General features: G+C 45.8%; 2 protein-coding genes across 2 annotated transcripts; both read right to left on the reverse strand.

Annotated features, from left to right (window-relative positions):
• Positions 1-16,826: 16,826 nt before the first annotated feature.
• LOC125554538 (putative protein FAR1-RELATED SEQUENCE 10) lies at positions 16,827-26,681 on the reverse strand. The gene is made up of 13 exons (XM_048718064.1): positions 26,515-26,681; positions 26,163-26,427; positions 25,380-26,070; positions 24,844-25,301; positions 24,464-24,751; positions 23,967-24,311; positions 18,613-18,699; positions 18,460-18,526; positions 18,107-18,376; positions 17,832-18,018; positions 17,536-17,725; positions 17,005-17,261; positions 16,827-16,920 (listed from the first exon to the last, which is right to left on the reverse strand). Exons 1-13 carry the CDS (start codon positions 26,679-26,681, stop codon positions 16,827-16,829), a joined length of 3,366 nt encoding a protein of 1,121 aa, XP_048574021.1.
• A 6,737-nt stretch (positions 26,682-33,418) lies between these two features.
• Positions 33,419-34,161, reverse strand: LOC125554539. The gene is made up of 4 exons (XM_048718065.1): positions 34,063-34,161; positions 33,749-33,970; positions 33,543-33,661; positions 33,419-33,464 (listed from the first exon to the last, which is right to left on the reverse strand). Exons 2-4 carry the CDS (start codon positions 33,899-33,901, stop codon positions 33,419-33,421), a joined length of 318 nt encoding a protein of 105 aa, XP_048574022.1. The 5' UTR covers positions 33,902-33,970; positions 34,063-34,161.
• Positions 34,162-72,089: the final 37,928 nt, after the last annotated feature.

The raw sequence follows: 72,089 nt of genomic DNA on the forward strand, positions 1-72,089 counted from the left end.
AGAGGAAGCAAAGTGTCCTGGCTGAGCTACATATCAATACGGAGGCTAGATCCGAAAGGTATTTGGGGTTACCTGTTTATGTGGGACAAGATAGAGCAAAAACCTTTCAGTATCTCAAGGAACGAATCTGGAAAAGAATCCAAGGTTGGATTGAGAGATTGTTGTCTAAGATGGGGAAGGACGTCCTAATTAAAGCTTGTGATCAAGCAATCCCTACTTTTGCCATGTCATGTTTTGACCTCACTAAATCCTTATGCGAGCAGATGGGGAGCATGATATGCAGATTTTGGTGGGCAAAGCAGGAGAAGCAAAACACTATGCATTGGTTGAGTTGGGAGACTCTGACAAAGCCGAAGAAGGATGGGGGCCTTGGATTCTGAGATCTATATGGGTTCAACATCGCTATGCTTGCAAGACAGGCGTGGCGGCTCCTCCAGAACCCAACCTCCCTTTATGCACAAGTTCTTAAAGCACGTTATTTTCCATCTACATCAATTCTTGAGGCTGCACCAGCACCTGGTATCTCATATACTTGGAGGAGTATCGTGAAGGGTGTGCATCTATTAAAGGAGGGCCTAATATGCAGAATTGGTGATGGGACTGAGGTCAATATCTGGAAGGATCCGTGGCTGAATAGGGAGGGCCAGAGATTTCCCATCACGCCAAGAAGAAGGTGCCTTCTTACTCGGGTATGTGAACTCATTAATCCAGAAACCGCAAACTGGGATAGGGAGCTGGTCAGGAATATCTTTGCTGACGCAGATGCCAAGGTCATCCTTGCGACGCCAATCCGAGAAGAGTTTGAAGATTTCTATGCATGGTTCCCTGATAGTAAAGGCCAATTCTCAGTAAAATCTGCATACAAACTGTACGTCAAAGCAAGAGATGCTACCTCAGCCTCGTCGTCAATCTCAGGTCAACAACTCTGTTTCCCATGGAAGAAAATTTGGGACATCCCCTGCCAACCAAAGATCCAACAGTTCATGTGGAGATTAGCACACAACAGTCTACCTTTGAAGCTAGCTCTGAAAAGGAGAGGTGTTGAATGTGAAACACTCTGTGTATGTTGTAGAAGGGTAGATGAAGATGGGGCTCACTTGTTCCTGAGATGCAAACAGGTTAAAAAGCTGTGGCGTTGTCTCGAGCTGGATGAGATTCGTGAAAAGTTGTGTGCTTGCACTGATGCAAAGGAAGTAATACAGGCAGTGCTGGATCTACCTGAAGATCAACGGGTGCTTGTTACATGTATGCTGTGGAGGTGGTGGGACTGCCGCAATAAAATTAACGCTGGGGAGTCTTCAGACACAGTGGAGAGGACTGCAGTGTCCGCTAGGCTTTGGGCTGCTGAATCACTACAACTATGTAGTAATCCCAAATCCCAGTCACAACCCAAGGAATACCATTTCTGGCAGAAACCGCTCGGTGACTTGATGAAAATTAATGTGTATGGGGCGTTCAATGTCTCTACTGGGTGTGGCGGTTGGGGATTCGTGGCCAGGGACAACAGTGGCGACATAAGGGGATCAGGGGCTGGCAAGCTTCAGCATGTGGCCAGTGCTTTCCAGGCCGAGGCGACTGCTGCTTGGGAAGCAATTCACGCAGCATCCTCTTGGGGAATGACGGCTATCCAAGTGGAGTCTGATTGGCAATCTTTGGTGAAAGCTTTGCAGAGTACGGAGTACGACTTGGCTCCTGAAGGTGTTCTTCTAAAAGATATCCGGTCTTTTGCTCGGTTGAACTTTTTTTTTGCGAAAAACTTCCAATCTATTCATCTTCAATCATGACAGTACAACGAACACCAGAAATAATAAAAATTACATCTAGGTCCGTAGACCACCTAGCGATGACTACAAGCACTGAAGCGAGCCGAAGGCGCGCCGCTGTCATCGCCCCTCCCTCACTGGAGTCGGGCACGACTTGTTGTAGTAGACAGTCGGGAAGTCGTCGTGCTAAGGCCCCATAGAACCAGCACACTAGAACAGCAACCGCCGCCGATGAAGGATAACGTAGATCGAAAGGATCCAATCCGAAGACACGCGAACATAGACGAAAAACAACCAGATCCGAGCAAATCCACCGAGGATAGATCCGCTGGAGACACACCTCCACACGCCCACCAACGATGCTAGACGCACCACTGGAACGGGGGCTAGGCGGGGAGACCTTTATTCCATCTTCAGGGAGCCGCCACCGTCTCGTCTTCCTGAGCAGGACAGAAACCCTAACAAATATGAAAGGAACGACTAACAACGGAGCCCTCTCGCCGGCCCTTACGAGGATCCACCTCGCCTCCATGGCCCTAGGGCCACCGGAGACGAGGCAGACCTGCGGCGAGCCGGCGAGAGGCACAAATCCTAGCTTTTTTGGTGGTGGAGGAGGAGGAGTACGTATTTGCTCGGTTGAACTTTAATTCTGTTGAATTTATGTATGCTCCCAGGGGCTGTAATAAACTAGCACATGCACTAGCAGCCATAGGCTCTAAGCGAACAGACGCTAGGCAGCTGTGGACCGATGGTGTCCCTGACGATGTATTGGTGTATCTGGCCAGCTCTCTTGCTGTGCCTGTGTGATTTATGGAATCGCTGTGTTCCATCTCAAAAAAAAGAAAGAACAGATCTAGGCGGTCCTCCAAACCCACGGCGCAGATATATCCTCCAGTTGCCATAGGGTGGCCACCACGGCGCCGAAGGGATGAAGGATGACGCCGCCACAGTCTTGGAAATCAACCCAAGGCGACCACCACGCGTGAAGCTCCCGCAGAATGCTGGACACCACCGCCGTGGCCTAGCCAGGCCCTGGACGGGCATATTTTCATCAACTTGATCATATGATTAGACACGTGGCATGCTGATTCGTGACAAGGGATGTTCACAAAACATTTTGCACAAGCAAAAAACGAAACTAAAATACCCTTGTATATAAGAGGTGTTTGTTAATGAATCACGATCAAATTAATAGGAAATTCAGTCCACAACATGTGCTAAGACCTTCATCTACCCAGTTGGTAGGCTACGTTTACCGCCACATGGGCAGAAGGATAAGATGAGCCACCCGAATAGTTTAGGAACCGATTTGGTCACTTTCATAGCTTAAGGACAAAAAAGAGTGGTTTGTAGTTGGAGGAGGGTATTGTGTATTAATTCTCATTAATACCGCATTTTCTATAGCACATGCGATTGTAGTTATAGTCTTGAATGGACATCTAGGTCTCTAAATGGATTGTTATAATTAACATCCAACAATTAATTCACTAATGTGTGTGTGCGCGCTAAGTGTATGAACATGTTTCAGTGCCAAATGTTCCAGGGCATTGACGCCCCCTCCCCCCTCGAAAAGTAAAAGGAATTTAGGCGGTGGCTTTCCAAAAAAATATTTTAACTTTCCTATGTTTTTGTGATGTTGTGTAATCACCTTGAGTCATGGGGTAGCCACACTAATTACAATGGATGCCGAAAGAAAAGGGAGGCGCTCATTCTCAACTTTATCCTTTTGTCGCCACAAAAGTCAGACCAAAACGTACAACATAATCGGATTTATATTGGATGTGTGGAACTAGGAGTCTTCATATGTGCAGTAGGACTCCGTAGTGTCTGAGGGTTTCTCTGACCCTGTGTCCAGAGTCTCTCGGTGAGGGGCTCAGAGTATCCTGAATGAAACCCGGAGGCCGGACCAATGTTCGAGGTTAACCACGAACAAGCGCCTGAGATCGACCACACACCAGCTTCCCTGGTGTGTCTGCGATGATGTTGTTAGTGTGGGGGTGTTGAAGTTTCCGAATGTTGTATTTGTGCACTTTTTTTCTCCTTTGATCGATTATTTGGACTTGGTTCCCGGAGTCTTCGGATGTATATTTTTTCTGCAACGGTAGATTTTAAGGTAGACCTACTTGTACTCCTCACCCCCGTGAGAGAGGGGCAATATCAGAATTCTTTTAGATGTGAGTGTTGAAAAGGAAACAAGAGAACAATCGAGAGAGCCTCGGCACAGATGTAAAAGTGAATGAGTGTCCTTTCATTAGATGATTGTAGGTATTTATACAGGCAGAAGCGATGCATCGAAGAGGCATCCGTTCGGGAGAGATGTCAGGAACCGACGCGACAGTTGCCAACGCAAACTGGCTGCGGTTGGTACAAGGGGAGATTCCCCCATAATTAACACAAGTTAATTGAGCTTTAACACTCCCCCTAATCTACACTTGTCCATGTAATATCATCATCTTGAAAAGGTCTCCTCCAAAAACCCTGTGGGAAAAATGTGAGGAGTATACTGTTTGATATGTTGCTAAACTCCTTCAAACCCAGTGGGAAAAATAAGGAGAAAATGATGCAACATATAATGGTTATTGTCTCTTTTAACTCAATATGAGAAAACTCATAGAGTTTAGAGAACAATAAATATGTCGTATATACTTTCCCAAAAAACCCGGTGGGGAAAACAGAAAGTATGACATATGATCTCATGTTGATATTACCTCATTAAAAACCTTTATGAGAACCTGTATAGTAAACTCATGAAGGGAAAAAGAGTATAATATGATGCATTGAACAGGAACAATTCAGGAAGATACTCCCCCTGATTCTTGCAAATTCCAAAGCCGTCAGATACCAATTCCATGAACATGTTTCTGAAATGTAAAAGTTGGTAGAGACTTGGTGAACAAATCAGTTGCATGATTCGACTTGCAAGATATGCAATATAAAGATATTGCTTATTAGTAACCTGTTTGCATCCGGACAACACAAGAAACATTATCTTGAGATAATGGTTGATGGATGTAGCCATGAGGTCTGTTTCAAAGACTCTCCATGAGATGGCTACCACACCTAATAGGAACACTAAGCTTGTCTACGATCCGACATAGTGGGATCTGATCGATGTATCCAATGATATCGGAGTTCACATTCCTGTGAAACTGAAAACCAGGACAAGATGTTTGATGCCTTGGAGATATCGAAAGATATTCTTGAGTACCAACCAATTGTGTTTGGTGGATCCAATGGCATTATGGAACATTGAGTCCCAATATCTCATTTCCATCATCTCTTGGTCTAAATAGATCTTTCTCTACATCTAGAGAATGAATTACCATGAGAGTTATGGATTGATAAGATTTGTCCATAATGAGTTTCTCCAATATGTTTTGGATATAGACAACATGGTGTACCATAATGTATGAATGAAGGTGCTCAAGTTGTAGTAACGAGCAGTGTTTTGGTTTACCCAGATCCTTCATTTTAAACTCCGTCATTTAGATGATTACATGTGTCGTCATTGCAGACACACAAACATGGATAATCATCATCGTAGGAGTAATCCTTGTGGAAAGGAACTCACTAAGTCGGTTGTACCAAATGTACCGACAACGATAATTCGTATGGTGACTTACTGATTTTACACAATGTATGTTGCATTTTGTATTTCGATTCAGAATTGAGATTCCATCGGGAATCAATCATATATGTCTGAATCTAGTGATGCACATGGATATGTAATCACTACATCTATCAACTGCAGAGATAGATGATTTTGTACTGCCAATGATATAAGTTATCGGAAAGAGATTCCACCTGTGGAGAATAGTTGGGTATCTGCGTGAACCCTTATGCTACAATACTTGCTCTATGTTTCACCACCTCATTGTTCTCAATTCCGTTTCCAGAAGAAAACTGGTGTAGGTATTGCTTATGAATACCTTCCCATTATTGAGCAAGATCATTTCTACCTAGATTATACCCTTTGCTTGAGTTCAGTCCGAGTGTTGTTCACACTTTGCCATGGCCATGGTCTTTGGATCTGAATCATTTGAAAGGTTTTTGCAATCTAGTTGAGAAATATATGTCGACAATTATAGACTTCCGGTTATATGATTCTCCAGAATCTATATATCAATATAGACTTGATGGAAATATCGTTACCCATGGTGACTGCTCGCGATTTCCCAATGCGATCGAGTCGGGTATTCCGATGTCCTGGTCATTGTGTGCACTATGACCTGGGTTGGTGGAGGTTTCCCGTCCATTGGGTGTATACTACCCATTAGGTGTCTCTCAACGTGAAGTTGACTTGCATTTACTGATTCACAGGCCTTGATATCCTTGCTTGCGGGAAGCTGAATCCTGATGTACTTCTGCCATACATCTCCCTTTGTTGCTATGAACAGGGAGTGGAGTGAATTTTGTTGGTACCATCACTCTTTCAGGCATATTTTTGCAGGATTATAGGATTGTGTGACACCTTTATAGTCAGTAAATGAATCTGGCAGGTTATTTGCAATGTGATGCAAATCTTCTGAACGCATGGTTCAGATCTTTGAGTATGTGGATTTGAGGCAGAAAATGTGTTGAACATTCCACTAATTTCCTGGCATTCTTTACTCCCCCTAATGCCTGGAAATGTTCCTCATTGAATCAACATACTGGCCTTGAATAACTCCCCATGTGAGGGGCTTGAGGTATTGACGGAAATACAGTTATTCCTCACATAGATCCCAACTATATGTTGAGGGGCCAATGATGTATGCCGGGTGGTGATATCGGTATGCAACCGAATTACCGCAGATAGGAAATACTTGGTAGATATCCACATATCAAAGATAGTGGGGAATAATATTATGCAGTTCTGTCATGAGCGTGTAAAACTGCATGACTCCAACGTAAAGTTGGTAAGTTGCAATTCCAAAGTAAAGATAATGCAATGAGCTTAACTCTTTGGATAGGATTCTACCAAACCATTTTGAGTCTAGACATTAGGACAAATTGCTAAATTTCAATCCAAAAGCCATAGAGATGGCCCTCAAGGAGAATTCTGCAATGTTATCCATTCAATTTGCTTGAAATCGATGTCAGGATAATGGCCAATGGTTCCGTGTGAATAAAGCACACACTTAAGACCATCATGTAGATATGTCTTTTAGAACCATGGATACCTGAATAGTCTACTCAATGGCTGGGAAGAGCCACTTACCTCGACTTGATGCATTCAAGGAGTCTGAGTGGTTCAGCGTAGACTTTAAGGTGTGCGAGCCTTAAAATTAGCTTCCCTGTGTCACTTGTAGTGCACATAAAATCCAAATGTTATTAGAATTTAGCATCATAACAATCATAAACCAGTGGAATTGTTGATAGTTTCGGTTTCAACCCAATGTCAATGATGACCAAAGCAGGAATGCCAAGTTTGTCATGCAAAAGACACTCTGGAAAACTATATCGTACGCAACATGTGCTACAGGTTTTGTAGTATGTGTAGTGCAATGCCGATGATACATAGAGAATGTGCTTGCCATATCCGTTGCATATGGTAAAGAGAAGATATTTCTCTTTGTTGTCATCATAAGTTTCGCTATGGAAACTATTTTGACGGATACCTCTATAGTTTAGTAGGGTACGAGTTAAACTTGGGAAGCAATAAAGCATCCCGATGTTACTCGGGTACCCACAGGGATAGTAAATATGACTCGAGTTGAGCCAACAAATACCTCATCGCATCTAGCGATTTTAAAATACATTAGACTTCCCTGAGTATAGAGTTTGTGGTGCATATGTCCACAAGGCACATATCATTTTTCATCGGATTGACTCCCGTAGAAATCTATATATAGACATGAAGATTCTCAATATGAAAATCACTGTCAGATATATAGAATACATACAAATATATTTGTAACAAAGTGCTGATACAATATATTGTGATATACAATATATGATGACAACAATACTTATGTTCTTATTAGAACATCATAAATGGACATAAATTATGTTGACCACTCAGGAGATTGAGAGACTAGACGAAGTCTTCAAACATGTTAGTTGAGTCATATTCAACCATCATATTCTCCGTGCCCATAGGGTCCCGTCACTGCTGGTGATGTCGGGTTGAAGGTTGAAGTGAGCTCCAAACCTTTGCCCTTGAGGTCTGTTGTGTCCTAGGAATTGCTGATACAGAATAACCAGATGCAGAGACCTGAATCGATATAATGCCTTATGCTGTATAAGACAATATTTTTCTGTTAGCGGTGTGATTCCGACCAGAGGTTAATCATGTGGTCTTGGATTGCACACACTATTCCACAAGACACAAGAGTGATCATGATGTCCATGCCCAGGTAGGGTAGTGGTGGCGATTGAGGGCGAATGCCTCAAATTCTCTAGCCATCGGTTACCAGAGATAGTTAATTTACAATTAGTAAATTGAAGACCATCATGGTAATATTGTAAAATTAATGGATATTTCAAGAAGTTATCTTGAAACCATTAATGTGAATCTCAAATTGCTAAGCATGACACCTTGAAGATAATCTCCAAAATGAAGTAGATCTCGCAGCACTAGGGAGTATAATCTGATGAAATCAGTAGATACTCACTCCTAATGCCTTATGTCATGACTTAGTAAAATGCATGGGAGTGCACAATGTTGTGCAATCATAATGTCAAATTTGACAAAATGTAGGCTTAAACAGTAGTGGTGATAATCTGCAAAGCAGTAGATCTACACACTACCTCGGGATCCCAATACATCAATTTGAAGAAATCACTAAGAATTTTGCATATGTATTTGCAAGAAATTGAAAATCTCAATTACAAATAGACGTATTAATCTCGACATGTAGCAAACATGGAGATACATACATTCCGGAATACATCGTACTCAATAGCAATACACCACTATTATAAATGAATAGTAATGATGTTGCAAACTTGATGTTCAAGTGAAAAAACTTGAATTATATACACCTCAAATTTAATGAGATGTTCTTGTATCAAGTTGCAAGATAATTCAGCAGGGTGAATTAATATTTTGCGAGAGAAAATTAATCTCATTCGCAATGAGATTGTTTTGTGAGAAAAAAAAAATATTTCTCAATCGCAAATCAATATTGTTGTGCGAGAAAACTTAATCTCGATCGCAAAACAATGTCGTTATAGTAATAAGACATGTTATAGAGATTGCTAAAGGCAAACATATTGAACATGCCACATAATAACCGATAAATCGCGTGTGCACATGCGGCCACGCGAGGTCGTTATCCGCACCGGTAGTCCCCACGCGATTCGTGCTAACTCCAATACGACGTTCGTGTATAAAGGCCACTGGGCAGCGTATCCCATCTCGTATAGCTCTCGTATTAATCTCTGCGCATCAGTGAAGGCCCACATGGCATCTGGTAGTGACAACGGCTAGCTGAAACAGAAGGCAGCGACCGCATTTACTGCCCGGCAGTGACAACGGCTACCCGCATCAGGCGTGTCAGGGAGATCGCGTTGGTCACCGTTTAGTCGCAACGGCTAGCTGGGCGACGCTCCTCGCTGGCTATTTAAACGCCATCCTTCCTTGCTTTGGATGGCCATTCCAAGCTTCTCCCATTCTCCATTATTCTCAGATTATCTGGGCTTGCAAAGCATGTGTTCGTCCATGTCCCGTAGCAGTGCGACACCACCGCCATCTCATCACACGAGCAACCAGATGCCGCCACTCCCGCTCATCCGTTGCCCCGAATGCAACGCCGGCTACATCCTGTGGTTTGTCTCCGGGACAGAACTAAACCCAGGGAGGCACTTCTACAAGTGCGAACGGCATGGGGTAAGTTTTTTCATATCCTCGCAGCTCATGTTCTCCGGGGCATGCTGATTCTTGTTCATTCTGCAGCATGGAGGGTGCAAGTTTTGGAAGTGGGAGAACAAGTACATACAGTACTTAAGCTAGCGGTGGGGACATCTGATTTCGCACGCGTCGGTTCATCGCCACGTCGCGCTGCTCGAGCAGAACCATGCATTCCTGAAGAACATATTGATGCTGTGCCTCACGAATTTGGTGGTCATGGTCACTATCTTCCTCCTCAAGTTCTGAAGCACCACCCCGTCCTGCGTATGTAGTGTCGTACTCATACATGCCTTCATCTTGCTGCCGCTCAGTGGAGTTTGATGTACCCACCGCATTGCCATGGCCGTGAACAGGGCAATGTCGCAGTCACACATGGGCTGTATCCCCTCTGCGTAGGGAATGTTGTTTCCTTTTCGTATGTTACAGTATCTCTAGCGATCTGCATGTATCAGTTAGTACGTCCAGCTTGCCCATGCAAGGGCGGGAGCTGCTAAGTGCAATTAATTATGTACCCCCCGCCGTCGTAATTAGACTGTCTCTAATCAAGAAACAGATGCAAACACGTATTTTTTGTAAGAGAGAGTGGAGTCATGAGTCATCGCCCAGTCGTCGTCCGCCATGCACTTGAATGCACCAATAAGAGAAGGCGATGCGCCCCATCAATGCCACACCCATGATTAATTGATTGCTCCAATTACGACGGCCTGCAACGGAGCAGAAGACGCCAGGGCACGCGTGCTCTATAAATTGAGCTCCCGCGGCCAGAGCCTCAACCCACACACCACACAGTTCCTTCGTCTGGTAGCACACAGCCACAAACACGCGATTCACCGTCTCTGTAAACACCACCGCCGTCGCCGTGTTGTGGCCGTCGCCGGACACCGTTAACGGTAAGGTAAGCATCTTCTTCTCGTTGCTCCTTTCTTTCATTTTGTACTCGTGAAGGTGTAATCAATCCCCCTTGTCCGCGCGTGTGTGCGTGTGTATGCAGATGGATGAACCCATGCACCCCCAGGGCACGAACGACACGAGCAACCCCTCCCCAACGTCACGCTGCTCTCCAACAAAAGTACGTGCCATGCTTGATTCCTTTGATGACTTCAAACAATCTCTTGTCGAGGAGATGGGTTTTGAAGGCATACTGGAGGTGCCACATTTGCCAAGGATTAGCCTGAGATTAAGTATATGGATCATGGCTAGAGTTGATGAGCTGTCTAGAACTATTTACATCCGTCCTGGCAGACAAATGTCCTTCAGGGCAGCGGACGTGTTCAAAGTTTTTGGAGTACCGTCTGGCCGTGTACATATACAGAAAGCGTCGATCGCCAAGACAAACCACGTGCGCGATGTGCTAAGTATAAACTCGAGCGGTAAAAACCTATTATCTGCTATCGAGAAAATACTAGTTAGACCAATAGACGAGTCAAGTTCTAAACTCGAGATAGACAGTTTCAAAATGGCATTTGTCATTTTCGTAATGGGGCATCTGCTTGCCCCGTCGACAACCCACGATCACACAAACACGCATTACTGGGGGCACTCGTCCAGATAGACCACGTTAGCGAGTTTGATTGGTGCGAGTACGTGATAGAAGAGTTGATGGTTGCATGTTCAAGAGTAAAAGCAGATCTCAAGGCAGGACGGCCTGTCACGTATCTCCACGCCTGCCATTTATTCTTGCAGGTTAGTTTCAGGATTTCTACCGCTAGAATCAATTGTGCCCATACGCACGTTTAACATTTTATTTTATGTAAATAGGTCTTTTACCGAGACAACCTTGATCTCGGGATTTTCAACCTACCGCACACTACATTCCCTCGAATAGCTGTGTTTGACGACATGCAGTTCATGCGTATGCTTTTACAGTGCAGCGTTGGGGGGAAAGGCAGTACAGACTTCTCCGGCGCAATGGTCCTATTCTTGAATTTCCGATTTTTATTATTCACCTCTAAAAACCACGTTTTGATTTTATGAACCCACGTGCTGATCCTTCAACCGCAATTATATCAACTGTATAGATCCGCGAGGCTGATCAGGTGCGCTATACCAGGAGTGCGTGGGACACCCCACTAGATCCAGTTGGCCGCGCGGCTCCCATGCTGCCCGGCCTACCATGCAACAGAGTACGGGCGCCAGCTAGGCCACACGGGACCCACACCATCGCTAATCCGCAGCCGATCTCGTTCAGGCTGCCCCAAGTGCCGCATGGAGCGTCACCCACTCCAATCACACCAGCTCCTCTTTTCCCACGCATGCCGACCGGAGGCGACTTCTCTACGTATCTAAAGAATAATTACCCAAAACTGGTATGCCAATCATTTTGTAATCAACGATCATTTTTTTGCTGCATGCGCGCATCTATTTCATCGGGCACGCCACATTATCCGACTTCGATAAATAAGGCTTGACTGGTCTGCCCCAGGCAAGTTCGAGTGTCGGGATGCTGATGAAGCGGCACAACGCCACCACTTTTAGGATTTCAAACACCCTCAAGACTGAATTAATACAGGAGAACACTCAGTTTCTCAACTCGCTAGTTAGTGAGCTCGGCGAGGGGTGCATATGCTGCAGCCTCCGATCGGTACCATGCATCATCACCACACCTGCCCCCTCGGGTTCTCCGCAGTGCACGAACATCTACCGTCGCAAGCTAGGAATGACCGAATCCGATGGTACGTCCATTACTTGCACTCGTGCCTAATTATTCCCCCACCGGCTAGACGAATAAACCCTTTTGTTTCATTTTTTTCATAGGGGAAAGCTCTTCTGGTCAGAAGTTCATGTCATCGGCCTCGTCCGGGCCTAAGAAGAGGAAAGGGCCACTTGTCCCAGGTGTGTTTTTTTACCGATTGATTTCGCGATTTCGTGTTCTTTTCTTAGTGCTAAGCGGGACAAGCCTTTTTACTGATTAGACATATCTTTCCCGGCAGACCAGGAGACCACCAGCGCGGCGGGTTTTGTCACGCCCACACAAGCCAAAACCTTGTTCACAAGTCAATCACCAGCAGACGAGCAGAAGGGGTGGTGGGACGGGCTCGTGGGTTTGATTATGTTGATGGACGGAGATGCAGCGCACCCGGCCGACGCGGTCCTGTTCGGCCAGGCTTCATCTGAATTGCCACCGAAGCAAGAGCGGGCGCACGCGGGGTTCACCGTGTCGCACTGGATTGATGGCAAATGCCGTCCAAGTTTTCAAGTCCTTGTATGGAAAGCCATCGACGGATTCCTGAAGAGCATCTCAATTGAAGAAATCGAAAGGTACATGCAACCCACTTCGTCAATCCTCGTACCAAAACCAGTAATGTTCTTCACGCACGAACTAACACTTTTTATCCGTAGGCCTTTTGTAACTCATGCCACGCCAAGGTACATCTCCATCACCCCAAGCCCACTATTGACCCAGATTTTAGGAAAGGACCCATTAGACCACGAAGTATGTTCTCTTATATTCCGACGTCAAGATCAGATCGATGGCGAGTCACTTTACGTGAACAACCAGCCTCGTTTTCGTTTATTCCTAGAGCCAGATATATCATTCAGTATCTAAATTATGAATAACACCTTATCACCAACAGCGCTCTCATTTTTCTGCTTAGAATTTGACAACCTTCTATCTTAGACTGCCGCTTTGGCTGGAGAAGAAATCTGGACACTTGTTCCTGCAACGGCACAGTTCATTGGGCCGCATTTGACACACAACATCGCGGAGTGCAGAATGGTATGCGTCAATAACCCACCCCATTTAACGATATGCGAAAAATACAGACCATGCTGCTTACCACTCCATTTTCTTTGACATTTGCAGTTTTTCCTGCCAACCATTTTCGACTTTGGATGGTGCCTGTACAACTGGGATATGCAGCGCAAGAATATTAATATTTTTGATCCGTCATACGGGAGCTGCACCACACAGCGTCGCACGGACCTCCTGGAAGCCGTCGCCGACAAGCTCCACGTGGCGCTATTCACCACAATTTACAAGCTGTTCAACAACTGGCACGTGGATTGCATTAGATGGGAGAAAATCTTCCACGTCACTTCGCCTACCACAGTCAAGCAGTAAGTTATCTTTCTCGCTTAACGGTTTTACGCACAATCCATTGTTAAATTACTAATCCGATCGCAGGAAGGACACCGGGATTTGGATTGTCCGCGTGGCAAAACACTTCGATGGCAACCAGGTTCTTGCGGATATGTCACAGGTGCGTTTTTCGATTTGCGTGCGTTTTGGATTTGCGACCGGTGGACTGGCTAGTTGACAATCTAACGATGCATTTCGTAACCACGCATGGATCAATCGTAGGAGAGCGGCAGGAGATTCTGACCGAGCTCGTTGAGATGAAGGGCAACATGGCCTCCCTGCCGGATAGCATCACCAACCTAATCACCTCATGGCCCGCCCAAGAGCTCTAAGTTCCGCGTGCTGGCTGCCCTTCCATATAAAATAAACACAGGGCTTGCACCCTAGTACGTGTAATGTGTCTAGTGGCCAACCAAGCCCGTTTCGGGGGCTGTAAACAAATATCTATGTACTGTAATGCGTGTAATGGGCAACCAGGACCGATTATTGTAATATATAATAATCACTCGCCCTCTAATGCGTGTAATGAGTCGGTGAGTGTAATATATAATCAAAGACTGTGGGCTTCGATCGGTCAAAGTATAAACGCCATGGGTTTCGAACACGCGCGCTAGCTACCTGCAACGCTACAAGCTACCCCAGACGTATAGCACAGTCGCCTCCCGTCGCGCCAGTACTGTTGCACTGCTGAGCAATAAAACTAGATTCGCGTGCGCCTCAGAATATCTCTGCCGCATGGAAACGGTGGCGTCCACATGCAATTAGCTGGTTGACTTTTCCGACGCACGCACGACGAGGAGGAGGCAGCACCATTGTTTCCGGTCCACATCGTGGTCGACAGCTCTCTTGCCCGAGACCAGGAAACAATCTCCGCTGGTTCAACGAAAAAGGTGACGACGTTTTCTGTGACGGCAAAACCCAAACCAAAATTACGATGTTGTTCATACATGTCTTCATACACAAATCACATACTAAGCATTCTCTTAGGAATGCAAACATGGGACGTGCCCGGTAATGTCTTCAAGACCCCAAGCAAGAGAAGATTTTTTGAAGATTTCCAAACCCCAATGAGGGGCATTTGGAAAAATTGCCTGCTTCGTGGTGTCACATTCTAAGTTTTAGGAATGCAAGAAACGAAACACTTTTTCTCTTGCGACGCTTCCAACAGCATGATAGCTTTCAAGAGAGAAAGAAAACATACATGGTTAACCAGTTTTCTAACTATTCACATGGTCGCATCGTAGTTTACAAATGAGCGGCACTTGTCTTACATCATAAAATTAATTATACAGATAAATTTTTGTGTTCAGTTCTACAAGTTGAAGAAACAGAACTCCCGCTCGATAGGTGCATTCCACCACGAAGATGAGTGCACTGACGACTTAACCCCTTGGCGCGGTCACACCTTTATCTAAAACATAAGCAAAGAGAAAACCAAACATTTTTTCTTCGCGACCCTCCGACACCATGATAGCGGTGAAGAGAGAAAGAAAACATACATCAAATCCATCGGTTTTCTAACTAATTGCGTGGTTTTCTACGTAAACCGTTTCTGTTTATATCAAGATGAGCTTCACTCCCGTCGATGATTCGGTTTGGCCGTACACGAATTGAACCAAAGAGGCTTATTTAACTTTTCAAACAACAAATGAGCCCCATAACATTTTCCAACGTAATATAAATTGGTGTTTTGGTGGGTTTGGGTGTTGGCCGTACACAAATTGAACCAAAGAGGCTTCTTCAAAGTTTTCAAACAACAAATGAGGGGCACTTGTCATACACCATAGCTTTTTCCACCGCAATTTTTATTGGTGTTCGAGTGGATTTTCTTACAAGGAGAATAGCTTCCAAGCTAAACCACCCAATCCCCCAAGATTGGGTGTTGGCCGTACTCGAACTGAAACAATGAGGATTTTCTCATTTTCCAAAAAAACAAAACGAGGGCCACTTGTCATACACCATACATTTTTTTCCCACAACATTATTTGGTATTTGAATGGATGTTCTTCCATAGAGAATAGCTTCTTGGAATCCAAGAACTCAAACAACAGATGATTTTTTTAAATCTCCAAATTCAAAAGAGGGGCATTTTGCGTACAACATAGCTCTAGTCTATAGGTACACACAAAAATGGTGGGACATGCCTCGTGATGTTTACGAGAAAACAATCCAAAGAGGATTTCTAAAAGTTTTAAAAAACCAAACATGGGGCATTCGTCATACACCGTAGTTTTACAAATGACCGGCACTTGTCTTACACCATAAAATTAATTTATACAAGTTGAAGAAACAGAAGTCCCGCCCGATAGGTGCATTCCACCATGAAGATGAGTGCACTGATGACTTAACCCCTTGGTGCGGTCACACGTTTCACGCCTTTATCTAAAACATAAGCAAAGAGAAAACCAAACATCTTTTCTTCGCGACACCTCCGGCACCATGATAGCGGTGAAGAGAGAAAGAAAACATACATCGAATTCATCGGTTTTCTAACTAATCGCGTGGTTTTCTACGTAAACCGTTTCCGTTTATATCAAGATGAGCTTCACTCCCGTCGATGAACCGGATGAGCGGTTTCTACGTAAACCGGTTTGGCCGTACACGAATTGAACCAAAGAGGATTTTTTAACTTCTCAAACAACAAATGAGCCCCAAAACATACACTGAATTATCTGGTTTTCTAACTAATTGCATGGTCTCTTGCATAAACCATTCCTGTTTCTATTAAAACGAGTGCCACTCCCGTTGATGATTGGTGTTTGAGTGGATGTTCTTCCAAGGAAAAAAGCTTTGAAGCTAAACCGCCCAATAACCCAAAAGAAGACGCGGTCACACGACTTTGTCTAAAACATATTCAAAGAAACAAACCAAACACACGCTTTCGTCCCGATGCTTCCGACAACATGACATAAAATTAATTATACATATAATATTCGGTGTTCAGGTCTACAAGTTGAAGATACGAAACTTTGCGCCCGATAGGCGCCTTCCACAACGAAGATGAGTGCACTGACAACTAAAGCCCTTGGCATGGGTAGTTCTAATTATACAAATAATATTTGGAGTCTTGACCCGCACCATCTTGTCCTGACAACACAAACCAAACAAATATTCAGAAAGAGTTCATCACTCCGAGAATAAATAGTTGCTAGGATAATGCACGCACCGCCCACATCCCTTCTGTCATGAACTCCCCATCAAAGCACATAGTGTAGTGTAGAGTGTAGAACGGAGTGTCACCGCTGCATCCGAGCACAAGTTATACGTAAATTTGATATTCTAAGCTGCAGATCAAACACCAAAGCGGATGGACGGGGGGCGCATACCTGTTCGATGGCTCATGCATCAGGCGGTGAGCCGCCCTTTTGAATTCATCTTCTCGGACATGCCACCCTTTGAAAAACTTGTCAATGCACTTGCACAGCCCATAGAGCATCCTGTCGAGGACCCGTGCGTGCTCCCTCTCCAGCTCTAGAAGGTTCCACTGGGTACGTCTCGGATCCATCACGTGAGCAATTTTCTTCAGCATGTCGAAAACATAGAGCACATAGAAACCTCCCTCGTCCTTGAACGGCACGGTTATCTGAAAAAAGCACATACATGCAGCTGTCACGTAACATGCTAAAACATGGTTATGAACTAACGATCTACGGATCAGCTAGGGATTACCAGGCGGCATGTCTCCACATCGTATCCCAGGTGCTCCCCAACAAACAAGTTTTTTATGTAAGGATCGCTCAAGAAACCGTCGCCCACCTCCATGATCCGGGACTGCACGAAACAAGGAACAAGACGCTCAGGCCACGACAATCATGTATGGATCATTGAACTAAACATCGCCGATTCGAATTACGTACCGCAAAGTAAGGCGGCATTGGGTGATGGAAACGCGCCCTGTCTGAAGGATCGTACCACCTTGCATCCTGTTCCCTCATCATCATGTTTGCGACTTCGAAACCCTTGTCATCCAGTGTCTGACAAAAGTTTTCATAAATTTCATAGCCAGTCATTTTCACATGAGGCGGACCCTGTTGATCGACCCAGACACTGTAAAAAGGCGGGGATGCGATCAGTTAGATATAACGCTAGCTGCTGAACAGACAACATGCGATAAATTCAGTGTTTTCTCAAAACGCACTGGGACCAACAGTACCTGTTCAATACATCTGGGGCTAACTGTTGTATTTGTACCCAAGCGGCGTGGGCGACTAGAGGCGACACGAATTCGTAATTGAACTCCGGGATGTTGAATGGTGAGACACCATTCTCCGTGGAGATAACGATCTTCCTCCCATCTCCCTCCTCACCAAACCTTGCCAACAAGTTTAACTCACGAATAGCTGCACCTGCATTGACAAGCGTCGTTCAGCTGCGACTACAAATTCAGTATCCTGACATAAGTAAATTCCATTCACAGGAACCACTTACGTCTACCTTGGTAAACAATGATCTCGTTGCTGTCCTCCACCTCCCTTTCTTTCCTCTTCCCCAGTTGCACGAAGCCCATATTTTCACCAATCGGCCGCCCAGCCCCTGCATCATGCTGGCCACACCGGACAGGCTGCACCACATTCTCTAATCCACCATCTAGATACAACTGGCCAAAAGACCCCATGGACATGAATATTGGCACACCCGGCAGAACGGAACCGGGGTGGTGGGTGTCGCGTGGATGCCCAGGCAGCAAAAGGAACGGACCTGGAGGGGAAGCAACCAGTTTCTCATTTAATTCACTGAAGTAAGCATCGGTGCTGTGGTATATTGCATAATGCTGGTCTCACCTGTCTCGGGCGTGCTCAATGTGGCCATGGGAGAGCTGCGGGGAGCACTGGCACTGGACGACGGCAACTGCATCGGTACTCCTTGTTTCAGTCAGGCATAATATAATTGGTTAACATTGTACGCATCTATCCACATGCAAGAGGAAAACTTACCAGGACGAAGGCGCTGCGTTGGGGATCATTTCGTAGGCTCTCTGCTGCTGTGCTTGCCACTGCACTTCCCGGAAGCCTGGTACGCACCTGCGCATTAAAACAACAATCATTTGTTTTTTTGCCAAAAATGAACAGACATGAATTAATGCACGGTAGATACAGAGTACGTGCGTTGTCCTGGTTACCTGATTGCGCAGCGACTACAATCACTTGGTTTTTAAGCTCGTTTACTGAATCACCCAGGCCCAACCCATCCACGTACTTGAGCAAAGCTTGCATGTCCCGCATTTTCATCACCCTCTCGTTAGCAAGGTGCCTTTCAATCTCTCTGTGCATGTTCTCGTTCATGCAGGTGATTGTCCGTCGTTAAGTGCAGTTAAGTTTGCGAAAGAACAAAGTATGCGCTCAGCACTAGCCAGGCGTGCTCTTTCGTGAGTCGATTCTATGAAGATTTTGCCTGAAGCCAAACACAATGGTTAGTGCGCACCACTTCTGCAGGTGGCTAAAAAGAATGGGTTTAATGAAATCACCTCCTGGATTTGTCTCCTGACATTTTATCTGTTCCATGGCAAGCTTTGATCCGTCATACGCCTGGCCTGTTGCATGCATGCATGGGTCAGAACAAGGGTGGTGTGCCAAAAAAAGTAAACATGGGATTGAAGGCGATGATACCTGTTATCACACCGTATCTCTTCGGAACGCTGCCTATGGTGTATTTTGAGTATCAGTTTTTTGACAAGTTGGAGGTGTAAACTTTATTCTGGGGGCGCACAGCGGGTAGGCTAGAACAAGATAGCAGAAGTGTGACCGAGTCGAAATACAATGCTGCGAAGCAAACGACTGTTACAATTTAGTTTCAAGCCGACAAACATAATATTGGAATCAATTCATACGCAGATGAACAGGACTCCCTGAACACTAGCGGAGCACGCCGTACAACTGTCGTGCCTCTTCGCTTCACTGTTTATTTGCATGGGCGACCTGGCTGCGCCGATGGCTAAGATGATCGTTCTTCCCAGTTCACCCTGGCAGGTTAGCCGGCTCCATGGCAAAATAGTACTGGACATTCCGTTGGGATCAGTGTGGCTCCTCTCCTAGATAAAACAAGTTGCCATGCAAAGCATGGCAAAACGACCTGGATCCTGATTCTTGTCACTCTCAGACAGGGTGGTCTGCATGGTTTCTTCAACGTCCCATCTAATGTCACCGACACGTTGATGTAAAGCTCGACGGGTGCATAACCCTGATACTCTCTGATCTGGCGCTATAGCTATCGTTGAGGCACGCACATCTCTCTTTTCTATTTCTATATATCTCGCTAGTTGCAATTCCTAAGATGTTGGTGGATGTCAACCTCGTTGAATGTGACGTAAATGCATCATCTTCTTGATGACCACGTCAAAGGTCTACTTAGGAATAACTCCAGTCGTTCGTCTCCGATCTCACATGGGTTATGTTGCTATAGCTAGGCTCCCCTCCGAGACAATCTCCCTTATAGCATCTCTCGTTCATCAGTAAAATAGAACAGCCGCTTCGTACACTCTTTGGGAGATAACTATGTCTACTGTGCATTTTGGCTGCGCGGCTTTCTTCCTAGAGTGCATACCTTGTACAACTGGACGGCTAGACCCGGACATCTAAACGAACAAAGGATAGGAGAGCAAAGAGACAGGGAACAAGAAACAAGAGCGCCATCAGTATACATCAGAGCAAATGCGAGAAGTATTAATTAGCAAGGATTTTTTCTCACCTCGCAGTTGGCCGCCGCTCCAGCGACGCGTCGCTCCAGAAGCAGAGCTCTCGCAGTGGTAGAGTGCTCTGGTTCTTGGATAGATGATGGCTTCCCTCAGACGACTCCCCCTCGGGCAAGCTCTTTCTTATGCACGGAGGGGAGGGGGTAGAGAGTACAGAAGAGTAATGGCTGACTAAACGCTTCTGTCTACTCGCTGTCAAATCGGACTGCCAGGCGGAACGCATGATACCTGCTGCTGGCTGAGCATGGCTTCAAGGCGTGGTACGTCCTCTATCCGACCGGGATCTCCTAGCATACCATGTCTATGTATTAAACTAAACTACACGCTCGGTACGAAGAACCTTTTGCAAGCACGTAGCCGGCTGTCCAGGGCCACTACACACGCGGCCACACGTGATCCGGTCACACATGCACGCATTGAGCACCGCTGGGCGAGTTTGAAAATGTTCACACCGAATCCATATGAAAAAAAAGAATTAGGAGTAAATCGGCCTAATCAATTCTCACAGCTATACAGGTCGACGCTCTTTATGTATGCAAACCACCCATCGCGCGATCAAGCGCAAGATGACAACCGGGGACTAAATTGCTAGGCAGCCCAAGACACAGCGAACCGGAGGAAGCATGGCCACCCATCAAAACCCGTACCCCCGCTCATATTTTTGTAAAACCAGAGCCACTGTTTGTGATGACGGATGCAGGTCACGCAATCCTAGCGCAAGATCACACCCACCCCCTAGCACAACATCTGTTCACATTTTGACTAACCATTTCCTTCGGGGGGAGCACAATTTTTTTTTTATTTGGACATTCTGGGTCATGTTCATTGGTAATCTTCAGTTGGTTTCCGACCCGTGAAGATGTATGAGAGAGTGAAAGTTGGGGTTATTCATTTTATGCAGCAACATTTAGTTTCCTCTTTCTTCATCTCTTCCGGAGTGGACCGGTGGCGGGGGGGGGGGGGGGTCGGAGGGTGGTGTGTACGTGCCCCGGTCGTATCATCGATTTCTCGTCCCGCTGAGATTCGTGTCTGATGATCGGCCGTCGACACTCTCGCGGGTGGCGGTTGTGTCACTGCCGTATCAAATAAAATGCCCAACGCTAGCATTCTAAAACATGCGGGAGTTTAGATTCACTATGTCCGAAAAAAGGAAAGCCCTCTCGTAAACATTGTGGTGGCTGGGCTTTCTTTTTTTACACGAGAACTGAAATGTCGCTTCGGCCTCGAGAATTGCATGTGTTAGAATACACCACTCCTACGCGGCTGTTTTGTGCCCAATAGAACTTATTGTGGATTCGCTGAAGAGCGACAAATGAACTATTCGACTTTAGGTTTTTCACGAGTGCAAGTCATGTGTGGGAACACACATTTGTTCGTGTTTCGGAAAATCTCACCAGCGCATTTTTTCTGCTTCACGTGGGTGACATGGATCGGCTTTTTCCAGAATGGATGTCGTTCAAATTATGTTCTCCTTTTCTTATCTTGACGTGCGCATGACCCACCATATGCGGAATTATTCTTGTCGATTCGTTGAAGAGAGCTCCCAAGGGTATCGTTATGATTTCACATTCTTTTGAAACAAAGCAAAAGGTGGGTGTAAGTTTTATATGTTTGCTCGGAATCGGCTGGCTAATTAGCGCGCTAATCGTGCGTCAAGGGTTTGTCTTTCCCAGAATTAATAGATCTTTCAAATTAGGTTTTTTATGTTGAAGTAACAACATAACGGCGGCTATTCATTCCGACTGTTTTTTGTATTAAAATGAACCGACGGCCATTCATTACAATTTTATTTCTGAACGGCCATTTCATTTCCAATTTTTGTGTGTTGTCTTAATGTCAGTTTTTATTTTTTTGGCCTTTTCAGATCACACTCACGTCTTTTACACACCACCCAAGGATATACAGACAGCCTGTTTTACATTTTTTTTCAAACCTAAATCCTGGATCAGACGGTAGGCCTGTACGATGCATTCGTGGTTCAAGAAACATGCAAGAAATCCTAATTTTTGGTTCCGCCGTCGACTTATTTTTTGCATGATATCGTAACAGCGTTAGCATGGGGTTGGGCGCGAACCGGTTACCAAGCTGCATTGGGCTCAATACAGTTTGGGCTTTTGACGATGCAAGCTGTACGAAACCTAGTATATCGTCGTCGTTTCCATACACCATGATGCGCACGCCACCTGTATACTACAGGTGAAATAGTCCGATCCCAGCAGGTTAGGTTTTATCTCTTGCGCTAGCTTGCGACTCATGAGGGTCGTTCTCGCCGCCTTCTGTTAAATCATAAACTCTGCATAGGGATCATTTGCTGCACGCATTTTCATTCTCACGTCATGATCTGCCGCAGCGAGACGCTATGACGCAGTACAGCTGGAAATATAGAGTGTTGTGCGTGCCCGTGTAAGAATCATGAAAGCCCAGAATACCGTGTTCATAGAGAAATGCACATGGCGAAAACAGGTGGCTTTACATCGATTCTCGAGTTAGAGCCAACAGCTTGTCTCCCAATGCCCTTCTGTACAATAAGCAGAACGGACGCTGCGCTGTAGTACATTAAAAGGGGGCGCTAATGCATGAGGGGGGGAACAAACGTGCCGCGATCTGAAAGAAGACAAAGAAAGAGGGACGAACGGATGCATTGGGCTGAAGTTGTTTCGTGCTGCGCTAGTATGATGGCCTACGGAAGACGAGCTCGAAATGATTGCCTTGATGTAGAACAATCTGCACATGCACGAGGTTGTTTATATAGCCGTTAAGGCGCAGGAGCGATATGTTTGAATTTGAAATCGCAGACCCCCACATAGCTTAGCTTTGATGCTTCATTTACTCCGCGCTGACGCCGGGCTTAAAATGCCATTTTCAAATTTACCCATGGCGACCAAGGTTAAGACGTCTCTAGCAGAACGATGGACACCAACGCACTTGGTGGCAAAAACAATGTGCTCAGTTGGATGATGGGTGGATGATTACAAAAAACATGGCTAGAATGCTTTTGAAGTCAAATGTTCGAAGAATTTTATTAATAGAAAAGAAATATCAGGGAGGAAGTTCAGACAAAACATTTTTGAAAAACTAATAGATGGAGGAAACCGGCATCGAGGACAAGAGCGGCTTGCTGCATGTTGTTTTCTATGCCTAGGCACTCCACACTTGCTGGCATGTGCCCACTTTCTTTCTTTATTTAGGGGCGTCACACAAGCGTCGGCATGGCAGGTGCTTGACTTGTGGCTTGCCTACAGTGAACAAAACCTTGATCTTTTGTTGCTTCCCTTCTCATATGGAGCTTTCCTGCTTGGTTGTTGGCCGGCACGTTTTTTTTCCTTTAATGGTGCGTGAGCAGACTCTATCCCCAGATTGAGAGTAACTGGATGCAGCCTAGAAAAGTCTAATTGTAAGTATCTGCATTTGGACAGGATCTTCTGTAGCCATGTTGTGGACGTCGCGTGTCACCACTTTTCTGGTCCTTTGTTTTTGGGCTGGGTGGATGAGTGCGCGGCTGGGCACCTGACTGTTCTCATTCACTAGTGCTCCCGTTATGCTGATTTACCATTCAACATTTAGGATAGAGCACGCGGCTTACAAGTCTTGGGTTTTTACTTGCTGCACACCACCACCGCTGTCAACTCTAGTTTTCGAGGACTGCTGAGATTCGCATGCCTGATGCCATAGGAGATCTATTGTGTGCGCTAATCTCGTCTCTCTCCTAAGATCCACCAATCCATCCAACATGAATTTGTATGCTTCTAGGTTTCTGTCGCCCATTTTAACCACCTCCAGGGCAGTGATGTACAAAGCAGAATGTCTATAAGTGGGTGCGTCCGGCGGGCCCATGTCCTGTTGGTAATGTTTGAGATGATCCGGCAAATTATCTCTGCCATGTATGCTCCACCTCTTCAAGATGTGCCTGTGGGGAATCTCCCTAAGCCGGAGCACATTCATGACCTGTGAAGAACATATAATATCAGAAGGTGCATCGCCCAAGCAGCAGGGGAGCTACATATGCATGATAAAAAACCTAGGTAGTCAGTTTCCCGCTTATTCAGATATTGGAGGTGAGATGAAATCCCTAGGTGTAGAATTGCCACCTTGCTAACCTGCAGCGAGTGACAGCAGACCATACCCATGTGCTCGAACAGGCCGCATATGCACGAGAAATACCCCAGATTATCAAACACATTGACCTCATATCGGCATTTGAACCATTTCTCTCGCTTTTCAGCCTTGACGTGGGTCACCATGTATTTCTGCTTTGGTATGATCTCTTCTACACCATAGCTTCCGGATTCATACAATATTCCTCCAAAAATCTCAAACATCTTCCTGGTGTAAATCTTGCTAGCGTGCACTTCTAGTGGGGTGTTGACCTTCAAGACAGCTCCACTCTGCAGTAAAACAACAAGAGAGAAAATATATGTCGTTAAATGCCCCACGAGTTTTTGGTTCTCGGGCGGACATTATGTGGAATTTGTCATACCAGCCTGGTTCGTTTCTCCTGGAACCCTTCTTCTTGTTCACGGTCAAACTGTAGCTTGTTATATTGCTTGACAAAAAGATTCATTAAGCAAGAAGGTGGAACATATTGTTTCAACATGTGATTTGCGCTCTCACTCCTTCCAGTACTGGTTTGCCTGGCACAGAATTTTCCTGCAAAGTATGGTTTGGCCCATTTCTGCCTTGTTTCGTAAATTTGCGTCAGGTACGTGTTCTTAGTCAGTGAGTACTTCTCAAGCAACGCTACCCACCCATCCTCGAACTCCTCGATGGTGAGCATCTCGTGGACCAAATTGTGGAATTCTGCCCTGAAATCAGACTTCTTTGTGTAATTAGACCCCAGGCTCTCTTTGGCCTTCTTCAGGATGTGCCACTTGCACCATCTGTGTGTTGCATCTGGATATATTTCCTCAATAGCGACTTCCATCGCCCTGGCTTGGTCTACACAACACGACATACAAGTCAATCATAGATCTTCACGCAACTAAAAGGGAATAACACAGATGCATTTCATTTTACCTGTCAAAATTGTAATTGGTCTTTTCCCTCCCATCATCTTCACAAACTCATCAAAAATCCATTTGAAAGTGTCGACCGTCTCATCTCGCATGAGCACACCAGCATACAACACACTCTGGAAGTGGTTGTTCACGCCAACAAAAATTCCGAATGGCATATCGTATAGATTGGTCTTGTATGTTGTGTCGAATGTGACCACATCGCCAAAGTGATGGTATTGTTTTTTGCTACGCCCATTTGTCCACATGAGAGTGCGTATCCTACTTTCATCGTCTACCTGCACATTGTAAGTAAACTCGCCGTCTTGGACTTTCAATTCTGAAAAGATGGCCATAGTCTTCTGTACATCATCGTCCGCCTGCTCCCTACTCAGCTTCCAACACAGTGTCCTCAAGCATCTTTTGGTGAACGGAACGTTTTCTACCCTTCCAAAAAAAGTTGCAAGAATGTTGTCAACTTTGCTCAGGTTCACATTATTCTCTCTAAGCTGAGATACTAGCTCTCTCGTATATTTGTCAATATGCCTATGTGAAGGGAAGTGGAGTTTCTCAGCACATGTGTTCAACATCGAGTGATTGTGACTGGACCTGAATTCGTTGATGTACCAGCCATCGTCATCTGTACGCAAGAGTCTTATCATGGCTTGGCATTGACACCGTGATGATGTTGAGTTCGCCTCTTTTGGCTTGCCCTGATTTTATCAAAAAAACAAAAGCTGGTAAGTGACCTGTCCGACCTTTCTGAACATGAAGCAAGAATCAGCATGATATTGTGGTTACTCACCGAGCAACAGCACACAAACTCCTGCATGCATCTCGTTCCTTTGACATTGGTTCTGCTCTTTGCATATCTGATGCCAAACCCTGTCTCCCAGGAATAAAGATTGTAAAAATCGTAGGCCTCGATTATAGAGTCAAAAGTCAGCCCAACCGATGGTGTCACCACCGTGTCTGTTTTTCTTTCGGCAAATCCTGTGAGTGCTGTTTCCAGGGCTGTCACCCTTTCAGCACTTGTTGCTCTCTCGTCTGGCATTGCCACCTTCCTGTTCCTGAACACGGCAAGGAAAGTGAGCCCATGTATGATTTATCTAAAGAGGCGTGAAGAAAAACGATAACTTGTGGCAGGAACTAGTTACCTTGTAACCCATCCAACTTTGTCATCAAGAGCCGTATATCTATTCTCCATCCTCGAAGCCCTATTGTCATCTAGATCCACATTGCCTGTTTCTGACCTAACTTCAACAAAATCCATCAAATCCACAAATCTGCCACTGGGGTCGTCCTCTGTAACCTCTCGCAGCATGCTTAGCCTCTCCGAATCGACGCCAAAAATAGCAGAATCGAGGTAACTAGCACTCGCTCACGATAATCGCGAGCACACAGATCCGTTGCTTTCCCCCATAATCGGCGGCATGCTATGGAAGACAGGGGGGTCGATTACAGTTCGTCTAGTACTATGATGCTGAGAAAACAAGGGTATTCATATGGATCTTGCCAGGGATTACCTGGATTTCTCTGTTTCTACTGAAGCCATGCCGTCTCCCCCCTTTGCGCCTCCTCCAGTGCGCAGCTTCAAGAAGATGTACAGTGCTACTGGTCGGAGACGGCTTGCCCACTTGCTAAATGATGGTGGACCCGACGTCAGGGCGTTTATGACCACACCACCGAACAGGTGTCCCAGCGTGTCGACTAGCTAACGGACAACGCTGTATTTGTACAAAAGTAAATGCATACTGGCCCATAAATGAGAGCGTATAGCGGGCGTATCCCGGCTAAGAACAAATAAAACACTGTGCCGTATTTGCTAGTGGGGAGGAGTTGCTATATTAGCTGCCGATCGCGACGCGCTGCCGACGCACGAGATAACGACCTCGCGTGGCCGCATGTCCTCAAAATTCGCGTCGCATTTTCTTCTTCTTTTGAGATCGTCAGTGGATCTAGAGTGGGTGAACGCAGAGGTGGCAATGCATAGGGGGAATCTTGATGGCCTCCAAAGTCCAAACTAGTGCTGTTACCTTCTTGGAGATCAATCCAATGGCACATCGGATAGCATAGAAGAATCAGAAGATACAACATTTAACTAGGAAGGCAGCCAGATTAGCTAGAGGAACATGATGACGACCGGTCAAACAGATAGAATCTCTCCTGCGGGCAGAGGAGAGGCGTCGACCTCGGCTGGCCGCGCGGATTTCGCCTTGGCTCTGTATTGGGTGTGGTTTCCAGGAGTAAAATGCACGTGCCTCAGTCTTTTGTTAATGAACTACTTGAAGTGTTTCTGTCTTTTGCTTATGATCACCTACAGAGCTTGTAATGGCTGTGTTCTGCTTATGATCTGGCTGTTGGATCTCTCTTTTATTTCCTAAATTATGGCTTATGTACTATCCAGGACCTACATGTGTGGTGCGGTTCAAGCAAATTCAATTAAACAATGTTCTGTTCGATGCGGATTCAGTCATATATATGAACTTCTATTATCTTCAGTTCAGATGTGTTGTGGTTCATGCAGATTTGGTCAAATTCAGATCATTTGAGCACAAGTACTGTTGCGCTGATATTACAAATGCACAAGTTCAGTTCAGTCTCAATTGCAATATTCTTGCACATGTATTGATATCTTTTCATGCACAAGAACTCTCAGCTCAGCCATGTCATAAACTGTGCAAAAGTATGTGCAAAAGTAGTCTCAAACTATTTATTTTCATTCAGCAAAAATGCACAGTCATACTCAAATAAATATGTGCAATGGAGAGAGCCATACACAAGACAAGTACTCTCAGTTCATGATTCGGCAAAAGGACACGGTTATACTACACAGCACAAGCACTCTCACAGCAAAAGCGGTCTCAGAACTCCACCAATTACTTGCAGTACACAAAGAAATTTTGTTTCATAACAAATCCATATCATAACCCTGCATAGGAATGGTCGACAGACACAACCCTTCAAATTTAGAATAGCATTGCAACCTTAAACATCCGACGGCAGGAAGCTGCACTTTACCTCCATGGCGGTCAGTAGAGCAGCGGGCATCACAGCGTCGCTACAGTCTCTGACAGCCGTCGCCAGGAGGACATGCCCGCACGACCATCTGCTCATCCATGGAAGCGGAACGCACGTGGCCCGCCTCCGGGAGCCGTCAGGGCTCTCCCCGCCGTCACGCCTCATGCGGAAAGCTTGCCCCAGCAAGCCGCGGCGCGAGCCACCGCCGGCAACGGAAGGGGGAGGCGCGGTTAGGATGCCAACGGCGATGGGAGGTTCGCCGGAGATCGAACTGTCTGCAACGTTGACGCCGTGATGATTGGGGATAGCGACTGCGATTTGACCAGGGGATGAGCAAGTTGTCTTTTTTTCATGGTAATACATGTCTCATTTATATATAGAATAAAGATCAAGTTGCATGGCATGTAAACACCAACAATGACTAAAAAGATAGGAAAATCATATGCAAAGTACAAGCGTTTGTCCCTCTCCTTCGACACCGCCGAAGCGACCACCAAAGGGTAAAAGACAGATCACCTCTTCACCCAAGCTCGACGCGACTCCTTCGTTGATCAACAACTTTGCGGACCTCCAAAGTAGTTTGCTAGAAGCAAAATCATAGCCGTTGAAAGAACCAGACGGGGCAACATGTCCACGGACACGTCATCGTACTTCAGAACTGACACCCCCGCATGACGACGACGTCGGAGGAGGAAAACAGAACTGTCAACCTTCAACCATAGACCCAACACAAGATACTCCATCTTCCAGCTGTCACTTGCATAGACAACCGCCTGCACGTACTCCTGAATGACAAAACCTCTCTGCTCCACCATGACATCGGAGACAACGCCACAGCAACGAGGACAGAGCAAAAGGAGAGACACACCTGATGGAGTCGCTGCCGCCTCACCAACACCATCCATGAACCCAGATGCTGACGATATGAGGGATCGGCAGAGACACGATGCCATCAACTCCGAGACACCATCATAAAAGGCATCACTGGTGTGGGAGTGGAGTTGAAGCAGATTTATTCGTCCGAGCGCTGGCCCCACCACCCCAATGACACACCACGACCTACAAATCCAAAACCTAATGCGGCTGTCTCTAATGCATAACCCCCAAACGATAGTGGTAAATCGGTAAGAGACATCATAGATCGCATCATATCTGATAAAGTGCGGTTACGACGTTAGGACACACCATTATGTTGTGGTGTTCCAGGTGGCGTGAGTTGTGAAACAATTTCAAATTATTTTAAATGAAGGCCAAACTCGTAACTCAAATATTCGCCTCCGTGATCAGATCGTAGAAACTTTATTTTCTTTCTATGATGATTCTCCACTTCACTCTGAAATTCTTTAAACTTTTCAAATGTTTCAGACTTGTATTTCATTAAGTAGATATACCCATAGCTACTCAAATCATCTGTGAAGATCAGAAAATAACGATACCCGCCACGTGCTTCAACACTCATCGGACCGCATACATCGGTATGTATTATTTCCAATAAGTTATTAACTCGCTCCATTGTTCCGAAGAACAAAGTCGAGAGCGACCATTACCTCGATAGCTTTCAGCAAACTCACCAACAGCGGTTGATTCCTAGACATTGTTCCATTCGACCACCGTGCAGGGGTCACCCCGGCCGACCGGTTCTAGTCCGTGGCGCGACTAGAGGGTTCGTTCATCTGTAATCACTGCTTGGAAACTGAGGCCTCCTGCGACGGCCTCCTCCTCTTCTACCACCCCCGCTCCGAGACGTTCAACCGCTGCATCTGCAACCCGGCAGTACGCTCCTCTCCACCAGCTCAAGGGGGGATTCGTTCCTCTCGGGATGTACCCTCACCCCCTACCGGAGTACCGCTTATTGATGTTCCGACGATGTCCTGAAGATTGCGCCTACAAGATGTAGCAAATTTGCACCTGCTTGAGAAAGTAATACCAACTGGGTCTATTTTCCTGCATTTAGTTTTTTTTGAGATACTAGATCAGCTCACAAGGGGACACCTTGTTCGGTCCTGCTCGAAGACTAATTATATTTCATATCAACGCCCTCCCCCTCCTCGATAGCTTCAGCAAGCTCGCCAACGGCGGCTGGTTCCGAGCTAAAGGCAGAATAAAGAAAAAGCGGTGCAGTGAGAAGTGTCGACATAGCATGTTTTATTTTTTTAATATATTTAAAGCCACACCGAGGTGGTGGAAGGAGTAAACGAGCCAAGGCACGAGGTCAAAACCTTCAGAACAGAGTCTTTCGCCAATGGTTAGGTCACTTCAAGCAGACTATCATAATTTTGAGGAGATTGAGGCTTCTTCAGATGAGCGGTTACTCTCGAGTTTTCCGCTTTTGAGAATTCCATCACGGTATTAGGATTGAACGACCTGCTCGGCCCATAATCATTCTGGAACTCCATCACTCAGTAATGAATGATCCACTTGGCTGATCAACATATTATGTCGAAAGAAGTCTTGTGACTGCCATCTTTCACTGAAATTACTGATCAATTGACCTGGTACTCATCGATTTCACTATGGGGTCCCAAACGATGAGCGTCATTGGTGGATAGGCCATTTCGCCAAGGAGAACGTGGCCATGACGCCAGTTTCATAGATAAAGGACCTGTGTTGTTTGCTTAGGCCCTGGGCTGGGCAATCGAGTGCACAGACAAATCAGCTGATTTTACTGAAATAATAGATGATGAACATGGTCTCATAAAATTCCAAGCCAAAGTGCCCGAGCACCTCACAGAAAAAGTGGTGCAATGAGAAGTGTCGACATATCATACTTTATTTTTTAAATATATTTAAAAAGCGGAGGAACGGGTCCCCCCTCCCGCCGGAGCAGCGGTCGAAGGGAGAGGGGACCAGCGCCCCGGCCGGTGGAGACAGGAGGAAAGAGATCGCCTCCCTAGTCGCTTGGCTGGTGGCGACGGCTAGGGTAGGAAACAACTTCGTTATCTCACCCTCTTCCAGTGATGACCAAGTCGTCTGACTGCGGGCCCTTGGCCGATGTGGCATACGTGATATGTATACCATACCTGCATTTTACTCGGTTACCAGGCTCTACCACAAAGCACATTCGATCATCTGAATTAAACCCCTACCAAAACCAAATAACGTTTCCAAGCCCAAATACAAACATCCAAACGCAGCATAATGATCTTAAATGAATGCAGCAACCAAACTCAGTCTAAACTGCTGTTTTGCAATTGAAATACTTATTACTCCCTTCGTCAGAAAAAACTTGTCCCTCAAATTGATGTATCTAGCACCAAGTTAGTTCTAGATACATCCATTTGAGAAACAAGCTTGGGACAAGCTTTTTCAGACAGAGGGAGTAGGAGCTATCAGTTTCCTACTTGAAGAAAACACTACCATTCAAAAACTCAAACATAATACTCCCTCCATCCAAAAATACTTGTCCGAGAAATGAATAAAAATGGATGTATCTAGAACTGAAATACCTATAGATACATCCATTTATCCGACAAATATTTCCAAAAGGAGGCAGTACAAAACAGTACACGCCAATTGATAAAAAAAGATCCGGTAAGATGCTATAGTATGTTAATTTTTTACAAGGAAGTCATGAGCAACATGAATCAATAAGATTCACTGATTCAGTAAGTAGACCTAAGCAAAAGAAAATTACAAAAAGATTCACTCAGCAATGCATTGGCTCATCAGTGCAACTTTTGGAGAATTTGATCAAACTGGAACGCATTGCGAATCAGCCCACAAGCTCGTAGCCGCAGCCTTCAACTTAAATCTTGCCAGCATTGGAACATCGAAACTCCTCTCAGCTGTGCCTCGGCAATGGGAGAAAATAGCATGACCTGTAGAGCAGATGGGTTATAAACAACAAGCCAAACTATTTCTTCTAAATAAATTGCATAGTATACACCCCAGCAGAATGCAACATCCTCCTGGGGGGATCATTATCCAAAGAGAAATGTGAACCAACAGCAGAAACCATTATCCAAAGAGAAATTGTTCATCATAGACAAGTTGAATGGTTCTTCTCATTACAGATATTATAAAGATTCAAATAAGTGGTGCATAAAGGATAGTCAGTTATCCATTTATCCTCCCAAAACATTGAATCACCCTTTCCAAGGTCCCATCTATACCCAAACTGCTTGGGCAGCCCAGGTTGCATATTCCCAAAAAGGAGAACACCCTAAAACAGAGCCTAAAAGGCAAATGTTAAGATCAAACTTTCTTAACAAAGGATTAGCGTGATGGAAGGAAATAAAGCAGGTTCTAGCGGGGCCGTAACTTGGATCCCTACATGTATCATGTGAAATGTGTCCCCATCCCCAAAGTACAAAGCATTACTAAACTACTCCCTCTGTAAACTAATATAAGTGTGTTTAGATCACTAAAGTAGTAATCTAAATGCTCTTATATTAGTTTAAGGAGGGAGTACTTGTTTAAGTACAAAAATTACAGAGCTACGAAATTAAGAGCCAATTCCACATAGCTGCAGATTTAAGACTTTCGGGGTATGCTACGCAGGCCTGGATTCAATAAAGAAGTGCAACATAAAACTGCACTTTTTAAAAACAAATAGAATCTAGACATGTAGATCTACGAAACATGTCTTTACACGTGGAATTTCAGCAACACAAATTCTCCCTAAATAGTAGCTCGTAGTGGTAAGTGAGGTATAGTATGTACATTGAGTCTGTAACTCAAGTAATTTACTCAAAATATATGTGCCGTACAAAGTTCCATCAGAATGGAAAGCTTTAGCTAACAAAAAAACTAACACTGAGAGAAGCATAGACCTGACAATACACTTTAAACTCTAGTAATTGTGTGCTAGTCAACTTCATGTTCCCTATTCAAACTCACATAAAATAGGACATTATCTCAGGCCTGTTTCGCAACTAAAAATTGGCTCTAGCAGATTGAATGACAAGAATATAAATCCATGATGTAAAATACATATGTGATTTATGTTCACATGTACAAGTGTAAAAAATGGCATCAGACCATAACATCAAGCTTCACTGGTCGAAAAATACAAGTGTGTACAAGGTACTTACTCTGTAGTTAACTATCCATTGCCTCTTCGTATCTCTGATGAGGCTGATCAATACTGTATTCAGAAGAAATTTTGATTATTTTCTATGCACTTTCTTTGCCAAATTTGAACAAATATGAAGAAAAAACTTACTACTCTGGAGTTCCACACTGTAAGAATAGGAGGACAAAGGCCGTGGCATGAGCAAAGAACATCCCAAACTCCTTCCCTACCATATGGCCCACATTCTCTGGATTATCCATTTTCTGGTCCTGTGTAGTTTGCATGTAAAGACACTGTTTAATGTATATGCCTCAAATTTTATGTATCCATGAAACCAAGGGATCTCATCACACTACCTGGGCAGATAATGGTAGTAGAGGCAGCACTGGTGCAGCATTTGGCCACTTGGTCATTCGCCACTGGGTATCACCTGGAACCGTCGGCCAGAACCACTGCCCTTGAGCAGGCTGCCACACCCAGCCCCATTCCCCCTCAGGAGTAATGATCATCCATCGCCAACACCCTGCACCATGGGGTGGCACTTGCTGAATCTCCCCTAGCAGAGCTCCCCTTGGCCCCTGAAATGACAGAAGAGGTAAAATTTACAACGTTGCTTTGTCTCCAGCCCAAATGTGACATTTTTTTACAACAAACATAGTAATATGTATACCTTTGTTTTTTCAGGTGCATGAACTCTGTTGTTTCTTCCAAAATTGTATAATGACTCAGGTGTACCTGTATATCCTCTCCTTGGAGGTACCCCTGCCTGCCTGCTCTACCACCACATAATTTCATAAAAGATCGAATTTTGTTCGGCTTGATCAGGCCAATTTTGACCAACTACTGCAATCTGGTCCATCAGTAAATCATTCCAAGCTTGTCGAAGGAGAATATTAAATGCGCGTACGTCATCCTGCCCAAGATGATTTTTTGCTGTTGCAAGTGCTGAAAACAGCGAATACGTATGATCCGGCAATGAGAACGAGAAGTGATGGTATATCAGACGAATGAACCTAGATTGGAACACAATTGATGGTCCAATTCCTAATGGGACATTAGTGGTAATATAATGAAGATGGTCTGTGAATAGTGCAGGCACGTTTCCAGGTTGGTTTCCTTCACAGTAGTATGGCAGCAAAGCATTGCTCAAGGCTCTAAGATCAATAAGGAGGTCATGAAAACCAAGAGTCTTGTGGAGTGCAGGTATGCCCATCATAAATAATTCACCAGCGACCAGGAAATTGCGTACAGAAAATGATCCATGCCAGCAATACCCTCGATTGAATGTATCAATGACAAACCGGTAGGCACTCTTCAGATAGTTGCGACCAATGTTGCTGCATATGACAGCAGCATCTCCAAAGTAAAGATCAAAAAATTCAGTCAATTGGGTCCGGTGGGCGCCGATTTGGGTCCGGTGGGCGCCGATTTGGGTCCGATGGGCGCCGATCCATTGCAAGAAGAACAAGGCTTGGGCTTGATCCATTCCTTAAAAGCAGAAAACGGAATGTTATTCTTATATTATCAGACATAAGCAAAAAAACAAGTAACCCGAATGCAGGCAGACAACACTTATTTTAAATAAAACAATCAGCACACATTGACAGTCAGCACATATTTGAAATCAAACAATCAACACAAATTTTCTAATCAGTATCAAAATATACTCAAAAGCTAGAATTAGAACAAACTAAAAAAGCTGTAAACTACAGCTAAAGTATACCACATATTAAAGCAGCAATTCAAGATTTGATAGTCCATGGGGAAAAACACAGCTTAACAGCAATTACCAGGATAGGGTTGTTGATAATGCCGCGGTATAACACCTACATCTAGTACTATTTGTGGACAAGAATAAAATGAACCAGGACAATACTGTTACTAAGTATATGAAATTAACCAAGTTATTTTCATCATGTCAACATGTACAGAAACTTGCATAATCATAGAAAAAAAACAACTTAAGCACATAGGCACATACAAGTGCTCACCCAACAGATAACATTTTCTGAGCGAAAGGACTACCAAATGCACACCTGACTTTTTCATAAATACTCCCTCCGTCCGGAAATACTTGTCCAAGGAATGGATGTATCTAGATGTATTTTAGTTCTGGATACACCCATTTGTATCCATTTCTATGACAAGTATTTCCGGACGGAGGGAGTACCATTTACTTTCGATTAACTTACTTTAATTTGTGAAGCCATAGCTCTGGAACTATGCATAGAATGGCCTCATAACAGATTACTTAATCATATCATAGTTTGCACTTAACAGAAGTAAAGCACACATACAATCATCCATTCTGTCAGCAACTCAACATACAAATACATAGAGAGGCTCATATAACAAATTAGAAGGACTAAAAGATACTAAATCAATCTAAGGAATTGCTTGTAGGCATTTGCCCATCACGTTACAAATTATACATCAGAGGACAGCGATTGATATAATGAGGAATGAGGATAAAATAGCATACCCCGACGCCGTGGACTGAGTCGGATGAGATGAAATGCTGGAGAGCCAAGGAGGGTGGTTCAGGTCGGATATGTGGGAACGGCTGAGAGCTCCGCCGCCGCCCCCCTTGCACTCGCTTCGCTGCCACCGTCTGTTCGCGCCGCCGTGGACGCGAGGTGTCGAGAGGTATGAGATCGACCAGATGCGCGGCAAGATGGGAGATCCGAGCGTCGCCCGATGGGCGCCCTTGCCTTCGCTTAGCTGCCGCCGCCTTGTTCGCGCCGCCGTGGACGCGAGGTGCCGAGAGGTGGGAGGTCGACCGGATGCGCGGCGAGCCGGGAGATCCGACCGTCGCTCGATGGGGGCCCTTGCCTTCGCTTCGCTGCCGACGCCTTGTTCGCACCACCGTGGACGCACGGAGGTGTCGAGAGGTGGGAGATCGACCGGATGTGCGGCAAGCTGGGAGATTCGACCGTCGCCCGCCGCAGCTGGGTTAGGGTTTGGGGCTTTGGGCGACGGGGCTGGATTAGGGTTTGGCGCGTGTAGAGGAGAGGGTGAGGGGCTGGATAGTGCGTGCGCGCCCGCGCGGCGGCTGCGGGGTGCGGGACTGGAGTGACTGGGGGCCGGCTGGGGGGGGGGGTTATATACGGGATAATAGGGTTTGCTGGGCTAGTGGGCTCTAAGTTTCTATACCGCTCGGAATAAATTTCGATCCCCTGGGCTAAATTTGAGACCAGAGGCCCGCAGTAGGCTGTGAATGAAGAATTAAGCCTTTCAAAAGAACCTTAAAAACGAAAGAATGCACTTTGTTCCCTTTGTAGACCTGATTAAATTTCAAAAATGCTTAAAAATTAATACATATATTTAAAACATAATTTAATTATGATTTTAAAACCCATAATTTTGAAATATGTTAATGAAATGTACAAAAATTGTTACTCTAGTACACTCGCTCCATCCTGTAATTCTTGTCGCGAGGGCAATTTTGCAAAAAACACATCTGGTTTCTCCCGACCAAACCCGCGCTCCTCGTCGTCCTCCTCTGATAGAAGCAGCAGCTGCCCTTCTCCCCGCCGCCGCAGCTCCCCTGCTCCCCCACTCTCCTGCCGCGGTTGCCTCCTGCTCCGCCGCCGCAGCTACCGCTCGCCTGCCTGCCCAAGCACCCTCCTTCCTCAAAAGAATCTTGGATTTCCCCAGCTACCGCCGCGCTCTACTCCGGCTGCATGGGAACCGCCGTCGGAGATCCCGGAGGCGCTGGATCCGGACCACCAACAACAACATAGAGGCCGACGAGCCCGATGACGACAGGAGATGCAGCAAGCTAAATGCTGACGAGCCCGACGACAACGGCAAGCTAAAGGTCGTGGATTTGCGAGTGTGGAAGACGGCGACGACAACTCCAGGAGGAATACGATGGCGGCTGGGTCTTCTTCGTTGTTTCTCTGGTGGAAGACCCGCGCCTGCAACACCACGGCTGGGCTGTCCAGTGGGTTGCGCCTGCTCACTTGGCAGCAGCAGCGGCGGCTACAAGTTTTCTGCACTGCTGCAGATCAACCCCAAGTCCTACAGCCTGGGTCAACCTCCCTTCTCTACTCCATATTTACTAAATTTACTGAATATTTGCACTAGTTCTGCTAGTTTAGATTTTGGAGTATTTTGCACAATTAACTGAACAATTTTGCACAGTTAACTGAACAATTTTGCAAGCATTCGATCTCTGAACAATTTTTTTAGTAAGATTTTTACTGTCTCTAAATTCAGTCATGAACTATGAACTCTGAAATTAGTACTGTCTCAACAGCATTTTAAATATACACTAATTCTAAAATGCTAAAATGCCACTAATTCTAAAATGCTAGATTTAGTAACTAATCTTTGTGTCAGAACAGAACATTGTATTACGCGTGGAGTAATTATGTGATGTGTACTAGTGCATCCTTAATGTTTTGAGGATTTTGTTCAGTCCATAAGCAAGTCCACCTGTTTATTCTGATAGGCACGATTCAGAGCTCACCAAGAAAGAAACAAGTACAAGAAGTTACTTCAAAGTGTTGGTATCCTTGAGAATATTATGCTGAGGTGGTCCCGAAAAGGCGTTGGTCTGTGAGGAATCAATGGCAGGACGATGCCAATCGACCAAGACGAGGAAGAAGACATCGTCAAGGTTTTCTGCAAGGAAAGAGTGGAAATAGCTGTCAGTGAGGCTGTTTCGAGGGTATCGGCTATCATTGGTTGCCCCTGTCGCAAGGCTGGACTGCCGCAGGATGCTCGAAATGCACCAACAAGCAAAGGTGAGGCCATGATTTGTGGTGTCTACTTGTGATAGCCTGGCTTATTAGGGATGATAGACTACTCATATCAATAAGGAATTCTTTCTTTTCCGGAAGCCCATTCGGACATAACTCCAAAGTTAAGCGTGCTCAGCTTGGAGTAGTTTCAGGATGGGTGACCGATCGGGAAGTTGCTCCCGAGTGCGCATGAATGAGGATAAAAGTCCGTAGAAAAGACTAGATCTATGGGGCCAGTCTAAATCCCGCCAGGAGTAAGGACACCGGCGGGGGTGTCCGGGGCGTTACAAGTTGGTATCAGAGCCGACCCTCGTGGTTACACGGATGTTTGCGGACAGGTGCGCGGTCATGTTGTTCATGACGTTTTTGACCCGTCGTGGCACATGGCATGGTACATGTACCGGACTGGATGCACAGACGTATGTGCCAAGAGGGAACGTTCCTGTGGCTCGACAAGGACGTTGGTTCCTCTGAGTGGGGGTGTATGTGATAGCCTGGCTTATTAGGGATGATAGACTAATCATATCAATAAGGAATTCCTCCTTTTTTTGGGAGCCCATTCGGACAGAACTCCAAAGTTAAGCGTGCTCAGCTTGGAGTAGTTTTAGGATGGGTGACCGACCAGGAAGTTGCTCCTGGGTGCGCACGAGTGAGGACAAAGTGCGTAGAAAAGACTAGTATTGATCTGTGGGGCCAGTCTAAATCCCGCCAGGAGTAACGACCACCGGCGGGTGTGTCCGGGGCGTTACACTACTGAAGGTGTTTCAGTCAAAAACTTGCTTAAGCAAGAGCAGATTTATGAGAAAAAAACTCACTCCATATGTCTACTGTTTAGCACTTTGTGCATGAAATCTGTAACTTATTTATTCTCTTGAACTTACTAAAATGGTTTTCCCATCACGGATTGCCATGGAAAGTAGATGATCTGGCACCAGCTGTGTTGATGATAAAGCACTGGGCAACCACTATCCTGTGTCCTCCTCCCCTGTTAAATGATGATCTGGAAAGCAGCTGGCTTCCTAAAGGGCAGTAAAAGCCTTGGTGAGTAGTGGATCCTGCCAAATCAGAAGGATTTACCAACAAATTTCAGTACCATCACCAATCCATGACAAAATTGAAGTTTCACTTCACTATACATAACCTTCATGCATTTTAGAAATACTCCATGGCAAAGATTAGTAACACCGTCAGTTACTCAATCTATATCTATAGTACTCCATGGCAAAGATTAGTGCATTTCTAAAATGGGAAAGATTATGGCACAAAGATTAGTTACATCACGTCAAGCATGCCATGCCATCTTTGATTCTGTTTTTGATGGAGTACTAGGTAACCTTGTGAAGTGAATAATCAGCATGGGCAATAAATATCCACTACTACTCCCATATTATGTCTTTGATTCTGTTTTTGATGGAATACATTTGCATGGCGCTGAATCATGAAAATACTAGTAGGAGTAATACTGCCAACCACTTGGCCCCAAGGAGATATCATCATTAGTAGGAGTAATTAGGATCTTAGCTGAGAAGATCTGCTCTAGCACTAAGCAGAAGTTATTTTGGGGTACTATGGCTTTTTGACAGTCAGTAAAACAGGGCACTTGCTTCGCAAGAGAAATGGCTTAATTAAAGTTAATCTCTCCCAAGAGAGACAAGAGAGTATGTTCTTTTCTGATGTCCTGATGCAAGCAAGCACCCTACACATGTCCATATTAAACAAAAAGTGCAGTCACCCTCTGCACAACAGGTGACTGGTAGGACTAATACTAGTACGGGTAGACGAGCAACAAATAAATTCAAATAAGTTGAAATAATTCAAATAAATCCAGATAATTGAAATAAATTCAAATAAATCCAATAGATTCAAATAATTACAATAATCCAATACACATGACATTCACAAGACATACACTTCACTTCCGTTCTCTTCATGTTTCTTTCTTTTCCCTTCTATTGCTACTTCTTCCATTCCCTTTACTTTTCCTTCTTTTCCCTTCTACAACTACTTCTTTACTTCCCTTTTCTTTTCCTATTGCAATTTCAATTTCTTCTATAATGGCCCTGGTATCAACAACTACCTGACTGTCGCAATATACATTGATTATTTCCCTGCCAACATTCTGAATACGATCCTTGTGCAAGTGTGGTAACTTATATTGATTTCTATGGGGACCCCGACTCATAAGTCGTGATCACCGAATGCATGTGTACAGTGATCCCAGAGATCAATGCTCACTGAACACACAGAAGCTGAATAACAAGAGTCTTACATCCATACATACCGTATTACACAAGTAGGACCATTATGGTCAAGTCTTGAGTATAGCATCGCAGCGGAAATCTTCGTTGACAACTTGGACCCATGCCATCTACCTTAACCCTACAGGCATTCTAACTGGGAAGCGTCCTAGCTCGCATGTTCGTCACCGAAGTGGTTCGCCGGAGCCGGGTGGAGGCCGACGGCGACCATGGCAGCCATGGAGGGGGCAGGAGGGCGCGAGGGGTAGAGGTGTCTTGTCTCGGAGATTGCTGGGGAAGAGGGAGAGCGGGAAGAAGCCGTAGGAGAGCTCAGGAGGGCCTCTAAATAGAGGGGCCGTGGTGCACCGTGGACGCGGCCTACGGCGCACTTGGGCGAGCTCCATGGAGGAGAGAGGGGAGAGGTTTAGGAGGGGGCCGGCAGCTTGCCATGTCCCAGACGCCGAGGCGGCCTCGTGAGACACGCTGGGGAGGCCCGAGGTGGCCGGAGGCGGTTGGCAGGGGGCGGCTATAGTGCGGGAGCGCACTGTAGCGCGCTCCAGAGCGTGCAAATGGCTGGCATGCCATTTTTTTGGCAAAGTGGGCATGGCAAAGTGTTCTGGTAGCTCTAGGGAGGAGTAAAGAATGTGGGGAAAGCCTTGGATGCCTTGGGTGGCCACTGGAGTGAGGAGGGAGGTGAGGAAGAGGGGTGCAAGGGCTGTTCAGAGAGGTAAAAGAGGTGGTTTCACCCCTCAATTATTGACCTGAGCTGCAGCCATTGCTACTGGAGGTAGAAGAGGTCTAGGAGGAGCTGTGGTAAAAAGTGGAGCTCAAGGAGAATAGTTTTAGTGGTCAAAATGGTGATTTTTGATAAGTGGCAGAAGGTGTTTGATAAAGGTTTTGGAAAGCAAATGATTTCCAATTGCCATGAGACTCCACAGGGTGAAATGACACATAAAATTAGGGCCTTCCACCAATTTGGAGCTTATTTGGGCAAAGTTGCCAATGCAACTTTTGTAAACCCTAGGAATGAGCAGAAATAGACTTGTGTAGATCTAGTTGAGCATAACACTTCTCCTTGATGCACTACTTGGTGTAGTGGCCTCATTTGGGCATATGAACATGCTCACAAAAGTTGAGGTCAAGGAGAGAAAGTTGGTAGTACAAACTTGTTCAAACTTGATTCTGGTCAGAGAGGGTTTTGGGGCATTTTGGTGAACCAAAATGACCTTGATTGACATGAGGCTTTGCAGGGTGATCACAATATGCATTTTTGACTTGCTGGATTTTTCTTGGATTTTTATGAAAATATTTCCTGTAGAAATATTTCAAATCCTTGAAATGGGCAGAAATGGTTTTGAGGGGATTCCATGGGGTTATACTATTCTCCATGACATGAGGCTTGGCAAGCTCATCAAACATGTCATATGAGACATGATAGAATTTTATTGGAATTTTTGGGGAATATTTCCTTTGTAAATATTTCAAAAGCTTGAAATATCCAGAAAGGGTTTTTGAGGGATTTGACCAATATTTTGAACATGACCATGTGTTGAAACTCTTATATATGGGAAATATATGCCCCCTGAGTTTCCCTGATTTTGTCAAATATTTTTGAAACAATAAAATAATTTTTCCCTATTAAAGACCATTTCTGGCCTTAAGAAAAAGCTTTTAAATAAAATAGGAAAATAACTTTTAAAATTATATTTTTGTGGTTTCTGGGAATCCTATATCTAATAGGTTTCAAATATACCTTTTGAAATATCTTTCACACCTCAAATCAAGTACTTGCAGTGCAAATCTCAATTCAAGGGTTTTTGGAAAACTAATTTTAGAAAATACTTTTTGGCCAAATTATTTTTGTAAGAAATTATTTTTATGTCCTATACACATGGCATGATCATTGTTTCAAGAGTTTGGAGAAAGGAGATGAAGTATAGGAGTTGGAGGATTTATTTGATTTTTAGAGCACTTGCAAACAACATACAAAATCCAATCAAGGTAAGGTCCAAAACACTCAAAAGTTTTTGTCAAACCACATTTTATCATGATTTATTAGATTAAGTGTTGTGGCATGAAAATCAGGGTGTGGCAATTTCCTCCTTTGTCTTTCATAACTTCAAACATAACTGCTTCTAATGTGATAAAGCTTCTGTACAACTTGTGGGGATCATAGTTCTCGAATTCCTCTTCCACACCCTGTACCAGTTCCTGGATGTTTGTAGGTGACTTGCAGTCGGTTAGATACTGGAGGGAGTTATGAAAGCAGAGGTCCAAACAATTAAACTCAGGGCTATTTGGAGGTTGTTGTAGCAATCGGATGTCTAGATTAGTTTGTTGCACGACTTCTGAAAAATCTGTAAGTGCATCAAGTGCAACCCCTAGTTGGTTTTGGAGTATTGACGACAAACTTGGTTGAGGGACTAATGTGTTTGTGAGAACTGCAGGACAACACAGGTAGTAGTCCCTTATTGATTCGGTTTACCTACCAAAGATGACCCCTAAAAATGTATGAAGACATTGAAGACAATGGTGGTTTGTGAAGATATTCACAGTGGAGATTATGACATGAGATGACATTCACGTGAAGACTATGGAATGCGACGACATAGTTGTTCCGTAGTTTCCTTTTCTTCTTTGTTGAGTCACAGGAACCACCGTACTGCTAAGTGGGTTCCAAGTGAACAAAGTCAGAGTGACTGATGTGATGCTCAACCAAATCCTATGTCTTTGAGCGAAGACAATGAGAGCAAATCTTATCCAGAGCTGGATAAGTCAGCTTTACTTGTAGCCGAAGTCAAGCTGCCGCGTGTGTTTGAAATCCGACCGTTGGACACGTGTCGGTTCCTTAGCGACCCAGGGTCAGTTTGGACAAATCAGGTCGAGTTGCCTCCTGGCTATAAATAGCCCACCACCTACTGTTGGGGAACGTAGTAATTTCAAAAAAAAATTCCTACGCACACGCAAGATCATGGTGATGCATAGCAACGTCAGGGGAGAGTGTTGTCCACGTACCCTCGTAGATCGAAAGCGGAAGCGTTAGCACAACGCGGTTGATGTAGTCGTACGTCTTCACGATCCGACCGATCAAGTACCGAACGCACGGCACCTCCGAGTTCAGCACACGTTCAGCCCGATGACGTCCCTCGAACTCCGATCCAGCCGAGTGTTGAGGGAGAGTTTCATCAGCACGACGACGTGGTGATGATGATGTTCTGCCGACGCAGGGCTTCGCCTAAGCACCGCTACAGTATTATCGGGGTGACTATGGTGGAGGGGGGCACCGCACACGGCTAAAAGATCAAACGATCAATTGTTGTGTCTAGGGTGCCCCCCTGCCCCCGTATATAAAGGAGCAAGGGGGGAGGTGCGGCCGGCCAAGGGGGGTGCGCCGGGAGTAGGATTCCCCCGTTTCCTAGTTGGATTAGGACTTGGGGGGGGAGAGGTGGAGGAGAAGAAGGAAGGGGGGGCGCCGCCCCCCTCTCCTTGTCCTATTCGGACAAGGGGGGAGGGGCGCGCGGCCCTTGCCCTGGCCGCCTCTCCTCTTCTCCACTAAGGCCCACTATGGCCCATTAACCCCCCGGGGGGTTCTGGTAACCTCCCGGTACTCCGGTAAATTCCGATTTCACCCGGAACACTTCCGATATCCAAACATAGGCTTCCAATATATCGATCTTCATGTCTTGACCATTTCAAGACTCCTCGTCATGTCTGTGATCACATCCGGGACTCCGAACAACCTTCGGTAAATCAAAACATATAAACTCATAATATAACTATCATCGAAACGTTAAGCGTGCGGACCCTACGGGTTCGAGAACTATGTAGACATGACCGAGACACGTCTCCGGTCAATAACCAATAGCGGAACCTGGATACTCATATTGGCTCCCACATATTCTATGAAGATCTTTATCGGTCAGACCGCATAACAACATATGTTGTTCCCTTTGTCATCGGTGTGTTACTTGCTCGAGATTCGATCGTCGGTATCTCAATACCTAGTTCAATCTCGTTATCGGCAAGTCTCTTTACTCGTTCCGTAATACATCATCCCGCAACTAACTCATTAGTTGCAATGCTTGCAAGGCTTAAGTGATGTGCATTACCGAGAGGGCCCAGAGATACCTCTCCGACAATCGAAGTGACAAATCCTAATCTCGAAATACGCCAACCCAACAAGTACCTTCGGAGACACCTGTAGAGCACCTTTATAATCACCCAGTTACGTTGTGACGTTTGGTAGCACACAAAGTTTTCCTCCGGTAAACGGGAGTTGCATAATCTCATAGTCATAGGAACATGTATAAGTCATGAAGAAAGCAATAGCAACATACTAAACGATCGGGTGCTAAGCTAACGGAATGGGTCATGTCAATCACATCATTCTCCTAATGATGTGATCCCGTTAACCAAATGACAACTCATGTCTATGGCTAGGAAACATAACCATCTTTAATCAACGAGCTAGTCAAGTAGAGGCATACTAGTGACACTCTGTTTGTCTATGTATTCACACATGTATTATGTTTCCGGTTAATACAATTCTAGCATGAATAATAAACATTTATCATGATACAAGGAAATAAATAATAACTTTATTATTGCCTCTAGGGCATATTTCCTTCAGTCTCCCACTTGCACTAGAGTCAATAATCTAGATTACATAGTAATGATCCTAACACCCATGGAGTCTTGGTGCTGATCATGTTTTGCTTGTGGAAGAGGCTTAGTCAATGGGTCTGCAACATTCAGATCCGTATGTATCTTACAAATTTCTATGTCTCCCACCTGGACTAGATCCCAGATGGAATTGAAGCATCTCTTGATGTGCTTGGCTCTCTTGTGAAATCTGGATTCCTTCGCCAAGGCAACTGCACCAGTATTGTCACAAAAGATTTTCATTGGACCCGATGCACTAGGTATGACACCTAGATCGGATATGAACTCCTTCATCCAGACTCCTTCATTTGGTGCTTCCGAAGCAGCTATGTTCTCCACTTCACACATAGATCCCGCCATGATGCTTTGTTTAGAACTGCACCAAATGATAGCTCCACTGTTCAATGTAAACACGTATCCGGTTTGTGATTTAGAATCGTCCGGATCAGTGTCAAAGTTTGCATCAATGTAACCATTTACAATGAGCTCTTTGTCACCTCCATAAACGAGAAACATATCCTTAGTCCTTTTCAGGTATTTCAGGATGTTCTTGACTGCTGTCCAGTGATCCACTCCTAGATTACTTTGGTACCTCCCTGCTAGACTTATAGCAAGGCACACATCAGGTCTGGTACACAGCATTGCATACATGATAGAGCCTATGGCTGAAGCATAGGGAACATCTTTCATTTTCTCTCTATCTTCTGCAGTGGTCGGGCATTGAGTCTTACTCAACTTCACACCTTGTAACATAGGCAAGAACCCTTTCTTTGCTTGATCCACTTTGAACTTATTCAAAACTTTGTCAAGGTATGTGCTTTGTGAAAGTCCAATTAAGCGTCTTGATCTATCTCTATAGATCTTAATGCCCAATATATAAGCAGCTTCACCGAGGTCTTTCATTGAAAAACTCTTATTCAAGTATCCCTTTATGCTATCCATAAATTCTATATCATTTCCAATCAGCAATATGTCATCCACATATAATATCAGAAATGCTACAGAGCTCCCACTCACTTTCTTGTAAATACAGGCTTCTCCAAAAGTCTGTACAAAACCAAATGCTTTGATCACACTATCAAAGCGTTTATTCCAACTCCGAGAGGCTTACACCAGTCCATAAATGGATTGCTGGAGCTTGCAAACTTTGTTAGCCTCCTTTGGATCGACAAAACCTTCTGGTTGCATCATATACAACTCTTCTTCCAGAAATCCATTCAGGAATGCAGTTTTGACATCCATCTGCCAAATTTCATAATCATAAAATGCGGCAATTGCTAACATGATTCGGACAGACTTAAGCATCGCTACGGGTGAGAAGGTCTCATCGTAGTCAATCCCTTGAACTTGTCGAAAACCTTTCGCAACAAGTCGAGCTTTGTAGACAGTAACATTACCGTCAGCGTCAGTCTTCTTCTTGAAGATCCATTTATTCTCAATTGCTTGCCGATCATGCAATTCAACCAAAGTCCACACTTTGTTCTCATACATGGATCCCATCTCAGATTTCATGGCCTCAAACCATTTTGCGGAATCTGGGCTCACCATCGCTTCTTCATAGTTCGTAGGTTCATCATGGTCGAGTAACATGACTTCCAGAACAGGATTACCGTACCACTATGGTGCGGATCTTACTCTGGTTGATCTACGAGGTTCAGTAACAACTTGATCTGAAGTTCCATGATCATCATCATTAACTTCCCCACTAATTGGTGTAGGCGTCACATGAATAGATTTCTGTGATGAGCTACTTTCCAATAAGGGAGCAGGTATAGTTACCTCATCAAGTTCTACTTTCCTCCCACTCACTTCTTTCGAGAGAAACTCCTTCTCTAGAAAGGATCCATTCTTAACAACGAATGTCTTGCCTTCGGATCTGTGATAGAAGGTGTACCCAACAGTCTCCTTCGGGTATCCTATGAAGACACATTTTTCTGATTTGGGTTCAAGCTTATCAGGTTGAAGCTTTTTCACATAAGCATCGCAGCCCCAAACTTTAAGAAACGACAACTTTGGTTTCTTGCCAAACCATAGTTCATAAGGCATCGTCTCAACGGATTTTGATGGTGCCCTATTTAACATGAATGCAGCCATCTCTAAAGCATAACCCCAAAAGGATAGCAGTAAATCAGTAAGAGACATCATAGATCGCACCATATCTAGTAAAGTACGACTACGACATTCGGACACACCATTACGCTGTGGTGTTCCGGGTGGCGTGAGTTGCAAAACTATTCCGCATTGTTTCAAATGTAGACCAAACTCGTAACTCAAATATTCTCCTCCACGATCAGATCGTAGAAACTTTATTTTCTTGTTACGATGATCTTCAACTTCACTCTGAAATTCTTTGAACTTTTCAAATGTTTCAGACTTATGTTTCATTAAGTAGATATACCCATATCTGCTTAAATCATCTGTGAAGGTGAAGAAAATAACGATATCCGCCACGAGCTTCAACATTCATTGGACCACATACATCTGTATGTATGATTTCCAACAAATCTGTTGCTCTCTCCATAGTACCGGAGAATGGTGTTTTAGTCATCTTGCCCATGAGGCACGGTTCGCAAGTACCAAGTGATTCATAATCAAGTGGTTCCAAAAGTCCATCAGTATGGAGTTTCTTTCATGCGCTTTACACCAATATGACCTAAACGACAGTGTCACAAATAAGTTGCGCTTTCATTATCAAACTCTGCATCTTTTGGCTTCAACATTATGAATATGTGTATCACTACTATCGAGATTCATCAAAATAGACCACTCTTCAAGGGTGCATGACCATAAAAGATATTACTCATATAAATAGAACAACCATTATTCTCTGATTTAAATGAATAACCGTCTCGCATCAAACAAGATCCAGATATATTGTTCATGCTCAACGCTGGCACCAAATAACAATTATTTAGGTCTAATACTAATCCCGAAGGTAGATGTAGAGGTAGGGGCCGACCATGATCAAATCGACTTTGGAACCATTTCCCACGCGCATCGTCACCACATCCTTTGCCAGTGTTCGCTTAATCCGTAGTCCCTGTTTCGAGTTGCAAATATTAGCAACAAAACCAGTATCAAATACCCAGGTGCTACTGCGAGCTCTAGTAAGGTACACATCAATAACATGTATATCACATATACCTTTGTTCACCTTGCCATCCTTCTTATCCGCCAAATACTTGGGGCAGTTCCGCTTCCAGTGACCAGTCTGCTTGCAGTAGAAGCACTCAGTTTCAGACTTAGGTCCAGACTTGGGTTTCTTCTCATGAGCAGCAACTTGCTTGATGTTCTTCTTGAAGTTCCCCTTCTTCTTCCCTTTGCCCTTCTTGAAACTGGTGGTCTTTCTGACCATCAACACTTGATGCTCCTTCTTGATTTCTACCTCCGCGGCCTTTAGCATTGTGAAGAGCTCCGGAATTGTCTTATCCATCCCTTGCATATTATAGTTCATCACAAAGCTCTTGTAGCTTGGTGGAAGTGATTGGAGAATTCTTTCAATGACGCTATCATCCGGAAGATTAACTCCCAGTTGAATCAAGTGATTGCAGTACCCAGACATCTTGAGTATATGCTCACTCACAGAACTATTCTCCTCCATCTTGCAGCTATAGAACTTATTGGAGACTTCATATCTCTCAATCCGGGCATTCTTTTGAAATATTAACTTCAACTCCTGGAACATCTCATATGCTCCATGACGTTCAAAACATCGTTGAAGTCCCGGTTCTAAGCCGTAAAGCATGGCACACTGAACTATCAAGTAGTCATCAACACGCGACTGCCAGGCATTCACAATGTCTGCAGTTGCTGGTGCAGGTGGTACACCCAGTGGTGCTTCCAGGACGTAACTCTTCTGTGCAGCAATGAGGATAATCCTCAAGTTATGGACCCAGTCCGTGTAATTGCTACCATCATCTTTCAACTTTGCTTTCTAAAGGAACGCATTAAAATTTAACAGAACAACAGCAAGGGCCATATATCTACAATCAAACATAGACAAGCAAGATACTATCAGGTACTAAGTTCATGATAAATTTAAGTTCAATTAATCATATTACTTAAGAACTCCCACTTAGAAAGACATCCCTCTAATCTTCTAAGTGATCACGTGATCCAAATCAACTAAACCATAACCGATCATCACGTGAAATGGAGTAGTTTTCAATGGTGAACATCATTATGTTGATCATATCTACTATATGATTCACGCTCGACCTTTCGGTCTCAGTGTTCCGAGGCCATATCTGCATATGCTAGGCTCGTCAAGTTTAACCTGAGTATTCTGCGTGTGCAAAACTGCTTGCACCCGTTGTAGATGGACATAGAGCTTATCACACCCGATCATCACTTGGTGTCTAGGCACGACGAACTTTGGCAACGGTGCATACTCAGGGAGAACAGTTTTTATCTTGTAATTTAGTGAGAGATCATCTTATAATGCTACCATCAATCAAAGCAAGATAAGATGCATAAAATATAAACATCACATGCAATCAATATAAGTGATATGATATGGCCATCATCATCTTGTGCTTGTGATCTCCATCTCCGAAGCACCTCCATGATCACCATCGTCACCGGCGCGACACCTTGATCTCCATCGTAGCATCGTTGTCTTCTCGCCAATCTTATGCTTCTACGACTATCGCTACCGCTTAGTGATAAAGTAAAGCATTACAGGGCGATTGCATTGCATACAATAAAGCGACAACCATATGGCTCCTGCCAGTTGCCGATAACTCAGTTACAAAACATGATTATCTCATACAATAAAATTTAGCATCATGTCTTGACCATATCACATCACAACATGCCCCGCAAAAACAAGTTAGACGTCCTCTACTTTGTTGTTGCAAGTTTTACGTGGCTGCTACGGGCTTAGCAAGAACAGTTCTTACCTACGCATCAAAACCACAACGATAGTTTGTCAAGTTGGTGATGTTTTAACCTTCACAGGGACCGGGCGTAGCCACACACGGTTCAACTAAAGTTGGATAAACTGACACCCGCCAGCCACCTATGTGCAAAGCACGTCGGTAGAACCAGTCTCGTGTAAGCGTACGCGTAATGTCGGTCCAGGCCGCTTCATCCAAAAATACCGCCGAACCAAAGTATGACATGCTGGTAAGCAGTATGACTTATATCGCCCACAACTCACTTGTGTTCTACTCATGCATATGACATCTACACATAAAACCTGGCTCGAATGCCACTGTTGGGGAACGTAGTAATTTCAAAAAAAATCCTACGCACACGCAAGATCATGGTGATGCATAGCAACAAGAGGGGAGAGCGTTGTCCACGTACCCTCGTAGACCGAAAGAGGAAGCGTTAGCACAACGCGGTTGATGTAGTCGTACGTCTTCACGATCTGACCAATCAAGTACCGAACGCACGGCACCTCCGAGTTCAACACACGTTCAGCCCAATGACGTCCCTCGAACTCCGATCCAGCTGAGTGTTGAGGGAGAGTTTCGTTAGCACGACGGTGTGGTGACGATGATGACGTTCTACCAACGCAGGGCTTTGCCTAAGCACCGCTACAGTCTTATCGAGGTGGACTATGGTGGAGGGGGGGCATCGCACATGGCTAAAATATCAAACGATCAATTGTTGTGTCTAGGGTGCCCCCTGCCCCCATATATAAAGGAGCAAGGGGGGAGGTGCGGCCGGCCAAGGGGGGCGCGCCAGGAGGAGTCCTACTCCCACCGGGAGTAGGACTCCCCCCCTTTCCTAGTTGGATTAGGACTTGGGGGGGGAAGAGGTGGAGGAGAAGAAGGAAGGGGGGGTGCCGCCCCCCTCTCCTTGTCCTATTCGGACTAGGGGGGAGGGGCACGTGGCCCTTGCCCTGGCTGCCTCTCCTCTTCTCCACTAAGGCCCACTATGGCCCATTAACCCCCCGGGGGGTTCCGGTAACCTCCTGGTACTCCGGTAAAATCCCGATTTCACCCGGAACACTTCCGATATCCAAACATAGGCTTCCAATATATCAATCTTCATGTCTCGACCATTTCGAGACTCCTCGTCATGTCCGTGATCACATCCGGGACTCCGAACAACCTTCGGTACATCAAAACATATAAACTCATAATATAACTATCATCGAAACGTTAAGCGTGCGGACCCTACGGGTTCGAGAACTATGTAGACATGACCGAGACACATCTCCGGTCAATAACCAATAGCGGAACCTGGATGCTCATATTGGCTCCCACATATTCTACGAAGATCTTTATCGGTCAGACCGTATAACAACATACGTTGTTCCCTTTGTCATCGGTATGTTACTTGCCCGAGATTCGATCGTCGGTATCTCAATACCTAGTTCAATCTCATTACCGGCAAGTCTCTTTACTCATTTCGTAATACATCATCCCGCAACTAAATCATTAGTTGCAATGCTTGCAAGGCTTAAGTGATGTGCATTACCGAGAGGGCCCAGAGATACCTCTCCGACAATCGGAGTGACAAATCCTAATCTCAAAATACACCAACCCAACAAGTACCTTCGGAGACACCTGTAGAGCACTTTTATAATCACCCAGTTACGTTGTGACGTTTGGTAGCACACAAAGTGTTCCTCTGGTAAACGGGAGTTGCATAATCTCATAGTCATAGGAACATGTATAAGTCATGAAGAAAGCAATAGCAACATACTAAACGATCATGTGCTAAGTTAACGGAATGGGTCATGTCAATCACATCATTCTCCTAATGACGTGATCCCATTAACCAAATGACAACTCATGTCTATGGCTAGGAAACATAACCATCTTTGATCAACGAGATAGTCAAGTAGAGGCATACTAGTGACACTCTGTTTGTCTATGTACTCACACATGTATTATGTTTCTGGTTAATACAATTCTAGCATGAATTATAAACATTTATCGTGATATAAGGAAATAAATAATAACTTTATTATTGCCTCTAGGGCATATTTCCTTCACCTACACCATATATTGGGGGCTGCTCAGAGTTAGTGCACGGCTTTTGTCGTTTGAGAGCAACGCACCTCCGAAGCATTTGAGAGAGAGATCCTTGCGAGGACAAAGCCCAAAACACCCAGAGCTAAAGAGTGTTAGGTATCACTGAAGTCTTTCTGTCCGCGTGATCTGAAGACTTGTTACACTTGAGGACTGTGAATCCTCCAGCCAATTAGGTGTCGCATTCTGAGCATCCAAGAGCCATTGTGGATTACCAGTGAACGAAGTCTGTGAAGGTTTGGAAGTCTACCTTGAAGACTTACCAGAGTGATTGGGCGAGGACTAAGTGTTCTTAGCTCAAGGGGAATAAGGTGAAGACGTGGTCTTATGAGTTAAATCTCAGCCTCCCTAACCAGATGTACAGTTGTCGCAGCAACTGGAACTGGTCTACCAAATCCTTGCCTTCAAGAAGCTACTGGTTCTATCCTTCACTTCCCTTTACTTTTAGTCTGTCTTCGTGAAGTCATTGTCTGCTTGCATGATATGATTGTCTTCACTGTGTGAAGACTATTTACCGTTTGGCTTCATACCATCTTCCATCCCGATCTATACTACCTAGTTGCTGATAGTCTTCGTGCTTTCACTTCATTGCTTACTTGACTATGGCTTGTCTAGTGTAGTCTACCTTCTGCTGCATATCAATAGGTTCATTTCTACTATTCATCTTCAAAGCCCCCATGTTTTGAAGACTTCCATAAAAATCGCCTATTCACCCCCCCTAGTCGATAACTAGCACTTTCAATTGGTATCAGAGTAAGGTTATCCCTTGTTCTGTGTGATTCGGTTTATGTTGGGAAACACAGTATTTCAAAACATTTTCCTACGATCACACAAGAACTATCTAGGAGATGCATAGCAACGAGCGGGGAGAGTGTGTCCACGTACCCTCATAGACCAAAAGCGGAAGCGTTTAGTAACGCGGTTGATGTAGTCAAACGTTTTCGCGATCCAACCGATCCAAGCACCGAACGTATGGCACCTCCGCGTTCAGCACATGTTCAGCTCGATGACATCCCTTGAACTCTTGATCCAGTTGAGGCCGAGGGAGAGTTCCATTAGCACGATGGCGTGGTGATGGTGATGATGAAGTTACCGGTGCAGGGCTTTTCCTAAGCACTACGACGATATGACTGAGGTGTGTAACTGTGGAGGGGGGCACCGCACACGGTTAAGAGAAACTTGTGTGTTCTAGGGTGCCCCCTGCCCCCGTATATAAAGGAGGGGAGGGGAGGCCGGATGGCCCTCCTAGGTCACGCTAGGAGAGGGGAGTCCTACTAGGACTCCAAGTCCTAGTAGGATTCCACCTAAGGAAGAGGGGGAAGAAGGAAGGAAGAGGGGGAAGGGAAGGAAAGGGGGGCGCCGCCCCCTTCCCCTAGTCCAATTCGGACCCAAGGGGGGTGGGTGGGCGCGGCCAGCCCCTTGTGGCCCTTCCTCTCTTCCCACTAAGGCCCATCAAGGCCCATTAGTTCCCCTGGGGGGTTCCGATAACCCTTCGGCACTCCGATAGGTATCCGGTACCTCTCGAAACTCATCCGGTGTCCGAATAACATCGTCCAATATATCAATCTTTATGTCTCAACCATTTCGAGACTCCTCATCATGTCTGTGATCTCATCCGAGACTCCGAACAATCTTCGGTCATCAAATCACATAACTCATAATACAAATCGTCATCGAACGCTAAGCGTGCGGACCCTACGGGTTCGAGTACTATGTAGACATGACCGAGACACATCTTCGGTCAATAACCAATAGCGGAAACTGGATGCTCATATTAGCTTCTACATATTCTACGAAGATCTTTATCGGTCAAAACCGCATAACAACATACGTTATTTCCTTTGTCGTCGGTATGTTACTTGCCCGAGATTTGATCGTCGGTATCACCATACCTAGTTCAATCTCGTTACCAGCAAGTCTCTTTACTCGTTCCGTAATGCATCATCCCGTGACTAACTCATTAGACGCATTGCTTGCAAGGCTCGCAGTGATGTTCATTACCGAGAGGGCCCAGAGATACCTCTCTGATACACGGAGTGACAAATCCTAATCTCGATCTATGCCAACTCAACAAACACCATCGGAGACACCTGTAGAGCATCTTTATAATCACCCAGTTACGTTGTGACGTTTGATAGCACACAAGGTGTTCCTCCGGTTTTCGGGAGTTGCATAATCGCATAGTCAGAGGAACATGTATAAGTCATGAATAAAGCAATAGAAATAAAACTAAACGATCATTATGCTAAGCTATCACATCATTCTCTAATGATGTGATCCCATTCATCAAATGACAACACATGTCCATGGTCAGGAAACTTAATCATCTTTGATTAACAAGCTAGTCAAGTAGAGGCATACTAGGGACACTCTGTTTGTCTATGTATTCACACATGTACTAAGTTTCTAGTTAATACAATTCTAGCATGAATAATAAACATTTATCATGATATAAAGAAATATAAACAACAACTTTATTATTGCCTCTAGGGCATATTGCCTTCAGTCTTCCACTTGCAGAGTCAATAATCTAGATTACATAGTAATGATTCTAACGCCCATGGAGTCTTGGTGCTGATCATGTTTTGCTCGTGAGAGGCTTAGTCAATGGGTCTTCAATATTCAGATCCGTATGTATTTTGCAAATTTCTATGTCTCCCTCCTTGACTTGATCGCGGATGGAATTGAAGCGTCTCTTAATGTGTTTGGTTCTCTTGTGAATTTTGGATTCCTTCACGAAGGCTATTGCTCCAGTATTGTCACAAAAGATTTTCATTGGACCGATGCACTAGGTATGAAACCTAGATCGCATATGAACTCCTTCATCCAGACTCCTTCATTTGCTGCTTCTGAAGCAGTTATGTACTCCACTTCACACGTAGATCCCGCCACGATGCTCTGTTTGGAACTGCACCAACTGACAGCTCCACCATTCAATATAAATACGTATCCGGTTTGTGACTTAGAGTCATCCGGATCAGTGTCAAAGCTTGCATCGACGTAACCGTTTACGACAAGCTCTTTGTCACCTCCATAAACGAGAAACATATCCTTAGCTTTTCAGGTATTTCAGGATGTTCTTGACAGTTGTCCAGTGATCCACTCCTGGATTACTTTGGTACCTCCCTGCTAAACTAATAGCAAGGCACACATCAGGTCTGGTACACAACATTGCATACATGATAGAACCTATGGCTGAGGCATAGGGAATGACTTTCATTTTCTCTCTATCTTATGTAGTGGTCGGGCATTGAGTCTGACTCAATTTCACACCTTGTAACACAGGCAAGAACCCTTTCTTTCACTGATCCATTTTGAACTTCTTCAAAACTTTATCAATGTATGTGCTTTGTGAAAGTCCAATTAAGCGTCTTGATCTATCTCTATAGATCTTGATGCCCAATATATAAGCAGCTTCTCCGAGGTCTTTCATTGAAAAATTATTATTCAAGTATCCTTTTATGCTATTCAGAAATTCAGTATCATTTCCGATCAACAATATGTCATCCACATATAATATTAGAAAATCTACAGAGCTCCCAGTCACTTTCTTGTAAATACAGGCTTCTCCAAAAGTCTGTATAAAACCATATGCTTTGATCACACTATCAAAGCGTATATTCCAACTTTGAGAGGCTTGCACCAGTCCATAAATGGATCGCTGGAGTTTGCACACTTTGTTAGCATCCTTTGACAAAACCTTTTGGTTGCATCATATACAACTCTTCTTTAAGATATCCATTAAGGAATGCAGTTTTGACATCCATTTGCCAGATTTCATAACCGTAAAATGCGGCAATTTCTAACATGATTCGGATAGACTTGAGCATCACTACGGGTGAGAAGGTCTCATCATAGTCAACTCCTTGAACTTGTCGAAAACCTTTCGCAACAAGTCGAGCTTTGTAGACAGTAACATTACCGTCAGCGTCAGTCTTCTTCTTCAAGATCCATTTATTCTCTATGGCATGCCGATCATCGGGCAAGTCAACCAAAGTCCACACTTTGTTCTCATACTTGGATCCCACCTCAGATTTCATGGCCTCAAGCCATTTTGTGGAATCTGGGCTCATCATCGCTTCCTCATAGTTCGTAGGTTCGTCATGATCAAGTAACATGACTTCCAGAACAGGATTACCGTACCACTCTGGTGCGGATCTTACTCTGGTTGACCTACGAGGTTCGGTAGTAACTTGATCTGAAGTTTCATGATCATCATCATTAGCTTCCTCACTGATTGGTGTAGGAATCGCTGGAACTGATTTCTGTGATGAACTACTTTCCAATAAGGGAGCAGGTACAATTACCTCATCAAGTTCTACTTTCCTCCCACTCACTTCTTTCGAGAGAAACTCCTTCTCTAGAAAGGATCCATTCTTAGCAACAAATATCTTTCCTTCGGATCTGTGATAGAAGGTGTACCCAACAGTCTCCTTTGGGTATCCTATGAAGACACATTTCTCTGATTTGGGTTCTGGCTTATCAGGTTGAAGCTTTTTACCATAAGCATCGCAACCCCAAACTTTAAAAAATGACAACTTGGGTTTCTTGCCAAACCACAGTTCATATGGTGTCGCCTCAACGGATTTAGATGGTGCCCTGTTTAACATGAATGCAGCCGTCTCTAAAGCATAGCCCCAAAACGACAGTGGTAAATCAGTAAGAGACATCATAGATCGCACCATATCTAATAAAGTGCGGTTACGACGTTCGGACACACCATTACGATGTGGTGTTCCAGGTGGCGTGAGTTGCGAAACTATTCCGCATTGTTTCAAATGAAGACCAAACTCATAACTCAAATATTCTCCTCCACGATCAGATCGTAGAAACTTTATTTTCTTGTTGCGATGATTTTCCACTTCACTCTGAAATTCTTTGAACTTTTCAAATGTTTCAGACTTATGTTTCATTAAGTAGATATACCTATATCTGCTCAAATCATCTGTGAAGGTCAGAAAATAACGATACCCGCCGCGAGCATCAACACTCATCGGACCGCATATATCAGTATGTATTATTTCCAATAAATCTATTGCTCGCTCCATTGTTCCAGAGAATGGAGTCTTAGTCATCTTGGCCATGAGGCATGGTTCGCAAGCATCAAGTGATTCATAATCAAGTGATTCCAAAAGCCCATCAGCATGGAGTTTCTTCATGCGCTTTAGACCAATATGACCTAAACGCCAGTGCCACAAATAAGTTGCACTATCATTATTAAACTTGTATCTTTTGGCTTCAATACCATGAATATGTGTATCACTACTATCGAGATTTAACAAAAATAGACCACTCATCAAGGTTGCATGACCATAAAAGATATTGCTCATATAAATAGAACAACCATTATTCTCTGATTTAAATGAATAACTGTCTCGCATCAAACAAGATCCAGATATAATGTTCATGCTTAACGCTGGCACCAAATAACAATTATTCAGGTCCAAAACTAATCCCGAAGGTAGATGTAGAGGTAGCGTGCCGGCGGCGATCACATCTACTTTGGAACCATTACCCACGCGCATCATCACCTCGTCCTTAGCCAATCTTCGCTTAATCAGTAGCCCCTGTTTCGAGTGCCAAATGTGAGCAATAGAACAAGTATCAAATACCCAGGCGCTACTACGAGCATTAGTAAGGTACACATCAATAACATGTATATCAAATATACCTTTCACTTTGCCATCCTTCTTATCTGCCAAATACTTGGGGCAATTCCGCTTCCAGTGACAAGTCCCTTTGCAGTAGAAGCACTCAGTCTCAGGCTTAGGTCCAGACTTGGGCTTCTTCACTTGAGCAGCAACTTGCTTGCCGTTCTTCTTGAAGTTCCCTTTCTTCCCTTTGACCTTTTTCTTGAAACTAGTGGTCTTGTTAACAATCAACACTTGATGCTCCTTCTTGATTTCTACCTCCGCAGCTTTTAGCATCGCGAAGAGCTCGGGAATTGTCTTATCCATCCCTTGCATATTATAGTTCATTAGAAGCTTTTGTAGCTTGGTGGCAGTGATTGAAGAACTCTCTCAATGACACTATCATCAGGAAGATTAACTCCCAGTTGAGTCAAGTGGTTGTGGTACCAAGACATTTTGAGTATATGTTCACTGACAGAACTATTCTCCTCCATCTTGCAGCTATAGAACTTATTGGAGACTTCATATCTCTCAATTCGGGCATTTGCTTGAAATATTAACTTCAACTCCTGGAACATCTCATATGCTCCATGACGTTCAAAACATCGTTGAAGTCCCGGTTCTAAGCCGTAAAGCATGGCACACTGAACTATCGAGTAGTCATCAGCTTTGCTTTGCCAGACGTTCATAACGTCCGGTGTTGCTCCTGCAGCGGGTCTTGCACCTAGCAGTGCTTTCAGGACATAATTCTTCTGTGCAGCAATGAGGATAATCCTCAAGTTACAGACCCAGTCCGTGTAGTTTCTACCATCATCTTTCAACTTAGATTTCTCTAGGAACGCATTAAAATTCAAAGGAACAGTAGCACGGGCCATTTATCTACAATAACATAGACATGCAAAATACTATCAGGTACTAAGTTCATGATAAATTAAAGTTCAATTAATCATATTACTTAAGAACTCCCACTTAGATAGACATCCCTCTAGTCATCTAAATGATCACGTGATCCATATCAACTAAACCACGTCCGATCATCACGTGAGATGGAGTAGCTTTCAATGGTGAACATCACTATGTTGATCATATCTACTATATGATTCACGTTCGACCTTTCGGTTTCAGTGTTCCGAGGCCATATCTGCATATGCTAGGCTCGTCAAGTTTAACCCGAGTATTATGCGTGTGCAAAACTGGCTTGCACCCGTTGTATGTGAACATAGAGCTTATCACACCCGATCATCACGTGGTGTCTCGGCACGACGAACTTTCGCAACGGTGCATACTCAGGGAGAACACTTGTACCTTGAAATTTAGTGAGGGATCATCTTATAATTCTACCGCCGTACTAAGCAAAATAAGATGCATAAAGGATAAACATCACATGCAATCAAAATAAGTGATATGATATGGCCATCCTCATCTTGTGCCTTTGATCTCCATCTCCAAAGCACTGTCATGATCACCATCGTCATCGGCTTGACACCTTGATCTCCATCGTAGCATCGTTGTCATCTCGCCAACTATTGCTTCTACGACTATCGCTACCACTTAGTGATAAAGTAAAGCAATTACATGGCGATTGCATTTCATACAATAAAGCGACAACCATATGGCTCCTGCCAGTTGCCGATAACTTTTCCAATCATGATCATCTCATACAACAATTTATATATCATCATGACTTGACCATATCACATCACAACAAGCCCTGCAAAAACAAGTTAGACGTCCTCTACTTTGTTGTTGCAAGTTTTACGTGACTGCTACGGGCTTCTTGCAAGAACCGTTCTTACATACACATCAAAACCACAACGATTTTTCGTCAAGTGTGCTGTTTTAACCTTCAACAACGACCGGGAGTAGTCAATCCCGATTCAACTAAAGCTGGAGAAACAGACACCCACTAGCCACTTGTGTGCGAAGCACGTCGGTAGAACCAGTCTCATGAACGTGGTCATGTAATGACGGTCCGGGCCGCTTCATCCAACAATACCGCCGAATCAAAGTAAGACGTTGCTGGTAAGCAGTATGACTATTATCGCTGACAACTCTTTGTGTTCTACTCGTGCATATAACATCTACGCATAGACCTGGCTCAGATGCCATTGTTGGGAAACGCTGTATTTCAAAAAATTTACCTACAATCACGCAAGATCTATATAGGAGATGCATAGCAACGAGCGGGGAGAGTGTGTCCACGTACCCTCGTAGAACGAAAGCGGAAGCATTTAGTAATGCGGCCGATGTAGTCAAACTTCTTCGCGATCCAACCGATCCAAGCACCGAACATACGGCACCTCCGCGTCAGCACACGTTCAGCTCGATGACGTCCCTCAAACTCTTGATCCAGTTGAGGCCGAGGGAGAGTTCCGTCAACATGACGGCATGGTGATGGTGATGATGAAGTTACCAGCGCAGGGCTTTGCGTAAGCACTACGACGATATGACCGAGGTGTGTAGCTGTGGAGGGGGGCACCGCACACGGTTAAGAGAAACTTGTGTGTTCTAGGGTGCCCCCTGCTCCCGTATATAAAGGAGGGGAGGGGAGGCCGGCCGACCCTCCTAGGGTGCGCCAGGAGAGGTAGGACTCCAAGTCCTAGTAGGATTCCACCTAAGGAAGAAGGGGAAGAAGGAAGGGGGCCGGCCCTCCTTGTGGCCCTTCCTCTCTTCCCACTAAGGCCCATCAAGGGCCATTAGTTCCCCCGGGGGGTTCCGATAACCCTCCGGCACTCTGATAGTTATCTAGTACCTCTCGGAACTCATTCGGTGTCTGAATAACATCGTCCAATATATCAATAATTATGTCTCGACCATTTCGAGACTCCTCGTCATGTCTGTGATCTCATCCAGGACTCTGAACAATCTTCGGTCATCAAATCACATAACTCATAATACAAATCATCATCGAACGTTAAGCTTGCGGACCCTACGGGTTCGAGAACTATGTAGACATGAGCGAGACACATCTCCGGTCAATAACCAATAGCGGAACCTGGATGCTCATATTGGCTCCTACATATTCTACGAAGATCTTTATCAGTCAAAATTGCATAACAACATACGTTGTTCCCTTTGTCATCGGTATGTTGCTTGCCCGAGATTCGATCGTCGGTATCACCATACCTAGTTCAATCTCGTTACTGGCAAGTCTCTTTACTCATTCCATAATGCTTCTTCCCGTGACTAACTCATTAGACACATTGCTTGCAAGGCTCATAGTTATGTGCATTACCGAGAAGGCCCAGAGATACCCCTCCGATACATGGAGTGACAAATCCTAATCTCGATCTATGCCAACTCAACAAACACCATCGGAGACACCTATAGAGCATCTTTATAATCACCCAGTTACGTTGTGACATTTGATATCACACAAGGTGTTCCTCCGGTATTCGGGAGTTGCATAATCTCATAGTCAGAGGAACATGTATAAGTCATGAAGAAAGCAATAGGAATAAAACTAAACGATCATTATGCTAAGCTAACAGATGGGTCTTGTCCATCACATCATTCTCTAATGATGTGATCCCGTTCATCAAATGACAACACATGTCCATGGTCAGGAAACTTAACCATCTTTGATTAACGAGCTAGTCAAGTAGAGGCATACTAGGGACACTCTGTTTCTCTATGTATTCACACATGTACTAAGTTTCCGGTTAATACAATTCTAGCATGAATAATAAACATTTATCATGATATAAGGAAATATAAATAACAACTTTATTATTGCCTCTAGGGCATATTTCCTTCAGTTTAACCACCTGTAGTTTTAGCTATGTCGACTGCAGGGATAATAAAGGTCTCCGATGCGTGCCCCGTCTTCAATGGCACTAATTACCCCTACTGGAAGAGTAATATGCGTATGCATCTTAAAGACATTGACGTCGACCTCCGGTATGTCGTCAAGAATGGCGTTCACAAGGTGGTGAAGGTGTCACCGCTGCTAATGTCAAGAGGTTCATTCAACTGGATTCGACTGCCAAGAACATCATCTGTGGTCATCTGACCAAAGGACAATATGGCCGTGTGAGTGCACTGGAAACTACAAAGCTAGTATGGGACCGGCTCTCCAAGGTCAACGAAGGCGTCTCAACTCAAAGAGACTCAAGGATTGATGTTCTTTGCAACCTATTCAACTGCTTCAAGAGAAACGACAATGAGAATGTCCAGCTCACGTTCGATCGCCTCACTGATATCACAAATGAGCTTTGCGCACTTGGTGCCACTGAGATCACCAAGCACGAAATCGTCAAGAAGCTTCTGAGATCACTTGACAGCTCTTTCGACACCCTGACCCTGATGATTCAAGAACATCCTGACTTCAAGACTCTCGATCCGTCTGACATACTTGAGAGGCTCAACACACATGAGTTCCAGTTATCTAAGAAGAGAGACATCTATGGTCCCAACTATGGTTGAACTCACGCTTTGAAGGCAAAGGTTGTTTCCTCATCTAAAGAAGAATCTGACTATAGTTCTGGGGATCCCAAAGACATTGGAAAGGAGCTAGCTATGCTCGTGAAGAAGTTCCAGAAGTTTACCAAGAAGAAAGGCTTCAGAAAGTCTTCAAGATCCACCTGAAGAAATGATGAAGCTTCCACTCGTGACCACAAGAAGAGAACATGCCACAAATGCAAGAAACCTGGTCACTACATCTCCGAGTGTCCACAATGGGACAATGAGACCAAGAAGAAGAAGAAGAGCAAGGATTATGATTATGATGACAACAAGAAGAAGAAATCCTCAAAGTCTTCATCAAAGTCTTCATTTCTCAAGAAGAACTCATCAAGCAAGGCTCATGCGTTTGTTGGCAAGGAGATGGATTCAGAGGAGGAGTCTGCTTCTGAGGAGGCGGAGGTGGAGTTTGAGGAGGAGTCTTGATTCAGGTGTGGCAAGCTTGGCTCTGGCTTCAGCGTATGTCGCCAAGTCCATCTTCAACACCGAAGACAATGGTCTCGTCCCCAACGCTGATGCTAATGATGAGGATGACTCTGCTCCTACCTACTGCTTCATGGCACGTGGTGCCAAGGTAAACTCACGTGATGCTTACTTTAAAACATCCAGTGAAGATGACTCTGAATGTGAATCTAAACCTAGCTACAACACACTTGCTAAAATTGCTACAAAACAACAAACTGCTATGGAGCATATTCAAAAGTTGTTAGACAAAAGCGATGACCTGTTGGCCACGGAAATGACTCAAACTCAGTCCTTAATTGAAGACTGAAAGTGCTAGTTATCGACTAGAGGGGGGTGAATAGGCGATTTTTATGAAAGTCTTCAAAACATGGAAGTTTCGAAGACAAACAATAGAAATGACCCTATTGATATGTAGCGGAAGATAAACTACACTAAGCAAGCCATAGTCAAGTATGCAATAATGTGAAAGTACAAAGACTAACAGCAGCTAGGTAGTAAGGATCAGGATGGAAGATGGCATGAAGCCAAACTACGAAAATAGTCAGACAGTGAAGACAAATAGGTAAAGCAAACAAGCAATGACTTCACGAAGACAAACTCTAAATAAAGATAGGGAGAGGATAGAACCAGTCACTTGTTGAGGACACATGATTTGTTGGACCAGTTCCAGTTGCTGTGACAACTGTACGTCTGGTTAGGGAGGCTGAGATTCAACTCAGAAGACCACGTCTTCACCTTATTCCCCTTGAGCTAAGGACACCCAGTCCTCACCCAATTACTCTGGTAAGTCTTCAAGGTAGACTTCCAAACCTTCACAGACTTCGTTCACCGGCGATCCACAATGACTCTTGGATGCTCAGAACGCGACGCCTAACCGGCTGGAGGATTCACAATCCTCAAGTGTAATAAGTCTTCAGGTCACGCAGACAGAAAGACTTCAGTGATGCCTAACACTCTTTGGCTCTGGGTGTTTGGGCTTTGTCCTCGCAAGGATTTCTCTCTCTCAAAGGCTTCGAGGTGGGTTGCTCTCAATGCGACAAAAGCCATGCACTAACTCTGAGCAGCCACCAATTTATGGTGTAGGGGGTGGGCTATTTATAGCCACTAGGCAACCCGACCTGATATGTCCGAAATGACCCTAGGTCACTAAGGAACTGACACATGTTCCAACGGTCAGATTTCAAACACACACGGCAACTTTACTTGGGCTACAAGCAAAGCTGACTCATCCAGCTCTGGATAAGATTTGCTCTCATTGTCTTCGCTCGAAGATATAGGATTTGGGTTGAGCATCACTTCAGTCACTCTGACTTTGTTCACTTGGAACCCACTTAACAATACGGTGGTTCCTATGACTCAACAAAGAAGAAAAGGAAACAACGAAACGACTAAGTCTTCGCGCTCCATAATCTTCACACAATGTCTTCTCATGTCATAGTCTTCAATATGAATATCTTCACATACCACCATTGTCGTCAATGTCTTCATACATTTTTAGGGGTCATCTCCGGTAGGTAAACCAAATCAATGAGGGACTACTACCTGTGTTATCCTGCAATTCTCACAAACACATTAGTCCCTCAACCAGATTTGTCGTCAATACTCCAAAACCAACTAGGGGTGGCACTAGATGCACTTACAATCTCCCCCTTTTTGGTGATTGATGACAAACTGGTTGAAGTTTTCAACAGGGATAAAGTATGTGAAATGTAAAGGATTTAGGAATTGTCTTCATAAGTGGTAAGGGCTCCCCCTGAAGATGTGCATATAAGTAATTTGCTTTTGGAATGCAAATGCACATGGCAGGTTGTACTTGTGGAGATCCTCTTCAACTTATGAAGATAATTCATCATGCATGATTTGATATAATGAAGATAATGACATGCATAATGAAAAATGGACGTCTGAAGAATGACTTAAGTGCGGAAGTTATCATCGCACATGTGGAATTTATCATCGCATCACAGAATAGCAAATAAGTAGCAGACGACCATCGAGTTTAAGTGTTACAACTCAAAGAACCAAATGTATCAAAAAGCAAGAGTTGTAAACACTAGGAAAAATATAATGCAACCGCCCATATGAACCCACTTGAAGACTATCAAACTCATATGCTTCTCCCCCTTTTGTCAGTAAGGACCAAAAAGGTTTGAAGACATAGAGCCTCTACTCGTTCCCATGAGGAGTAGGTGAAGCAGCAGGGTCGTCGGTGTTGTTTGGCGGTGCAGACGAACTTGGTGCAGTGTCGATTCGCGCAGAAGGTGGTGAAGTAGCATCATATTCATCATTAATGACACGGGCATCCACTGTTGCAGCAGAAGAGGAGAACTCAGAGTCTTCAAGAGATGGAGTGCGCCGCAGCACAATCCTTCTCGGAGGTGTTGTGTCAAACTTGAAATGTTCAGAGAAGCCATCATCTTGAAGATCATCTTCAGAACACATAAGCGTCAGCCCTTTCCATGTACGCCGACAAGTTTCATGGGCGACAAAGGCATTTTTGGTGGCAAGGTTGCGAATCCTGTTGACGTCCACCAAGAGGCTTTTCATTTGACACTTCAGCCAGTCATGATGCTTATCCTGTTTCTGATGAAGGGCAACCAGAAGCTCTCGGTCATTGAGAACACGAGATCGCTTCTTGGGCCGTTGTGCAATGGTGCTTTCAGTGGCTTCAGTGAGGGCACGATGAGGTGCACACGTAATACCAGCCAGAGGATAAACATGAGTGACAGCTTGAACTCCTTCAATATTTTGTGAGAAGCTTTGATTATCAGCATTGTGAAGACTCAGGGTGTCGGTGTACAAAAAGAGGGGTACACTTTTTGTACCCCTATAACTGTGCACGGGCAGTCTGAGCCACGGGCACCACCACACCAAGCAAGGCAAGGGGGGTCAGCCAGGGTAAGACCGAAGCTCAAGGGAACTAGAACAACGCCAAGACCAAGACCACGAAGAGCAAAAAGGACGAAGCAGACTCCCCCGGCAATATCCTTGCCGGGAGACAGTTTTAGCAACCCCGGCAAGACCCTTGCCGTGGCGACTCGCCCCACGCCTACGGAGCAAATTACCCTTGCGTCCACTGCCCCCAAGGGGCAAGGATTTGGGAGACATCCCTGTGGTGGCATGCAGATCTTTGTGAAGACATTCAAGATCAGATACGCACTAAGAAGACGACGACCTTTGACGAGATACCAGCCAGGGAAGACCACGTGACCCCCGGCAAGCGCCTTGCCGGGGATAACAACAGGCGCCTTGGCAAGACCCTTGCCGGGGCCCCGGCAAGGCCCTTGCCAAGGACATCTGAAGGGCCGCCATCAGGCCCACGTGGACTAAACCTCCACCGCCGTACACATGCAGCTGCCGACCCAACCAGCTGGGCAGGCACCTGCGTGGCGGCATGCAGATCTTCGTGAAGACCCACCACTGCGCCACCTCAGCTGCTTGCCTACCTACATGGCATCGCAAGCATCACTGGCCAGGGCGCGTGTCGACACAAGAAGGAGCGGCGACGGACGAGACGGATTTCTTCCCCGTCCCCGATAAAGCAAGGGCACCTAAGCAGATGCATTAAATGCGCCTTGTCGTGTAATGCAAGGGATAACCTCGCATCACTGTACCCTTTCCACCTCCTGTATGCCACTGTCGTGACCCCTTTTTCTATAAAAGGAGGCCCGAGGCGACCAGGAGAAGGATTCAGCTTTTTGGAGCTCCTAACGCCCCAGAGCTAGCTCAAGAACAGGAATATACATCCACCAAAGCAGGAGTAGGGTTTTATGCATCATCGCGGCCCGAACCTGGATAAACAAACTTTGTACTATCTGTTTGATCTGCTCTTCTCACGAACCCCGCGCCCCGCCTGCCGTAGTAGGGATTCTTGTGATCCCATAGGTGTCGTTCCCACCGACATCTTTGGCGCGCCAGGTAGGGGGCGCGATTGTGAGAATCGGCTTTAGCAGTTAGTTCGACGCTTCTTCATCATCATGGCACCCAAGAAGAAGATGATGGTGGCGGTTGGCCAGTCGGAAACCGGACAGCCCGTCCCGACGCGGGCGAGCAGCGGACCGGTCGCAGAAAGGACCCAGGGCGCTGCTCGCGAACACCAGCACTGTCCCAGCAGCCGGAGTTTGGGAGGCGGTGATGTTTGTGCGCCTAGTAACGGGCCACACATCGCCAAATCCAAAGGCGGAGCCAGGCCCTCCGCGGGTGGAGCGGGGCCTTCCAAGGTCACCGCCGCCCTACCCGAAGGCGACGCAAGGGCCTTCAAGACTCCCACGCCGGCGCCAACAGCGCGCTCCCCCAGGCAGCGCGCGATGAACGGCGTCGTCACGCCGAAGATCCCAGGCGTTGCCGCAGGAAGAGCCCCGAGCGCCACTCCCGGGACGTAGAAGACCTGCCCGCTCGCCGAAGCCCTGGTGAAAACGGCATGCGACCGCGGGATCGTGATAGGGCTCCTTCTGACATGGACAGAAGTCGAAGCGCGTCGCGATCCGTGCAGGTTCCACTGCCGCCGACGCCAGCAGAGGCCCTGGCGCGCGCGCAGTTGCTCCTCGACTTTCCCCCCACCACGGGGAAACTCGACGAATGGAGAGCCACTATCCGAAGCCTTGTTGCGGTGGCCAACAAAGACGAACCAAGCTCGGTGGAGCCCTCGGGTCGACGCTCCAATGGAGTCCCACGCACCAGTGGCGGAAAAGCCGGCGACGCCGCGACCATGGTGCATTCACCTCCTCCCCATCCGGTACCGCGGACGCCGGCTTGTCGCAACGTCACGGGCGATGACATCTCCATAGCATTGTCCGACCCACGTACCAGCTGTGACCAGCGCCAAGTTCTTCGGGAACGAGCCCATGAAGACGCTCGAACCACTATCGAGCGCGGCGCGGAGCGCGCCACCAGTCGGACAGGCGAGCAGGGCCTGCTGCGAACCACCCGGCCCCGGAGAGCCCTGGAGGCCTACCTTACGAGGTAGGCTATCCGGCTTTTACCCGTGAGCTGCGGCAGTTCCAGTGGCCCACTCACCGCACCTTCAAACCTGACGTTGGCGAGAAGTACAACGGCAAGACCCACCCGTCTGAGTTCCTCATCATCTACACCATCGCGATGCAAGCTGCTGGAGCCCGCGACGATAAGGTGCTTGCGAATTACTTTCCATTGGCTCTTAAACCCAACGCCATGTCGTGGTTGATGCACTTGCCGGTAGACTCTATTTCCTCCTGGTCGGATTTGTGCCATGAGTTTGTTGGCGCCTTTACTGGAGATCACCAAGCCCATGGCCAAGCAACCGACCTGCACGTCATTCCCCAGAAGGGAGGCGAGAGTCTGTGCAAATATATACAGAGGTTCAGCCGGGTACAGTACAATATCCCTGATGTTCACCCTGCCGCCATCATCAGTGTGTTTCATCAGAACGTGCGTAACCACAAGATGCGCGAAGAGCTGGCAATGAACAAGGTGAAAGACGTGGCAGAACTCTATGTTCTTGCTGACAGATGTGCCTGGGCGGAAGAGGGAAGGAAGTACCCCGGCGAAGATGCCGGCGTGGAAACCGACTCTTCAGATGAGGATACTGCCGCCCCGGCAAAGAAAGGCCGGCGCCGCAACAGGAAGCGCAAAGGTAAAGCCTTGCTTGCCGTCGAGGGATCTAATGACGCCGGCTCCGCCAAGAAAACCAAGGCAGATGACCCTGGCAAGGAAATTGCCGGATGTGTCGCCTGCCGGGCCTTGGCGGCTGCCGAGAAGCCAGGAAACTCCGACAAGCAATACTGCAAGATCCATCGCACCAAGGGCCATGATCTCCAGAACTGCCGACAGGTTGAGCTCCTTGCTGAGAAGCAGAGGGCTGACTATGAGAGGCGGGACAAGGAGAAGGGCCAGGACAGTGCTGAGGGGTCCGGCAAGAAGCATGACGGCCAGGCAGGCCGTCACGGCAAGGATAAACAGCAGGAGAGGCCCGCTCGGGGCCGTGACAAAAAGCCAGAAGACGATGATCACGAAGAGGACGATGAGTCTAGTGACCAAGAATTTCAGAAAGCTACAGAGGCCATGTGCGTCGATGGCGGCGCCTTGCTGCATACCTCTCACCGCCAGCTTAAACAGTGGGCGCGTGATATTACAGCGGCAGAGCCATCGTTTGATGCCCAAAGGCCGCTGAAGTGGTCCAGCACACCTATCATTTTTGACACTGAGGATCACCCTGATCGCACCACTGCAGTCGGGTGCTTGCCATTGTTGGTTTCACCAACAATACACAACCTCAAGGTGACAAAGATGCTAGTCGATGGCGGAGCCAGTCTGAACTTAATCTCGCCTACCGTGATCGAGAAACTGCAGATTCCTAATGGAGATCTCGAAGAGACGGGCACATTTCTGGGGGTCAACCCAGGAAGAAGTCAACCAAAGGGAAAGGTCACGTTGCCCGTGACTTTTGGGAGTGATCTGAACTACCGGACAAAAAAGATTGTGTTCAGCGTTGCCAAGATCCCCTTGCCTTACAACGGGATCCTTGGCCGCCCAGCGCTGGCCAAGTTCATGGCGGCGTCACATTACGCCTACAACACCCTGAAGATGCCGGGGCCTGTGACGATCATCACCGTCCCATCGGACAAGAAGGACGCGCTAATTTGCGCTGACCAACTCTACCAACAAGCAGTTGCAGCAGCCGCCACTGCTAAGGCGCTTGCTCCTGCCGCTGGAGCCCCGGGAAGGAAAAAGAAGAAGACCAACGAGACCTCAGGCACCCACTCTGGCAAGCGCACCTCTTCGGAGTGTAGTGCTCTCGTCGAGGACGTGCCAGAAAGCTCCACCGGCAGAAACAAGAAGTTCAGGGCCACACTGCCGGGAACCAAGAAGGCTTCTGTCAAGGAGGACGGCATGGGAGGGGCTTTCACCATAAGCTCCGCCCTTGACGAAAAATAGGAAGACGCGCTCGTCACCTTCCTGCGGGCGAATGTCGATGTGTTTGCATGGCAAGCATCCGACATCCCCTGCGTTCCCAGGGAGGTGATTGAGCACCACCTTGCAGTCTGTCCTCATGCGCGGCCCGTCAAGCAAAAGGTAAGAAAGCAAGCTTTGGAACGAGAAGAGTTCATCACAGAGGAGATCCAGAAACTGGAAGTAGCGGGTTTGGTAAGAGGAGTGCTCCATCCAACGTGGTTGGCCAATCCAGTGGTAGTGTGCAAGGCAAATGGGAAGTGGATGCTGTGTATTGATTACACAGATATCAATAAGGCTTGTCCCAAAGACCCCTTCCCGTTGCCGCACATCGACCAGATTGTTGACTCCACGGTTGGGTGTGATCTGTTATCATTCCTCAATGCCTACTCCGGCTACCACCAGATCTTCATGACAAGAGAAGACGAAGAGAAAACGGCATTCATCACCCCATGTGGTACGTATTGTTTCATACAGATGCCTTTCGGGTTGAAGAGTGCTGGTTCAACATTTGCAAGGGCGGTCCAGATTGGTTTTGAACCCCAGCTCCATAGAAATATGGAAGCTTATATGGATGATATAGTGGTCAAAACCAAGAACAGGGCAACCCTTATACCGGATTTACAAGAAACATTTGCAAATCTACGCAAGATCAATCTCGAGCTGAACCCTGAGAAGTGCGTCTTCGGTGTCCCGTCCGGCAAGCTTCTCGGGTTCTTTGTGTCACAGCGTGGGATAGAGGCCAATCCGGACAAGATCAAAGCTATAGAACAGATTGAAGCACCCAAGCGGGTCAAGGATGTACGTCGGCTTGCTGGTTGCGCTGCCGCCATGAGCAGGTTCATTTCCAAGTCTGCTGAGCGCGCCCTTCCCTTTTTCAAGGTCTTGAAAAAGGCGGGCCCGATGGAATGGATGCCAGAAGCCGAAGCAGCATTGCAAGATTTGAAGAGGTATCTCTCCTCCACGCCAGTACTAGTTGCGCCTAGGCCACAAGAATCGTTGCTGCTATACTTGGCGGCAACGAACCAGGTGCTCAGCGTCGCGCTAGTGGCGTAGAGAGAAATTGATGACGAGGTGATAGCAGCGACAGAGCCTGATGCCGTTGGTGCAGAGACGACACAGCCGGTTGGAGTGCCGCCAAGGAAGAAAATGATGCAGCACCCGGTCTACTTTGTTAGCTCCCTCCTGCAGGGGGCTAGATCAAGGTACTCTGGTGTGCAGAAACCGCTCTTCGGCGTTCTTATGGCCTCGAGGAAGCTGCGTCACTACTTCCAGGCGCACGAGATCACCGTCGTTACTCGCCTCCCTCTGCAACGGATATTGCACAATCCAGACGCAACAGGAAGAATTGTAGAATGGGCACTCGAGCTGTCCAGCTTTGGCCTCAAGTTTGAGAGTACCTCGACGATTCAAAGCCAAGTCCTGGCGGAGTTCGTTGCAGAATGGACCACGACGCCTGATGAAGAAACCCAGGAGACTGTTCTCCCCGGCAAAGAGGCAAGTTGCGACTGGGTCATGTACTTTGATGGGGCTTTCTCCTTACAGGGCGCCGGTGTTGGCGTACTGCTTGTCGCGCCCACCGGGGAGCACCTCAAGTACGTGGTCCAGATGCACTTCCCCAGGGAGGTGTCGACAAACAATACTGCTGAGTACGAGGGGCTGCTTGCTGGTCTTAGGATCGCGGCAGACCTCAGAATCAAGAAACTCATTGTCAGGGGCGACTCGCAAATTGTCGTCAAACAAGTCAACAAGGACTACCAGAGCCCGTTGATGAAGGGCTACATAGATGAAGTGAGGAAGCTGGAAGAGCATTTTGACGGTATACAGGCAGAGCACGTTCCCCGAGCAGAGAACGACATCGCCGATTACCTGTCAAAACGCGCCGCCCTCAAGCTACCTGTGGAACCAGGTACCTTTGTGCTTCAGCTAACTCAGCCATCCGTTGATCCATCAACAGAACAAAACAAGAGGAGAAAATCAGGGCCCGGCAAGTACTTTCCCGCCGAGCTCCCCGAAGCCGCCGACAAGGATGTTGCCGGAGACACTGAGCCCGCCACGGGACGGCTAGCTCCAACGGAGCATCAAGCTCTTGCCATGGAGACAGCCGCTCCTATAGCGGAGGAATTGCCTTTAGTCCTCGCCGTCGAGCCCCAGGCTCCAGCGTGGGCACAGCATATCGTCTGATTCCTCCAAACAGGGGAACTTCCTGAGGAGCAGGAAGAAGCGGAAAAAGTAGCCCGTCACTCTACTATGTACCAGTTCGTCAATGACGTCCTGTATAGAAAGAGGCCGAACGGTGTGAAATTGAAGTGTATCCCTTGAGAGGAAGGACTGGGGCTGTTGGCGGAGATACATGGAGGCATATGTGGATCCCACATAGGGTCGAGGGCCCTTGCCGGCAAAGCGTTTCGGCAAGGCTTCTTCTGGCCCACCGCCCTCCAGGATGCGACGACACTAGTCACCAGGTGTGAAGCATGTCAGTTCCATTTGATGAAGCTTCATCAGCCAGCTCAAGCCCTTCAAACCATTCCTCTCTCCTAGCCTTTCTCGGTCTGGGGGCTCGACATACTGGGCCCTT

The sequence above is a fragment of the Triticum urartu genome, chromosome 4 (assembly GCF_003073215.2).
Source record: "Triticum urartu cultivar G1812 chromosome 4, Tu2.1, whole genome shotgun sequence".
NCBI classification, from domain to species: Eukaryota; Viridiplantae; Streptophyta; class Magnoliopsida; order Poales; family Poaceae; genus Triticum; species Triticum urartu.

Coding starts and splice junctions, on each gene's coding strand:
- LOC125554539 (XM_048718065.1), bottom strand. CDS start 33,901: ATGATCATTACTCCTGAGGGGGAATGGGGCTGGGTGTGGCAGCCTGCT. Junction 33,662..33,748: donor TACTACCATTATCTGCCCAG/GTAGTGTGATGA, acceptor CAAACTACACAG/GACCAGAAAATGGATAATCC. Junction 33,465..33,542: donor CAGTGTGGAACTCCAGAGTA/GTAAGTTTTTTC, acceptor TTCTGAATACAG/TATTGATCAGCCTCATCAGA.
- LOC125554538 (XM_048718064.1), bottom strand. CDS start 26,681: ATGCTGCGAGAGGTTACAGAGGACGACCCCAGTGGCAGATTTGTGGAT. Junction 25,302..25,379: donor ACCAATTACAATTTTGACAG/GTAAAATGAAAT, acceptor CGTGTTGTGTAG/ACCAAGCCAGGGCGATGGAA. Junction 18,377..18,459: donor ATTGAGCACGCCCGAGACAG/GTGAGACCAGCA, acceptor CTTCCCCTCCAG/GTCCGTTCCTTTTGCTGCCT.